The sequence below is a fragment of the Perissodus microlepis genome, chromosome 2, assembly GCF_051167445.1.
Source record: "Perissodus microlepis isolate ML-2025 ecotype Zambia chromosome 2, ASM5116744v1, whole genome shotgun sequence".
Taxonomy (NCBI): domain Eukaryota; kingdom Metazoa; phylum Chordata; class Actinopteri; order Cichliformes; family Cichlidae; genus Perissodus; species Perissodus microlepis.
In genome coordinates, this window is record NC_140462.1 from 7,012,875 (window position 1) to 7,078,049 (window position 65,175).

The window sequence follows — 65,175 nt, forward strand, 5'->3', positions numbered from 1 at the left end:
CTTCAGGTCCGTCCAGTCCGTGGATAAACAGAGGCATTGGCTCTCTGTGATTGCAGACATCCTTGTGTAAATAAAATCTGAAAGAATGCCGTCTCCATTCTGTTGTGAGGCTCATTTTTTGTCTCCGTTCTTAAATTCACTAGAAATTACTGCTGTTTGAGACTCAACCCTGCACACTCTATGAGATCTCGAAGCTGTCTGTGTTTCCACAGCTGAGCTGACGTATCTCATTTGCAGACCGTGTTTTCTTTAATTCAGTACATGGGTGCACAGGTTCTGCAGAAAAACCTGCTAGTTCACTGGGGCTTTTCTGTGCACTCCCAAACTCTAGAGATCATATTAGCAGTCTGAACCTGAGTGTGATCTGTGATGAGCTGTGACCTGTCTATAGTGTGACCCCAGCTTATCCTAACTGGATAGGAAAACGTTTAGATGGCCTCCATACTGAATCACATCATGGATCAAATACGGTTTAAAAGCAAGTTTGTACTCTAGCAAATGTAGCCGCATGCCATAAACAAAGATCAGTGGAAAATTGTCCCCGTATGAAAAGGAAATGCATTCTTTAATCCGAGCACGCAGCAGAGTCTGAGAGAGTGAAATACATTTCATTCACTGAGACTTTTATGGACTTCTACCTTTTAGGGGTTCTTCACCCTGTGAAATGTGCCACTGATAGAGTCACAAATCCACATCTACAGTTTGGCATTTCATATTCTTGCACTGTAAATCCAGTGATGCTCTCATTGATTCCACACATTGATTTAACTTAACTTCTCAGGGGTGAAATACAGCACTCGTTGGGAGCTTGTGTGTGTGTGTTGTCTACCTATGCTGAATGTGGACAGTCAGTATTTGTAGTGTGATGTTGGGCTGGACTTCTGTGGCTTCTGTGGGTCTTCTGCGGAAACCAATCATGTCTGTTCTCGAATATCCCAGCCGCACACATTCTCAGCTTCAAGCGCGCTTTCATCAGAACCTAATGGGCCTTAGCTGCCCAAGAAGCCTGCGGCTTTACATTGAGACAACAACAGTACTTCTTTTGTAAGTGTTGTCCTAATTGAAATCATCTATTTACTTAACAATGCGTTATCGCTGGTGTGTGTCTGACTTTCTCCAGGGCGTGTAATTCTTCTAATTAATGAAGCTTGTTTGGATGATACTTGTAGACCACAGAGGATTAGGTTGTGGTTTGTATTGCTCAATTAGGATCTTGCTGAAGCAGGTGCAGAGATACTTGACTTTTCCTATAGACTTGTCTATAGACGTGATTTCTCTTTTGTGATTTAAGAAAATAAATGGCTGTATTTAGTCTACACAGAAAAAGCTACCTTGGCTATTTCTGGGTAACATATTTATCCTTTTTTTAGTCTTTCATTTTGTTTTATTTAGAGCTAGTCATTGGATTACACTAAGTCCTGTTTTGAATTTGAGCTGAACATCTGGATGAAGAATGCGATGATATTATGTAAAAGTGGTTTTGTTTTGCTTTTTTCATCTAAGGTTTGCCAAGAAAGCATTTAATTACAAATATTTTTAATGTCATTTAGTCAAATATGTCATTACTGTTCCTCATGTAGCCAAAACCTTGTGTTTTTATCTATCCAGCAGTAAGATTCAGCTCCAGCAGCCTATTTTTGTGATCTTTCTTTCATTCTCTCTGATTTTCTCTGCCGGAATAACAAAATGTTTGCCTCTGGCGAAGCCATTGATTAATCCCATATTTGGCCAAGCTGTGCTGCGCTACCTGGGTGCCTGTAGAAATGTTGGATTTTAATTTAAGCTCCAGCAAAGAAAAACATTTTTCTGGTAAACTTTTATTGTATTTTATTTTATTTTTCTTCTTGGGTTTGGCAAGCAGCAACCGTCACGGCTGAAAGTTGTAACACAACACAGACATGCAGTTACCTGAGGCCTGCTCAAAAAGAAAGTCAATCCCCATAGATTTAAAATGCTAAAATGCCAAACTTAAAGCAGAAATAAATATGTTTATAGTCCATTTATAACAACTGTATAGTCGCAAATATTCATATGTTTTTAACTGTATAAAAGCTTAAAGTTACAATGTGTAAAATTTCACCAATAAATGTCAAAAATTGCAGTCAAGTAAATTCTGTTTTCTTACCCTCCCAGTTCAAGTGCATAATTCCAGCTGCGGTGGCTGCTGAAGGACAAACAACTCTGGCCGCCATTCATCTGCAATGAGGCTGTCAGTCCACTGTTTACCTCAGCTGTCTATATCCTGTGGTGTCCACATGTATTTATTCTGGAGGAGGCTGTAAAACTTTGTGAAAGAAGTCTGATACAAGTTAATGAGTCAGTGAATCTCACTTCTGTCTAATAACAGAGATACTGAGGTAAGTTGTTCAGGATATCCTGAATTTTTCTTATGGTGGGTGTTGCTGTTAGCCCCTGTTAGCTGCTGTTAGTGTCTATTAGCTGCTGTTAGCCAGCATTATTGAAACTGTCTTTGTTCACTTGTTAACTGTTGATGTTTAGCCAGTTCGTTGTCAGCTGTACAAATGTAATTGAAACAATATCAGGAATAAAAGAGCATGTTTATACAAGTTTTTGTGATTTGGAGCTCTGAGTTTAGGAGATGAGGCTTCAGGTGCGGAGGAAGAACATGACATTTTTTATTAAGACACCTGTCATGTTGTCTTTTTTCTCCTTCTTTAGTGAAGGAGACCCCCTAACAGATGATAAAACATACAGTACATGTGATCTTTCATATGTTGAGCCTGAAACGAATCAAAATTTGCCTTAATGCAGCGGTCAAAACCTACGAGTTCCCTTCTCCTCCACCTTTGGCATTCTACATATGTGGCTGGTCTCCAAACGCACACATAAAACACAATAAAGCAAACAGCGACGCCCACCTCAGTCACTGTAATAAAGATGGTGGGTCAACATGGTGGCTTAATTCTTAATCAAAACTTTATTCTAAGTATATGAGAACACATCAATTTGTTGGGAGACGTAATTACACAATAATCAATGTGCATTTATGAGTACAATATTCTTTTTTCTATTAAATAGGCTCAATAAATGACTGACTGTACCTTTAAAGTTTATTAGTGTCACAGGTGAGTCCAGACAGACTCTGCTCATGTCGGCACCTTTTTAAGCATATCTGTTTTAGCATCACACCCTCTCATTCAAATATTGTCATTTCTCATTCCAAAACAAAACCTTCCTCTATTATAGAGTCTATGCTTGAAGGCGATCAGATGATAAGGTAACATAGTTAGGGCTTCCTAAATTGTACATTTTTTCTTTAAAAGACATTACTTCCTTCACTAGCTACACTTTTTCTCAAATCTCTTTTCTACTTAAGTTTTCAATTGAGCAAGAAGATGTCCAGCAAAAAGCAAATTTTCCATCCTCCGGGGACCTCACAGGGTTCCCTCTTAGCACTGGCCCCAGTCTGGGGTCCAGACACACATATTGATCAGATTATAAATAAAGCAGAGAGCGTAGCTGCATGTGTGTCAGTTAAAGGCAGACAGAGTTTCCGAGAGAGTGTTGAAGGTCAGCTGCTTTCTCTTTTTCAACCCTGCATCCAAAATAAACATTCCATCCAGCCTACAGTCGTCAGACTGCGGAGAGAGCGAAAGCAAAGCAAGAGAAATTGGAATGAGAATTTCAAAGCACATCGGAGGCGAAAGTGAACTTTTTTTTGCCTCCTGAAAAGCTAAGGTTTCACAGTTTTGGCTTTCCCAGCTCTGAAATCCCCCATGCCTCAACAGTTATTCATCTGGGTAGACATCATCAATTACAACTAATTAACCAGATGATGGTCTGGTGAGCAGAAAATGGAAGAGGTGATTCATCACTTTGAGCACCTTTTGGGCTTCCTGCTCACAAAACTAAAAAAAAAAAAAAACGAGACTGAAAAGAAATCTTCTTTTTTTGTACCTGGGCTAATGCCCAGTAAAGGACATGTCATAAGTATTGTGGCAGAATCATTTCACCTGACAGCTAACAAAGGAAACAAACCTCAATCCCCGAGCTTAGCACGGTTGGCCTATGAAATAAGGGGCACGGAGAAAAAGTAGTTGCACATATTTCTGTATTATTATTTTTTTTAGATTAACAGAGTTTTCTTCCTCCACTAATGCACTGCTTCTCTCCTCTTTTGTTTGTCTGTGTCATGCTTCCTCTGTGGGTGAGTTACTGGCGGTTTGGGCGATGACGTAATTGTGGAAAGGTCCTGGGTGCAGTCAGACTTGTAATTCAGTGAGGAATTTTTCATCTGGTCAAAGCTGGCTACGTGTGTCTTTATAAATAAAGTTGTTAAGTCTTCAAAGGGAAAAAAAAAAGATAGGGGAGCAGGAGAGACATTAAATGAGCAGGCCCTTGCCTAACCTACTTACTATGCAGGCACTGCTGAAAACCCTATGATATTCATTTCTAATCCCGATAACGCAGCCACAGGTCAGATTTCTGTGCTGTTTACAGTGTGAGGTTCTGCAAATAAGAACACGCTGATGCTGAGCGTGAAATAATTCCTGTCTTGATCCAGGAAAATATTATCCTGACCAGAACGATCCAGAATTTGTCCTCCAGACGGTGTGTTTGGGGATCATTCAAGGGCTGCTCATGAGTCAGTTAAAAGATGACTGCATAAATCACCATATTCAGTCGTTCTCCATCGGTCACGTCGGTTTAGGCGAATAAAAATGATGGCCACGAGTTACACATTTAGAATTTGCCTTTTTGAAACACAGTACATTTTTTTTCCCAGTAGTAGAGCAGGAGCCCAGCAAGTGCTTGCTTGGTACGCCACTGCAGGGCACTGAAATCAGCTACTGCTATCGTCAGCTGTGTTTGAAGAGGGAGCCTGTGCTGTTTCAGTGGTCTGGCACTCCCCCGCCCCATGTGTGCTTTATTACCTCATCTTCAGTGGTGATTTATGGCTCTCACAGAGACCACTTTTCTGGGCTGTTTATATCTGGTGAAGATAAAAGAAAATCATGGCTTTATTACCCAGACAGAGTGGGTCTGTTTACACAGCGGAGGGCCTCATTGGGGAGCTGCAACATACCAGCATCGCACATATCTGATCTGCCTTTTCAGAAGCAATAAACGACACAAGCACGCAAATCATCCCTCCCAACATGACGGATACGTGTTAAATATAAAACGGTATCTGCTGGAGTACAAATTCTTATACTCTCTGCTCCTCGTGGTGATAAGAGGGCATCTCGTCCTGATGATTTGTATGCTGATAAACAGCTTTGCGCTCATTATGAAAATATTTTTCCCAGATTAAAGGAAAAAACTGTGCGTTTTCACAGCCACGATTGCTATCGATCGATGTTTTCAGCATGCAGAGAAATTCAAGATCAAGGTTGCCTTGTGCTTGCTCTCATGTCCTCCCGCTGCTCCTTGTGTGGCTGATGTTTAAAAACTATTTGACTATGGCGCCATCTTGTGGTGAGAGTGAATGACAGACAAAAATGCAAGTCTGATACACGTGATCAAAAAGCTTTTTACAAGATTAAACAGATTTGGGGAACTGATGTTACTTCAGATCCACTACTCTATGTATTATGTGTACATCCAAATGATACAATATATGCAAAACTGATATATAAGAGTTCTGCCTTCCTAATTTTTTTAAAAAAAACCTTTATTATGGAACAAATTACTGGAAGACTTCAGCTGAAAACAGAATCATCTTACTTCTCTCTTCTTCTCATTGCTGTAGGTCATTTCTTTTATAAATTGAAGGAAGATATAGAAATAAATAAATATATAAAGAATCATAGAGAAATAGTTAGAGAGATCAAATCAAACATGTTTCCCATTATATGAATTAAGTTTTTTTTATTTTAAAAAAGCTTTAAAATATGACAATATTTTTAAAGCCATCGCTCTACATTGGCTCATTGCAGTGATGAACTTGGAAAAATATCACCTGAACCTTAATGCAACTGATTATTCGCAATGCCTAAATTTATTAGCCCATCATCCCAATGTAAGGTTTACATCACAGCTGCCCTAAATTAACAACAATGGTAAAATCCATTTTCTGAGTTTCTGTAATAGTTAATCCACCAGTATGTGCAAGAGTTTTTTATTCAAAATGCTATTTTTTTATGCCAAAATATAATTATTGTTATCTATTAATTTTTTAAAGGTACCGTTTTTAATTCTTTATTTTTAATTAAGATGCCAAATTAGTCATTTACTTGCATTCCTGGACAAATTTGTTTCATTGGTTGGATGTTATGTTTGATTTTCAGAGTAGTCCAGTGTGACGCCTCCAATTTGAAAACAAAAACATGAATTCAGTCATTTTTACTTTGTTGACAGATTTCTAAAATACTTTTTTTTTTCTTTTTATAACAGGCAGTCTAATAAATCTCAAGTCAGCAACTTTACAGTTTTAAGCCATTTTCTTTAATAGCACTGTTTTCAGGCACAGCAGCAGGAAAAGTGCTAGAGACCCAGCTTTATGTCAAAAGCAGAGTGGAGCACAGTCTGGAATAACCACTTTAAAACTCGCATCACCCTAGAACATAAGACATTTACGCTTTCTCTTTGACAGCATTATTTATTAGCCAGCACAGATGATTAACTGTGATGTAAGGACAGTTTTTTTGTTTTTTTTTAACCAAGACCAAATAAAACTGGCAGCAGCTAACAATACGCACTGACATTGAGGTCAGTGAGGTCTATGAACCAAAAGCAAGTTTTCAAATCGGACAAAAATAGTGTTTCAATACACAGAAATGACGGGCACTTTGAACTTCATGTCATTTGTACAGTTTCTCATGAATCCTCCTCACAGTGCCATTAAGTTACTGTGCAACTTCAGACAATAATAAAACGATCATATTTATCCAAAGGAGATCCTTTTTAAACAAAACTACGGAATCAGTAATTGTGATGATACTGTGTAGCATGTATGGTTTTTTATTATATATGTGAAGCATGCATGTTATTCTCCTACTGCTGTCTGAAGGATACACAAGCTAAAAGCGCAGAGGCGTGTGTGTGTGAGATTCATGGCTGGGATTCACACAGATTGTTCTCTATTCTGATTTCTGATTCTGCTCATCGACTCATCTTTCTATAATCCCACTCCCTCGACTTTGAACTTAAACTTCTATAATCTATAAACAGCAGAGACAAAAAACTCACAAAATACCCACAGCACAACACAGCTGAGACAAAATGTACGTCAAGGGTGTGGAGAGAAAGGCTGGGAGCAACAAATATGGCATATATATTTAATCAAATTAAAGCTTCATTTTAGTCAGAAACGATATGCATATAATAAGGATCTGTCCTCTCTATGTAACCACATGCTAAACTGCCTCTTACTGATGAACTATATAGTGTTTAAGATGAGAAAGAGGAGGTTTTTGGTACATTAGGCAACAATAAACCGGACCAAGAATCTATAGTTATCAGTTAAGTGTGCAACAAGTCATGGTTTCATATAGTTTTATAAACAGCATAGGGATCTGCTGATGTGACTTAAGCCAAAGCATAACAAAAGCATCTGAAAGCCTTAAAGATGCCAAATTATCCTTAAGCTTCAATGAGCTGAATCAGAAATCAGTTTTAAATTAAATTAATCCCAGTTTGAAGGTATTAGTTCGAAGAGCCTAACACTGGTGAACGCAGTACTTGGGTTCAGGAAGCGAGGGGTCCCAGCCTCAGCTCCACGTGGTGAGTGAGCCAGATGGCTTCAGCGGCAGTGTCGGCTCCCTCCTCGCTCGGCCGGATGGGACCAGCGAGGTTGCGGAAGTCATGTCGGATCTTAAAAGAAACGGTGACATCCGTATCCTCTTCTTTCTGAGGGATCACTTTGATAAAGAAACCAATCTTGTTGGATTTCCTAAAGGCAACAACACTGTGGAAAAGACAGAGATATCAGGTGGAGTGAGGGTGTTTTCTCATGCCATTACTGTTAAAGAGCAAGCGTGGGTTTGCGTATTAACTCACTCTGGGTCGTCCTGGAAGTCCTGAGGTTCGGCTAGTTCATCATACTCAGCAGCAGCATCCTTTCCTGCTAAGAGTAGTTCCTTACTGGGCACTAAAACCTGAAAAAAATAACAAGCAGTAATGTTTACAGCAAGATTTTAAATGTTAGAGTCACATTAAGATGAATTATTGCACTTCTTTTTAAGTTAATCGCATCTTAAAATGAACAATGGAGGTTATTAAATAAAAAGATGTATTTTACTGAAGTTGACACCTCACATAAAACTGATGCTCGTCTGACTGTTATATCTGTGTTGTGTTTAAGGGGGAAAATAAGTCAACTGAATCACACTTTTTGCTAAAATTGATGCTTCTTTTCAGCTGTCAACAGACTTACAGAGAGAACAGATGTAGTACATAAAATATATGTAGGAGGTGGGTGAACTTAGCCATGAGAAGTGGCGATAAAACTCAACCGAGCATAGCTTGATATGGCTCACAATATCCCTCAGGTGTTTGTATATCAGATCGAGCAGAAAGCCGGGACTGCACTCTCCGTTTGGCCATAATGTCAATGGAAATGGGTCATCAGGATGCTCTTATTAGCCCAGGAGCTCTACCTTACCCGAGCTGGCCCTCATCACTAAAGAGGCTGGTAATAAAAAAAACGCCTATAGTCAGAGAGCCTCAGTGCACCAGGCAGCACTGTTAGCTGTGACTAACAGTATGAAGAGATGACGCGAAGGCTACAGACAACCCAATTTGCAAAACAGCCGAGCTGCTGAGTAAAATTTGAATAAATAAGGTAAATAAGTATAGAATAAAATGGCTAACATATGCACATTTTGTATTTGGTGCCAGCACACTAGGAAAAAAAAAAAAAACGGTTTACCACTGTGTTGCATCACCTGTTTTTCTATCACTGCTTGCGGACTAAGGAGACCAACTGCTGCACTTGTGAAATCCAAATACTTTCCTTTTCTCACTTGATGCATTATCTTGCTGCTTGAGGGCCTCCTTTGTCATATTTTTTGTTTCACACGACACCAAATGTTTTCTATCAGTGACCCGTCACACACACCCAGTCAAGCACCTGGGCTCGTTTACCACAAAGATACAGATTTCAGAAAGGAAATCAGTGAAACAACTGGATTCTTTGAACCTATTAATGACATTACAAACCTCCGTTAAAAATAACAGATAAGTCTTTAATTATCTATAAGAGCGGCTCTTCTGGTTATCATTTTGAAAACAAGTCTAATATTTGCAGTCTGAAATGTCAATAGCCAAAACAAAAGAAAATTGAGAACTTACAAGAGATTTTAAAAACTTCATTAAAGTTACAAAGTTTTGTATCAATTTCGGAACGACTGTTGTGCCTGTGTGTCAATAGAAGCGGTTAAAAAAATAAATAAAATACCTTTGCAGTGCTGTTAATCTCATCGGGGTCATTTTCCTCACAAGCGATCAGTGAGACACGGGTGATGTTCTCCACTGGGTTGGTCAGGGTCAGCAGCACCTGGCTCTCCTAAACAGCGAATGGCAGGAAAGAAAAAAGATAAGACAAATGCTTGTCATCGTTTCCAAGTTTATGTGTACACTACCAGCCAAAAGTTTGAACACACTTCTCATTTAATGGTTTTTCTTTATTTCCATGCCTAATTACATTGTAGATTCTCACAGACGGTATCAAAACTATGAATGAACACATATGGGATCATGTAGTAAACAAAAAAGTGTTAAATAACTCAAAACATGTTTTTTATTTTACATTCCTGAAAGTAGCCACCCTTTGCTTTGTTGACAGCACTGCAAAACCATTGGCCTTCTCTCAGTGAGCTTCATGGTTAGTCACCTGAAATGGTTTTCACTTCAAATTCCCAGAGCTTTCATGCATCATTAATTAAAAATAGACCAGATAAAATTCATTTTGGAAAATCGCAGATGTCATGTACACATGCAGAGATGTGTCTACAATGTAATAGCCATGAAAATAAAGAAAAAACATTAAATGAGAAGGCATGTACAAACTTTTTACTGGTAGCGTGCATAGAATTTTAAAAAGAAATCTAAAATACAAGATAATCTACCAAAGTTCGTGCAGACACTGACCTTCCCATTCCGGAGATTTGGAATGGACATAATTCTCACTTCTGGGATGTAACTCCTGTGGGAGGAAGAGGAAGGCAGACAGTCAATACACTAACACACCAAAGATCACTAAACATTCGGTCAGAGTGACCTAATGTCTAAACTCCTGAAAACAAAACAAAAAGAAGAAAAAGCACACAGTGAAAACTGTCTCCACTTAACCCTCCTGTTATGTTGGTTTCCAGGAACACCAATTATGCTCCTGGGTTAATTTGACCCGGGGCAAATTTACTCATCCAAAAGTGTCAGAAACACTGGCATTAATTATTTTACAATTTTCTTTTATAATTTTGATTTTTTTCGTTTTCTGTAGTGACGCAGATGACATGTGACATCTCTTCTGTTCTGGGTCAATCTGACCCGCAACATAACAGGAGGGTTAATGTGCTCATGCATTTGCATGAAAAATGCCCCGACGTCTTTATACAGTCATCCAACTAAACGACATTTATACTTGACGATAAACTGCTCGACTTCACCGAGAGAAAAAAAGTTTCAAACATAAACAGAAAAGCAGCACTCACACAGCCACCAGCTGAATTTTAAACTTGATTGAAGTAGGATTAAACTCTGGCTTGCTCAAGTTGTGCTCGCATTTCTGAAGAAGGGGGAAAAAAAGACTCATGTAAATATAATCTATTAAAAGAGAGGCTTTGATAGATATGGAACACTAAAAGCCTGAAGTGGTGCTGACCCTGCAGCGCAGCGAGCGCTTCATCAGGAGGTGTTTGTGTCTTGGGTGGAGCTGAGACGCCCCTGCAGGCTGGAAGTCTGGCTGCAGAAGCCGCTGTCGCAGCGTGGTCACTGCAAGACAAGAGAAATTACAGATTCAACTTGACCTCACTTTGACAAGCTCTCGGTACTGTTCAGCGAGCTCCAGATAAGACCTTACCTTCAGGTAAATTGATGGGTCTGGTGTAACAATCCTCAGGCAGGGGCTCCACCTCATCAAGTGCCTGGGCTGGTTCAATGGTGATCTCCTTCTGGTCTTCACCCTCTTTGAGGCTAATTACATTAACATAAATACTGCTTAATAAGCTGTTATTTCTCTTTAAGAAAGAAAAGAGAAATAACAGCTGTTATTTCTCTTTAATGACAGTCTTTAAAGTAACTGGAAGTTAATTACATACACTGCAAAGCAAACAGTGCAGGTATTTTTGGAGGCTCTAGCTCTTTATAAATAACCTACTCACATAAAAGTTGCACGGTTACAGTTAGAACAAAGAAACTTTGGAAAACTTAAGGTTGATGCCTTCAAGGGCATCCAACTTTTCATACTTGGCTACTGAACAAGAGTCCTTTGAAACAAGAGACAACCAAGTACACATCACTCTTTTCGGAGAGTCCTCGCCAGCTTTACATTCGTCCCCTCGGTCTGACAGCATAGTTTATCAATACGCTGCCTTTTGTCAGCTAATCATTAATCCAAAATGTTAGGCAGGGTCCTTGAATGAATTCTGGTGAGCGATCTCTGTTAACAATTATATCAGTACAAGGTGATGATGCAACTTGAGAACAAGAAAAAAGGTGACAAACTGTTCATTGTGATGGATTAACTACAATAAGTATCTAAAGACAAGTTTCAAGGCTCTGTAAATTCATTTTTATGGCACCCTGAAATTAATCAAACTAATGGTTTGTGGACGGCAGAAAATTAATCTGAGTCACTGATAATATGCATGTCAAAGACGTGAGACATGGAAAACAGGTGCTGACCTTGAAAGTCAAAAAAAGTTCAAAAGGACAAAACCGGTTGATGGGATGTGTTAAAAGCTGCAATAACTGCAGATAAACATGATAATAAAAATATAAAAAACTCACGAAAGGCCAGCCAGGCTTGATAGTGGAGCTCCAGGCCTCTGCCTCTGCAGTCTGGTTCCAAGGCCATATTTTTCCTGAGTAGAATTGGAGGACAAAACATGATCAGAGAGCTAGCCTAGTGAACACTGAAATGTCAAGATGATTATAAATATGCATCTACAGTCATTTATCTACATGACAAATACAACACAACATCCTGACCCAAAAAACTGAGTTTATGGCAAGTTTTGAAAATAAAAAAAAATGTAAATAAGTGGAAAAACAACAAATAAAGAACAAACTGTTAAAATTAGCATGTGGTAAGAGACAGAAAGAGGAGCCTTTGTACTCTAGACTAGAGGAAGAGAATCAACTCATATTTAATGAATAAATGTCTTGAAAGAGAAAGATCTTCTGTCGCTTCCCTCCCTCTAATCAACATAAAGGCTCTCCTTGTGTGGATCTCGGTCTCATTTACCCAAGAAACATTCATGTGATCTGTGAGGTCAGTCAGTAACAGAGCAGACAGGAACAGATAGAAATAGAAAACAGTGCTACTGTATAAGATGAGAATACCCAAATTGTGAAAAAGTACAACTCACCACCACATGAATAGTGTGTTGCTGGGGGATAAAAACCAAAATGTCAGAGTGCATAAGCAAAGAAAAAAAAAAAAGGAAAAAAGAGAGAATAAAGAACAAGGTGAAACCAAAGCGATCAAGCAAAACATTACTGGTATTTGGTGACATGCAACGGCAACAGAAATGCATCAATGGAAAACAACTGCAGGATATCACAGCTTAAGTGGCTCCACTGCGCGATAGGAAAGACGGGTTTGCATTAATGGATGTTAATTGTCAAAGAAGAAAACGGCAGGTGTGAACAATGCACCAAGCTAACGAAGCGTGAAGACCACATCCAAAGCAGGGGGGCATAAAACTCATTGTGCACATTTTCCGCTACGTTCAGGCAAATCACACTGGTGACTACTATGACATTTGTTTCTTAAGCAGGGTAACAGCATGGGCATGGTGTGAATCTGTAAACCAAGCACAGCAAGTCTATTCCCACCTGCTTTGGCTTAAAGCATGCAAATCAAATTACATCCTTACTGACACAAAGAAATATTTCTGTATTTATTATTTAAATCAAAGTCTATGTAAATTAGTTTGTTATTTGCAATTTATTGCTGCTATTCGCAATAACGACAAATCACACAGAGACAACAGCTAACATGAAGCTGTTCATCTGTGGGGATCAGAGAGAGCAGAGTACCGAGAATGCCAGGGGCATGCACTGTCGTCTCCTGGCCATCTTCTTCCTGTCCCTCTCCTGCTTCTCCCGGTGGGCCAGCTGCTGGTAATACTCAATCAGTTTGTTGATCTGGAGCAAACAAACAAGAATCAGTTCTTTATGTACTTTTATAAAAACAGACTATATTGTAATTTAAAAGATAACTGGATACATTATGCTACATATCGTATAGGTTCATATCAATACCTATATTATCACACAGATTTATTATGTCCCTATATGCAATATAGTTTTTTCTTAATTAATAGCTTGGCGAATATTATTGGCTGATACTGGTCTTTGTAAACGCAACTTATGTAATTTTTTTTACAAGTTCGTATGATTGTATTAAAATGTGATAGACTTAAATTAAGCTGTGGAAAAGTGTGGAACAATAATAATCTGCAAAAATTAATACAGTTGACTTCCTGCAATAACTACGTGTGTAAAGACGCTCATTGCAAGAAAAAAATAAATAAATGGGAGCATGTGCAGTTTGTGCATGTCAGTTTTGTAGCCTAAGCAAATGTTAAGCTATTTCAGTTTAGCCTGGGTTGTGTTATTGAGGGTGTCACTTATTCAGGGACACATCGGTTTAAAAGCAAGCAATGTGTTATCAGGAAACATGTGAGCAACTTGAGAAAAATTTAGATGGCCACAGGGTGGAAAAAAACCTACCCGCTGAGTATGAGGGTTCTCCGGCTCCTGCCATCCACCACTGGCTGCAGTGAACAAAATGCAAACATCAGACTTTAGACAGTCACAGAGAACAAATACAGCCTTGACCAAAAAAGGTTAACTAGGATTAGTGAACTAGCACTCACCAACTGATTTGTCAGCCATGCCCACATCTCTTGAGGTCCAGCGACAGAAGCCGCAGGCCAAATAGTACGCTTTCTTCATGGCTGTCTTGGTAGGATCATCAGGCAGAGGAGCTGGGATGTTGGTGGCCCGAGTAGACAGTGTGTGCATGCAGCACGGGCAGTCAAAACAGTTTGCACACCTACAACAGAGCACACCAATAATTAAGAATGAAACTAAGGTCGCTAATTACATAGTGACATAAGGGGTGGAATATAAACACGAAGCTTTTTCTATGAATCTGCAAAGAAAAGCAGATCAATCTTACCTGTTCTTTTTAAGCTTAGCCTCTGCAGACGGCATGTTTTCCAGACAGCTGGGACAATAGTGGGAGTCCACCTGAACACAGAGAAGTCAGTCTTAAAGTGTATTTTAAACACGCTTCCCAACTGCTGGATTACCAACAGTGTTATGAGGAATAAATAGGATTATCGTTGTACCATTCCTTAGAACAGTATGGTACAATGAAAAACAGGGGAACCCGTTTTATTTCATTTTTATCTATTTTCCAATGAAGTAAAAGTTAAGCTTTCAATCAAGTAGTAGTATATTAACAAATATTCGTCAGGGTATCCTATGATGATGGTGATGCTACTAGCTAAATCGCTCTGGGCGTGGTGTATGTAACTTTGAGTTAGGTTTACAAGATTTTAACAGTGAGGACGTTAGCAAGGACAGACCGACATCAAAATATTTTGCTTGTGTACTTGTTTTAATTAGAGAACATGCCACCCACATCTTTATATAAGCTAACCTGTGCGTTTAATGCTAAAGCAGACAGATAGCAACGGCTCATTAGCTTGCGCTTGCTTCTTTCAACAAACGGAAGTGAAACCGTACAACCAATGAGATTAGGGGATCGTTTGATTGACAAACGGCTTGGCCAGACAACTCAGCATATGGCTGAACTAGTCCCTCCTGCCTGTCAAAGCTAACAGCAGGTAACAAAGTAGCTAGAAAAGGCTAACTGTTAGCGGAGGGTGATGAGAAAAACACTAACGTACCTCGTGAGACACGCATTCCAGAGATCGTAGCTCACTGCAGTAGCGACAGAAATAAAGCTGAGACAGGGGGGCTCTAATTTTTTTCTCCCCACGAACCAGATAGACAACTCTATCTGGCTGCAGAAGGGACGCCATCTCCGAGGAACGTAGACGAGCCCAGCGACTCACTGGACCGTCTGCTAGTGTTGATGTCACCGCTGGTTGTTTGGCTGGAGAAACCAATGACTGTAGAAAACAGTGAGCTCATCGTCGCCCTCGTGTGGTGAATATAGAAAACGCCACGTTTATGTTTTGGCCAGAGTTGTGTGTGAGATTTGTGTTTGTGGCCTGTTGTTCCCATTTCTTTAGCCGAATGAAAAACAGGAAGAAAAGTTTGAGGTATATCAAATTACACAAGAACTAGACTGATAATCAGTGGAAACGGATCTTGCAGAGTGATGAATCCAAGTTTTAAATTTTTGGTCCAAATTATCAGCAATATGTTTGGAGCAGGTTTGGGGCGAGGTACAACAGTGAGTGTCTATAGCCATCAGTAAAACACAGTGGAGCCTCTGTCATGATTTGGGGCTGCATTTCAGTCAGCAGTGTTGTAGATCTCATACAAAATGAATGGAATTATGAACAAACCCGGAAAGAAACAGTCAAATTTTGATCCATGCAATACTAAAGCATCTGCAGTAGTGTAGGTCTTTATCTTTATGCTTTAAACTTTAAGATTTAAAAACAATATTTGTTTCCCTTATTCCCACATAATATTAGAAAGAATCACATTTTTTCTTATAATTGGCTCTACTTAAACAGTAATGATTAAGTCCAAGAATATCTCAGGATGACACAAAGAAGATATGTCAGGAATCTGCACCCAAGTTTCTGTTGTGTTACCTGGAGTTTTGACAAAGCTGCATTTTATTTTATATATACTGTATAAAAGTATTTGTATGTGCACTTATTCATGTCCTCACAGCCCCTTGCAACTGATCATAATCAATTAAATTTCAGTATTTCTCCTTAACCAGAGAAATTCATGGGATATTTGGCCCTTCTGGTGCCTCTTGCTTCCCCGCTGCATAACAACTTATTCTGGCCTGCAGATCTGAGCCGAACGCTGTGTACAAAATACAGTGAGCGAGACACTCGAACAGGCTTGCAAAGACTCCTGTCAGCCACCCACAGGGCATATGGCCAAGTACCAGCTCACCATGGCAACAGCTGATCCCGGAGAGGAGAGAGGAAGAGAAATGATCCATGAATAAAATAAACCAACAGTAGGCCGCTTAGCTCTCATGCATTCATGAAGATTCGGGTAAGTTCAACTTGTAACACCGCAGGAGCTTTTTATTCATTTACTTTAGCATAAATGTTTCATTCAAAGCACACTGACTGTTTTTTTTATGAATCTTTACAACCAGTTAAGCAGCAGTTATAGTAACATATGCACTTTTGAAACTATGTCACACTGCAGTATCTCTGTTAATAGGTGAGATTTGACACTATAAACTACTATAAACACAACAGGTTAGTGCTGAGTTTATAGTGTCAAAAGCTGCTGCCATGTCGGTGCTGTGGCAGATTTGAAAGTACAACTCATTATTGATGTGCAGCTCAGCTGGTTTGTATTCAATACACACTGAGTTCTACATGTATTTATTTTTCCAATTTCAGATTCACGAGACATGATTATTTAATCCTCCAAACAGAAGAAAAACAACACATTACAAGAGAGGTCCTCGGTTAGGGTAAACTAATCTTGCATAACTGGCTTGATAAGTCAAGCAGAAAGATCCTGATTTGTTCAGTGTAATGTGCCCCCTGTTGCTTAATTCCAGTGTGTTCTGTTTAATAGTAATCCAACAGACAAACACACACAAATCCAAGGCCATGCACACAGAACCTCATGTTCTCTGTTTGAATAGTAAGTTAGAGATTCATGAAGGTGTCTCTTGATTGTAGAGTGTAACAAGATAGTCTTAGCTCTCCCAGTGTTCTTCACTTGGATAAACACTGTAAAGTTGGTTTTCTTAACCATGGAAATAATTCTGTCAACATCCACTTTAGTTGTCTTCTGTGGAACTTAACAAGGTTCCAAGTAGAGCTTCAACATGCAACAAGAAGAAATCCAAATCTGTGCAAAACTGTGGATTCATTGTCATTTTCTGTCAGGTAGTCACACTGTCATGACGTTCTGATGGCAAAGGCAAAAAAACATTCCCTTTTTGAACGTGGTCAGGTTGTTGAACTGCATAAGCAGGGTTTGTTTGTTTGTGAATTTATTTCGAACATGTAAACAATATACAGGTACATTTAGTAAAGAAAATTAGAGAAAAAATACTATACAAAATAAAGTCAGTACATTTCAATATTGCCTCTGTTCGGATTCATTTACATGTCGAAAGGTACACACTTATTTAATCCCACCCCTTTGCCATAAGTTATCAGTCAATGTTTAGTCAGCTTCCTTACTGATATAATCTGTAATAAAAAGTGAACAGATTTCTGATATACTATATACTATAATATCACATCATAAAATTTTGTAAATAGAGACATTCACTTAATTTCCCTTTTCTTTATATAAGATCATGTCTTTATAACTCTTTTTTAACTGTTTTATATTTGTTATATATTCAAACTGTTCCACAGTTTCACTCCATGCACAGAAACACAAATGCTTTTTCTTGTAGTACATATCTTCCCTGTTTTGAAGTTACAAAAAACCCTTAAATTGTTTGTGGTCCTCCATAAATTATAACTTACTTCTTTCAAAAAAAAAACATACTCTGAATATTACCTGGTAGTTCTGTATTTTTTGCTTTGAATAGAATTTGTGCTGTTTGGAATTTCACTAGATCAGCAATTTTTAATATTTCAGACTGCAAAAATAGTGAGTTTGTATGTTCACTATAACCTGCATTGTGGATGATTCGAACTGCTTTTTTTTTTTTGAAGAGTAAAAAGTGAATGTAATGTGGTTTTATAGTTATTGCCCCAGACCTCTGCGCAATAGCTTAAGTATAGTGAAACCAGTGAACAGTAGAGAATATGAAGTGATGTTCTGTCTAATACCTGCTTTGCATTGTTTAATATTGCAATACTTTGTGATACTTTGGAATGAATATATATTACGTGAGCTCTCCAGTTAAGTTTTTCATCTATTATTACCCCCAGAAATGTATTTTCACTTACTCTTTCAATATCAACACCATTTATTTGAATCTTAGCATTTGTATTTAAAGTACTATTTCCAAATAACACAATTTTAGTTTTATTCAAATTTAATGATAATTTGTTTTTATGAAGCCAGAACTTCACTTTACTTATTTCGTTAGTCATGTCATCCAATAAATTCTGCATATCATCACCAGAGCAAAAAATGTTAGTATAAAGAGTACCATTTTTAATACTTTGGACACTTTACAAATGTCATTAATCTATAAGTTGAAGAATTTTGGGCCCAAAACTGACCCTTGGGGTACACCACAAGCAACCACCATTTAATTTCACAAACTGCTTCCTGTCACTTAAATAACTCCGGACCCAATTTAAAACTAACCCTCTGACACATTAACGTTCCAGTTTTCTTATTAATATATCATGATCTAAAGCTGAAGCTCTACTTGGAACCTTGTTAAGATCCAGCCATGCAAAATATGATTTTTTGCCTTTTTTCAAGTGGTCTTAAACTTTTGATCAGGGCTGTACTTCTTCTTTAACTTTTGCAGCGGTTTCAAGGTGTCTAAAATCCCCGATAACTTTGACAACATCACACACATAAACGTACATCTACTATTATTTTTTCTTTGTATATATGTAACGTGTTCCCTGTCTTGTTTGTGGGTTAAATCTTGGTTAGACGAATAAAATAAGAATTTCCTGTTTGTTTGTTTTTTGTAATTGTTTATTATTTGTTTGGCATATATAAGCCACCATACCACTGATTACTAAATCGCAAGCATTGTTCTGCTCACAACATTAACGCTAAGAACGAATAGTTATTTTTCTGACCTGGAGACTACTGACACGTTCATCCGCGCTCACAATCGGTGCACGTCAACAGATGACGACACCTCAGCCAGTTCATTTATCTAGAAGACAGACATCCACAGAGAGCAGTCACCGTGTCGGAGGGAAGGACTGCACGATGTGGGCCGTGTTACCGCTACTGCTGCTCGGTCTGCTGCTACCCGGCTCACCTGTTTACGTTGTAGGTTATCAGGTGAGTGTTGCTTGATTTTCATGGAAAAACAGTCTTCCACAGCATAGGTCTATTTTACTCTTGCTGTTGTTTGTTTGGCCCTGTGTCAGTGTTTTCCAGAATGTTCTTTGTCAAAGATCAAATTATTTGCGTTAAATTATGAGGAAGTTTGAGCGACAATAACTTCCCCAATTGCTCACTATCTGTGCTCAACACACATCTATTTCAATAACTTCTGCTTATTACTGCTTATTCAAGCTTATGCTGCACAGCAAGCCTTTGAATAGAACCATAAACACCTGTTACTCTGGGCTTGTTTTGTTGGTGAATTTCTAAGCATGATTGCCTCCTTTTTCCAAGCTGTGCTGATTTATTGTGAAAAATGACCGTCTAAGGAAGCATCTGGCAATCATCAGCCATAATGACAAGATAAAGTGCATCAACAAAAGCGAATAGCTTAAAACAGAGCCATTTGGAACTGTAATGGCCCTCTGCTTTCATGTTTTTGAATTTTGTGATAGCCATTTTAAATAGAGTCACATCTGCTGCATTGGTAATTTCAGGTAAAGATTTCTTGCTGGGTGAGGGTAATTTGACAGCTAAAGTCCCTTTAACTGTCAGCAGAGTTCTCCTGTTGACACAGAGCTTAATATTTACTGTAAGGAGCTCTGTTGCCCACACAACAAAGCAGGTGTGGAGGGGGAAGAAGGGGAAGTATTGCAGCTGTCCCTGATGCTGCTTATTTGGTTAAAGCTTCAGGATCAATTTGGGCAAACAAACTCCTGACATCTGTAGTGGATACAGGTCAGACTGTCATGGTGATTGTTTATTTGACCTTGACTGGGACGAAAAAGTAGCTGATAATGAGATTTTCCTATGTGTTGTTTTGTCCAAGTGAGACGCCCGATCCCGAAGATTGCCAGTATCATCACATAAGACTAATAAATATCTTCCTTAACGCATGGCAAGTTCTGTACCTGCAAATATTTCCCACTCATTATGCTTCTACTTATTGGCTGATTGCCTGTCGTTTGTCGTTTGCTATATTGGTCATTAGGTGAAAAAACATTTAGCACAAGAACGCAAATGAAACATTGTCATTTTTCAGTCACTCACTGTGGCAGATCATTTAAAGGGTGACTGAACAAAAGGTTAAACACACCCCTCATAAACATTTGTGTGAGGTGAGAGGTTATGTCCACGTTAAGTCCAGCTTCAGGTTTTTGTGTTTCAATACATATTGTGTGTTGTTTGGAAGTCTGAGAGCACATTGTGTTCCTCTTGAAGCAATTCATGTTCAGACTCTCTGTGTTCTTGCTCACCTTAACTGTATAGGCTGTTAGCGAGTTAAAGCAACCATAACGTGCTTCGACCTTTTGTCTGTATCTGCAGCAATGCAACTCATCCGTGGAAGGCACCATTTACAAATACAGAGCAACAACTCTAAATGGTAGTCAGACTGTGAACTTCAGTGACTACGCAGGCAAGGCTGTCCTCTTTGTCAACGTGGCTACATACTGAGGATTCACCGATCAGTATGTGGGTAAGAGATGGCACAGGCAGCGTTGTTTTGTGCTGCAGTTAAAAAAGAAATAAAGAGGTGGGGGGGGGAAGGTTTCTCCACCTGAACTCTTTTCTCTTCTTTCATCAGAACTGAATGCACTGTATGAGGAGATGAACCCACTTGGGTTAACTATTCTTGGCTTCCCCTGCAACCAGTTTGGAAAACAGGAACCAGGGCAAAGGCATGAAATCCTGCCAGGTTTAAAGTGAGAAATCTTTGTCTTTCACTGCACTTCAAGTCTGCCACATAGAAAACACTGTTTAAAAAATACTCATGAATGAATTAGGGTCAATGAAGGTCATGGTTTTCCAGAGAACTCGATAGGATTTTGATGTGATAACATTAAATTCCCTAGTATTGAGTCACACGCTTATCGCAAGGCCGTATATATGTTCTGTAAGGTGAGAAGCTTTAAAGCAGCATGTAGACAGGAATGTGCAATAACGGTAAATCCTCTGTCAATCAACAAAACTTCATTAAAGCATGAAAGCATCCTTTGGCAGTTTCTGTTCGAGAGTCTCTGCAGCACACCCAGAACGTATGTCTCAGATTGCATCAGTCATCACAGATCCATAGCAAAGCCTTTGCAATACACTATGTGGCTTTACTCGGCTTGTAGGGAATCTAGGGCAGCTGCCAAGCAGCAAAGTACTCAGGGGCATGTCCACTGATAGGATGTCCTTTTTCTGGATTCCAGATACGTTAGGCCTGGCAATGGATTCGTTCCAAACTTCCTGCTGTTTGAGAAAGGTGATGTGAATGGGAAAAATGAGCAAGAGGTTTATACTTTCCTTAAGGTAAGAAACTGTGTGTGAAATTCAGTTGAGTCTTTGTAAGTTGAAACTTACATTTAAATTTTGTATTTTACATGTTATTAAACTATTTTTTTCCAAGTGTATTATGAATGCTACTGTCTGCTCTCAATGCTTAGACTCTTTACATGTGTTTAGTTATATTCTGTGGGGAAAATAATTATTTGATACCCTGCTGAATTCATAAGCTTTCTAATTGTAGCATTTTCATTTTAACGGAGAAAGACAGAATATCAACCAACAAATCCAGAAAAAAATCACATTAAATAAAAGCTGTAGATTGATTTGCATATCATTGAGCGGATAAGTATTTTATCCATAAGTAAACCACGACTTACTACTTGGTGAAGGAACCTTGTTTGCCATGGTAAGCTGTTTCTTGTAGTTGGTCACTGGCTCATCTCAGGAGGGATTGTGGGCCACTCCGCTTTACAGAAACAAATCCTTTAGGTTTCTTGGCTGCCGCTTGGTAACTTGGTTTTTATTGGAAATCAAATACTTATTTCATTCAATGACATGCAAATAAGTTTATAGCTGTTATGCAATGTGGTTTGTTTGGGGGGTTATTTTGGTAGATATCAATGGAGACTGTCCCTCGTTATTAAAATGAAACCAAATTAGAGACTGTTCATTTGTTTGGAAGAGAGTAAACTTAGAAATTCAGCAGGGGATCAAATAATTACTTGCCCCACTGTATTTGAAACAGACTGGATGCACTAGATATAATTCATGCTTTCATGAGCATTTAAAAAGGCAGAGAAAACATATGGCCCTGAGCGGTGTTCTTCTGAGTCTTACTTAAAAGTTCTTTGTGCCACGCAGAGCTCTTGCCCCGCTGTCGGAGAAGACTTCGGTCCCATGTACGGCCGGTTGTTCTGGGAGCCTCTAAAGATTAGCGACATCAAGTGGAACTTTGAGAAGTTTCTGGTGGGAATGGATGGGAAGCCAGTGATGAGGTGGCCCCCGACCACCAAAATTTCTGCGGTCCGAGCTGACATCCGGAGATACCTGCTCGAACAATACACAAGGGATGTCTTTAATTAGATGTGATCGATCATTTAGTATTGTCTGTCTAATGAATTAAGTGTAATCAGATGCAAATGATTAGTAGAACTAAGGTAGCCTGAAAACGAGTAATGTTACAGTTTCTTGTATCGTGAAGATGGCATGTTGAATGAAGAGGAGGCTTGAAAACAGGAACTCTGTGGTGCCTCTTTGGAATCTGGGGTTTAGGCCAGCCTTTCAGTGCATTCAGTCTGCCCTGCAATCCCACAGCACCATGTCATCTTCCCATCTCAGGACCTGTTAACCATTACTGTCTAAATGTTAATTACTTTCAATAAATCATCAAGAATAACACGGTGTTGTGCAGTTTTTATGAGAAACAAACATGTGTTGTGTCACAGAAAGGTAAAAACAATGTACTCTGTGGAACAAGACACGGTAAGATACTAATGAGACATTTAGAATAGATTTATTAAGCCAGTCAAATACAAAAAGTCTCACATGTGCTTTTTTCCTACAGCAAAAAAAAAAGGAGAAAAAAAGAAAAAAGGCTAAAAACCAGGAAAATACATCTGCCATAAATTACAGCATACCTTTCAAAGTGCAATTCTGTTAATGTCTCATCTCAGCTCTAGCCCATCCTGATTTTGTTCCCTGTTGATATCTTGCTAGATAAAAGTAAGCCATTTCAAACCTTTTTTTTTTTTTTTTGAAGCCCTTCATCTGACTAGTCAAAATACACTATACTAAGTAATCGTAACTGGCATTCAGTTTAAACAGGCAAGGCTTGTTGATTCGGAGATCAGATTGAACTTTTTCCTAATAGTGTGACCTGGAGGTGTGGATCCGCTATCTGTTATTGCGACTTTGACTGCGTTAGAGCAGTTCACAGGTCAGTCGGCAAGGTGTGGGTTGCTGGTTGTTGAAGTGGATGGAAACAAAAAGTCGAGACGTCCCGACAGAGGGTTTTATCCTCTGGGGTGGCTGTACTGCTGTAACTGGGTGTTTAACCACGGCCTCCGAATTCTGATGAAAATCGTCCTCATTCTGCTCCTTGAGCTGAATTTGGATATTTTGTACTGGTAAGTACAACTCAGCGAGGTTATGTGACATAACAGGTATATGAGGACGCGGCTGCTGCCTTAAGATTTTGCTGCTGTAATCTCTTGGTACTGTGTTGGGGATATGCTGTGTGCAGTGGTACAGGATGCAGTGAGGTGAGCATAAATATCGGAATGAGTGGTCAAATCAAGTCGAAGTGTTTAATGAGATTAGGTCCATCATCATGGGGGAGAAATTACCCAAAAAAAAAAAAAGTGTGTATGTACTGTGTATTGTGTCTGATACAAACATACAATGTCAATAGCTACAATATATTGGGATTACACTAACAACATAGAAAGAACAGCATTACTGAAGACAATGATTTACACTTAGTCAATGCAACTATCAAAACAGCAGGTTATAAATAAATTATCAGTAATCACAATCGTGTTTTTTTTGGTATGATACCATCAAAATTCATTTCCCAAAATTTTTGTATTTCAACAACAACTTTTGAACAGTTACACAGTTATGGGACAGTTCTATAACATCGATGGTACTGAAAACCCTCATAAATCAATTAACATTCACATTGTAAGCTCTATGATTCAGTGTACCTATATAATCATTCATGGCTGGAATGAGTATATGTAGTCTTAGTCTTACTGGGGAATGGCTTCCTGTGACCCTACAAGTAACAAACTACTTGTCACATACTTGCAGATAGACAATCACATAGGTATATTGTCTGGAAAACAAAACAAAACAAAAAAAATCTATGTTAATTATTCCAACCTATTTAACAAATGACTTAAAGTTGCCGATAAAAAAAAAAAAAAAAATCTAAACAATATTTCATGTGTATATTCAGAATAGCGTCACAAATAGCCTTATAAAACGCAAGTATAAACAACATTACAATAGGATATCTACAGTTCAGTAGGAAAATTATAGATCAAATCACACCTTGTCAACTCAAAAACAAACTGATTTCATGCTACTACCCAGGCTCCTTTTAAGTGGGTACGGTGATGCTTTAGTGCTTTCCAGGGTCAATGTTCTGTCGCTCCCTTTTTCCAAATCCTGTTCCAGGTGCTCCTGTCGCTGCTGCTGCTGCCGCTGACTGATCTACGGACACCAAAGTAAGGTGCACAACTAAATTATCGCATCATGTTTCAAAAGAATCATTGGTGATTTGCATGGACGGATAGTGCTGCTAATAGTCAGTATGAACATAAATAAGCCTTACCCCACTATAGTTTACACCTCTGAGCTGAAGAACTTTAAGCATAACTAATGACAAAGTTTGGCTCATTGTTTTTCCACTACATTTTAAGAGTACATCTGTTTGAATACACACCATCATGTATTGTGCAATAGAAATAAACTACATATGACTGGTTGTATCTTACCTGCATTCTCTGGTGGTGGTCGTGAACTTTCTCCTACTGCTCTGGCCCCTCTTAACCCCCTCTCAGGTTGATTGAATGACAACTGCCAAGGGAAACCCTGATTTAAAAAAAACAAAAACGGAACAATTGTGTTAAAATTTATATTCTTACTCGTCGCAATCAGCAGCCCTTAAGTCTTTGCCATAACCTAATATTGGTTATTGAATGTAAGCGTGCTGCCCCCAGCAAGTAAGGGAAGTAGAGGTAAGAGAGAAATTGAAAAGAAAAAAAAGAAAGCCTTGTTTCTTCAGTGAACCAGAGTCACTCCAGAGACAAAGACAGAGGGGCTTTAGAGCGCCCTTACCGGGGTAACGGGTTGGAAGTCTCGTACAGGGGGTGGTGCTGCGGCGGCTGCGGCTGCGGCGCCTGCTGCATTGGGCATCCGGGGAGGGAAGTGTATGGGCCAACCTTCAAGGCCCTGCGGTCCCACCTGCACAAAGGGACCACAGTAGGGAGGGCTCAGCGGGCCGTTCACTGAGTCTGACGTGGGGTCTGAGGTACGTCTTTCCTGCTGCTGCCCCTACGAGGGATCACAAGTACACATGTGATCCCCAATCAGTGCTTTGTGGCTACTCTCAGCGAATGCAGCGCCCCTGTTGTGGCACGGGACGCTGCTGACCTTCAACCCTGCTGCGGTTCTGCCTCCCACTGAGGCGTGCCAGTATTCACCTCGCTGCTCCCAAATGCACTGACCGAAACAAGCTAGCTGCAGTGAGGCTCTTGTGATTCGTTCGGCATGAACCTACTACAGTCAAGTCAATCTAGTCTTCCACCATTCTGTCACTAGGGGGCACTAGTCTGCAAGCTTTACCACCACCTGTAGCCTATTGGCACTTTCTTTTCAGGAGCCACACTGAACAAATATTTCACCTACTTAGTGTGACAGCGCCCTTTAATCCACCATTTCAGTGTATATGTAACACTAGCAGTACCTGTTTGTGATGCTGCATCTGCAGTCTCTCCAGCTTACATCTCTCTGTACGCTCTCTCTGACACTCGTTCTGCGCCTGATGAAGCTGCGCCACACCAACAAGTACACAACAAGACAAATAAAGCACCTCATATTAGGGCAGGTCAGCTAGAATAGCCACTAGCAGAAAAATTATACAAAAGCTAAAGCTTTCCTGGTCACATTATATACAGGGGAAAAAAATATATGTTACATGAGCACGATCTTACCTGATTGGTCAAATTAGTAATCTGACCCTGAAGTCTTTCAACTTGCCGCCTCAAGTCCTCTTTCTCTTCATTCATTCGCTCCCTGTCGCTCCTTTCTTTTCTGAAGTCCTCCTCAAAGATTTTTACCTGAAGTGCAAAGAAAGAAAAAGCAGCTGAAGGGAAATCCACACGTAACTGCAGGAGTGTGTGTAAATGTTCTGTTTATCTGACCTGTTCTTTAAGTACAGCAATTTGAGTGAGCAGCTCCTGTTTCTTAAAGTTGTTGGCCGCATCTGCAAAGTTGCCCTGGCCAGGAGGTTGTTGGGAGGATGAAGGTGAGTGTAGGTTTAAGGCTTCTTCTAAAGCCTGAATAAGACAAAAACCAATGTTACCCTGACAGAAACGTCCCTGCGCCCGATTGCTCTTTTTGCATCTCTTCCACACTCACTCGGTTGAGGCGCTGGATCTCCTTCTCTTGGTACTCTCTCTGTTTGCTGAGGGGCACCAGCTGATCCTGCAAGTAGCGGATCTTCTGCTTCAGCTCGGCCGTCTCAGTGTTTAAACACTCCTTCTCCCCCTGGAACGAATGCACGCACACCCCATGTCTTTAAAAACACCTTTTCCACAGTCACTCTGTGCCCTGCTTTCATTTAGACCAGTTTCACCTGGCCTTTTCCACATCTCTATTCTCACCTGGACATTTTCAATCTTGGACTTGGCCAGCAGCAGCTTCTTGTCGTAGTCGCGTTGCCTCTGCTCCCGCTCAGCCTCCAGCTCAAGCACAGTTTTCTGTGACTCGGCTAGCCGTTGTCTGAGGTCTGTGATCTGAGGAAAAGTGGCAATCTTTTAATTTAGGAAACGATCACACTGTTAAAGATCCAATTTTTTATAAATTGCCATAAAGTGCCTAATAATAAATAAAACCGATTAAGTAATAACCCTCCGGTATTAGCTTCAGAAATGTTATCTAAATAGAAAACTAAGCCATCAAATTTGCAAACACGCACTGCTGTTTTTGTGTAACATGTGAACGAACCGAGTGACGCAAATGGATATATCTAGGGTTCTGTGGTTATAACCCAAAGCTGCACGGTGTCCCTGTCTGAACGAAGTGTGAATGTAGGTTTATACATAATTGTGGGTGTGCACAACATAGGTGTGTGAGTGTCAGTGTGAGAGTGTGTACGTCTGTGTGTCTCTGCTGCCCTCTGACTGCACCACAGCAGGAAGTCAGCGGGTACCGGAGAGGTAAGGGGAATTCTTACTGAAGTGTGACAGGCCTTGTGGTAAGCATGTTCAGATCGCAAGCTATTGCAAGATTGCACCTTTTCCACTGGACAAGCACATTTAAAAAAAAAAAAAAAAAAGAAAGAAAGAAAGAAAAAAAAACTAGACACATACACAGCTGCTTCTATGTCAAGTCATAAACACAAACTTCAAAGTCCTGTTTGTTAAAGTTTTTTTCAAATTATAAAATGCTTTCCATCTGTCACTTCACCCATCACAGTTTTTTTTTTTGCTTGTTTTTCTGTTAAATCATGATATTTTACCTAATTAATGTCACGATGCTCAGTGATCAGTAATATTTTTTCTTAGTTTGGCAAAACACTTGAAACTAAATTCAACCATCACTTGGAAAATGTGTTGCTACAGACACCAGAAGCAACTTTAATTCATAAAATAAGTAATTAAGACAATATTTGAACCCCACAGGTAACTAACCTTAGCTTCTTTATACGCTGAAATGAATACAGTGGAACTCTTTTGTTCAGTTTCAGCTTTTCATAGCATGTAATCCATTTTACACACAAATCACTGAGTGTGGTGTTATGGAGAGACACCCAATGAAATTTGTGACTGGTATCTCACTTGTACTGACACTTGTTAAATCACTGTTACTGGGTACAAGTGATTTACTTTAAGTCCAAAAGAGCATTTAACATCTCTTTGAACTAAACTGGACCAAACAGAGCTAACTGATGCAGGTGATACAATATTTTGAAAATGTTTAAAAAAAAAAAAAAAAAAAAAAAAGGTCTGAAATGTAAAAAAAAAATTGAAAAAAGAAAAGAAATCTAAAATTCTTTTAAGCAGTCAAGAGCACCGTAACGCCTTCCCACACCCGTCACAGCAGCTGTAAAGTCATTACTGTACCTTCTGCTCAAACTGTGACTTCATGGCGTTCCACTGAATGTCCCACTGCTTGTTCACCTCCAGCACCTGTAAGAAGCCAGAAAGCGAAACAAACACCACTGAACATGTAGGAAACAAAATACACAGACTTTCCCCTATGGCAAAAGAGGATGAGCAGTAAGTAAGAAAGTAAGCAAGCAAGACTCACATCCTTTCTCTGCTTCTCCAAAAGCTTGATCTTCTTTTCATACACCTCGACATCACAAGGTTTAGTTGGGGTTTTCTCTGCAGCTTTTCCACTCTGGGGGGTTGGGGGAACATAAAATATTCCTAAATCCACAACTTTACTACATTACGCACGTTGTAAGAGGTCACGAGTGGGAAATTCTCAGTCACAAGATTATTGAGAATAATTTAATTAAAAGTCTTTAAAAAGAACACAGATTAAAAACTGGTTTAGGTAAAAAAAATACTTCATAGAAATGTTTTAAATATGAAGCTACAGCAAATAATGTATGTGTACAAATTTAAATAAATCAATTTTAATTAAACTGAAACTACCTTCTGCGGTGTGGTGGCCTCCATTTTGGGTCGGACAGCCGCAGATTCCTCCTTCACCGGCTCCTCTTTGGCCTCTGGAGTTTCAGCGTCAGGTGGCGACGCAGATGCTGCCGCCGCTGCTGCCGCTCCTGTGACCAACTCCTTAAGTTTCTGATTTTCCTGTCTACACCGGCATGAAAATGAAAATGATAGTGTTTGAGCACTAGGTCTCATTCTAAGGCATGGCCGTCATCATGCTCCAGCTACTGGAGGCCTTATGGGAAGAACCTACAACACCAGAAAGCCCTGGAGTAATCCCCTTCAGAAGTGAAAGCGCGCTTAATTGTTAACATCAAGGGCAAAGTAAAGATTAGGCGATAAATATTTTATTAACAGTAATGAGAATTTGACTCGACATAAAATCAAACGATTATAAGAAGCAAAACAGTCCCACAAAAAAAAGTTAAAAAACAGATCAGAAGAAAAGAGAACAAGATGTCAGAGCGATAGTATTGTTTTATTTGTAGCACAGTCACATCAAAAGGAGAAACATTACCTCAGCTGTTCCAAGTCTCGATTCCTGATATGATGATCCTCTTCCATTTTCTTTCGAAGCTCATTGTTCTCTTGTCTGAGCTGCTCGCAGAGAGTCTATAAAGCCGAGAGAGGACAATATTAAACACCGTTCTGACATTTTCTTATTATCTGTACTCAATCACATATCCAGAAATGCCATCAACCCAGTGGCACAAAGATAAACTTATGATGAGTTTTAAATTACGTTGGATTACAAGTCACGTGTAATAATCTAACAGATAAGGAAATGCCATTTGTTTTATCTGATAAATCAAGCTTTAGTTTCCCATTTTCATCCCATTAAATAACACTTTTTTTGCCCACAAGGTTTTGAGGAAAAATTAATGTTCCATGTAGTGAAAGTAGTGAGACTTTAAAAATATTTTATTGAATGTTTTAGAGGTTCTACACAGAGCACCAACTACGTGCAGCTTTAGTTTTGTTTTTTTAAGTTATTGAGTCTCCAGAATACTTGTTCTACCACAAAACACACTTAAATTACTGTTCAAGTTCTGAAACCACATCCGTCCGAACGAAGTATTATTGCATCTGTAGTTTTACTCTCGCGACCCATCAAATCTCACACAAAAATGCTTTTAAAGTCATCAAGTTATGCCAAGCGTGCTGTAGCAGTAGTATTTAGCGTGATAGTTTCGAGTTGCTATAACAAAATTCAGATTTTAGATTTTTCTTTAACATGACTGATCATTGTATAAACACTTGGAATGCTCTTGCACTATTACAACACTTATAAATCACTATTTATAATAAGCACTGTGGTGATTTGTCACATTTTTTTTAGTTTTATGACACAGTAGTTGTGCGCAATACCTGTAGGAGGGAGGTCCTCTGTTCATTCTTTTGGACTTTCGAAGAAAGATGATGAAACTCCACAGCCATGCGGCCAAGGTGCGCTAACAGCTGGTTTGGGTTGGACTCCTCAGCAAATATGCTGAATGAGCTCTCAAGCCTCTTCAGCTGGCTTGCTAGCTCGATGTTCTCCTGAGGAAGGAGGGGAATTACTCCTACTGCTGACCCGGCCTGAAGATACCCACACAAGTAACCAGTCAGTCACCTGTTCTTCTCAAGCTGACTCAGTGAGCGTGTTCTCAATTACATCTCAATTATTTAAAACACCATTCTGTAAGAGTCATCGTTCTCTATGAAAGGGAGCAGCCGATTTGTATGAAAGGCAAACTAGTTGGTCCTGTTGGGTTTATTTTTACTCTCCACAGACTACAATTAGCTCTTCTACTTTCGCCAACATATATTTTAGATAGCAAGGTTGGCTACATTTTTTAGAATATGTGACAGGCTGGCCACTAGCATAGGTTTTAACATGTTCACCTCAACACTGGCCTCGTGTCCTGTTAACACATCCCCTGGGATTTAGTATGTGAATGAATCAGCGGTGTAATTCTAGTCAGTGACAATCCTGGACTTTCCCCTGACTGACTGACTCAGGCTGGAGCTACCAGTATTGAGTTTTTTGGTGAGTCAACACACCAAGGATGTATGTCCAATATTGAGGAAATGGCTATAAAGAGGAATGATTAAATTTAACCTCACTAAACAGAAACCTATACAAAATAATATCCTTTTAAAGGGTAAAGAACAAATGCTAAAAATAACCATATGATTCAAACAGATTTGAGCTATTCATCTGGTACGTACTGTCAATGCCTCTGAAGTCTTTCCCTCCATATTCACCACCTCAAACTCTGACATGGCATCCTATAAAAAAATATATATATATATATATACACAAACACAAACACACAACTCGAACATGATCCCAAAAAACAACGACGAAGTGAACATTCTCCAGTCGGATGTTATATTTTAGGCCCTGATAATGCCTACATCTAGTCTTAAAATAATAACAGGGTCATTTCTACCTGAACAGAAAGCAGAAACAAATTATTTACATTGGGCTTCTCTGGCTGAAGAGTCTTTCCTAAACAGCTCGATTGCTCCTCCTTCTGCTCAGCTGTGGTATGTAAACAGGGTTTATTACCTGAAATACACCAAATGAATATTAATGGTAACAATCAGCCAAATGCTGGCCACACTGTGTAATAATCCAAAAATGTGAAGAAAAGTCTTCTTCGTTGCCTTTAAGTATGTGAAACCTACTTTGTGTCTCAGTTTGAATGGGCCCTCCCATACACAAACTGGCGGCGAAGCTGGACGATTTCAGGGCTTCGTTGTCTCTCACAAGTTCCTCCACTCGCTGTCGAAGCCTCGACGCCTCTGACTGAGACTCTTCCAGCAAATCACCTGCAGGTATTAGAGAGAGCTCGTCTCTATCTAGTAACACCTTCACTTAATCTTGCTTTGTTTCTACCGGCAAACCCTGTTGTCACTAAAAATATCAGCACAACGTGTGACAGAAACGCCGTGAGAAAGTAAGGACTCGTTTAGTTAGTCACTGAGCCATTCACGTTGTTAGCATGTGAGTTTTTAACTGGATGACCAAAGCAGATTTTCAGGTTTCACTACATTTCACCACAATTGCTGAATGACACTTTAGGATTTTGTTTTGAGTACAAAAGTATATGATGCTACAACATCACATGTTGTCTTTGTGTCTATGTCAAATTTGTTTTAAATAACAAATGTGTTATTTAAAATGTCTGTTCAACTTTCTGCTGCTACAGAATTCAAGCTGAACAATCTCCTCAACTTTCTGTGTAGAAAATTTTGGAAAAAACTTCATCGAAGTTGGAAATCCAGTGGTATTACGGACATAATGAGCCGAAAAGAGCAGTCTAACTGAAGTAGATGTTCCATCTTACTGAGCTGAGGATGAAGATCGTGACCAAATTAAAGGTAGACCCGAAACAAAGGACACAACTCCCCTCACTCACTGACAAAATCCCATCACAGGAGATACTTGTAGATGTGAACACAGCTCTACCTCTAGCTCTCCCGACTACCAATAGCACTAAAACCAATGAGCTTATATATGTCACTGCCACAATAATAAAAATATTTATCTACTTTTAGTCCAAGTAGGCTGGAGAAATAATGGAAGAACATCTGGGAGGAAGAAACGACACAACACCAAAGCCAAGTGGCTGGTGGATCTAAGAGCACCAACCTCACAGAAAAAGTGCCAATCAAGATCACAAAGGCAGACATCCAGCAACGAGCCTCAAGAATGAAGAGCTAGACAGCACCAAGACCTAAAATAATTGAAGATGATAGATGAAGAAGCTAACACACCATGGACACCTGGCAGCACAAATAAAAGGGACTGCTAACAGCAGGTACTCTTCCAAACTGGATAACAAAGGCCAGAACAATCTGAGCATGAAGGATCCCCCACAAGGGTACAACACCATCAAACTACAAGCCAGCCAATTACCTGCTTCCCCTTAACATGGATGATCAACTCAGGGTCTCATGAACTAGGCTGAGTGGCCACATGAGTCAATATATGATACATGCAGATCAGAAGAGCACTGGAAATAACAGCACTGGGTCCAAGGACCCAAGTTGAAGGCTGTGCAAAGGAGCCCCGGAGACTATGTAGTGCATTGTCGACACAATCAAGTGGCTGGGATGGTGTACAGGAACATCTGTGCTACATATGGAATAAAAATCCACACTTCTTGATGGGAGATACAGCCAAGGATGGGTGAGAACAACAAGCCTAAGGTCCTACGGGATTTCAAGTTCCAGACAGTCGTGTAGCTGCTAACCATAGTGGTGGACGACAAAGAGCAGAAAAAGCCTCGTCTATCACAATGCAGCAGTGATAGACATAGTAATGCCAGTGGTAAGCACGATCTGAAAGCGAGTTCACAAGAAAACAAAAAAGTACCAGTGGCTGAAAGAAAAACTGGAGCAGTGTGGTAACAGGAGCATTAGGAGCTGTAACCCCAAGACTGGAAGAATGGCTCCAGCAGATTCCAGGCACAATGTCAGAGGTCGCTGTCCAGAGGAGTGCAACCCTAGATACTTCACAGAACCCTCAAACTTCCAAGCCTCTGGTAAAGGATCACCACACCCCCAGGGGTTGAAAAGGACTGACACACAAACACACGGCCTTAACTTCAACTTGAGATAACTAGTCTTTAGAAACATACCTAAGCTCTTAAGTCCCTTCATCCGTTCTCTCAGCATGCTGTTCTCCTCCAGCAGCTGCCGATAGCTGCTCCCTCCTCCAGCCTCATCCCTGGCCTTGACCTCACTCCCACCTGGATCATAGATGCGGTATGGTCCTTTCCCCTCCATTGCAGTTGCTCACTTCCTACACATCGTCCTCTGAACTGTGGAAAGAAGACACAAACTGGTATTTTTAACTTAACAAAAATATCAGAAGCTACGCAGCAGGAGACACAAGAACACACAGAAGAAGTCAGGAGTAGCTGACCTTTACAGAAAACAAAGAGTTTTCTAACAGGCTGAAAAAGTAAACAACTGGAAAAAGAAATCTTGGCAATTTTTACATTGTGAGGTTATATTTAAGTTCCGACTTAAAATTGTGTCAGTGACATAGGTGATTTGAAAGTATAACAGGTACACCACAAGATCACCAAATACGCTCGTACTCTCTCTCAAAGTTGAACACTTGAACATAAGATAAAGTTTTATAACAGGAGCTCAAAAGTAAAAGCAAATATGCTCAAATGACATTAATACCACCCGCTTTTTGTTTTATACTATACAGCGTGACACTAACGACCTGTTTCTAAGTTATCATTTCTAACAGGACGACTGTAGACTATGAGCGAAACGTTGAACGGAAAATAAAAATCCGACGACGACTTTGAGAGGACAAATGCTGTACTATGAGCCCTGACAGAGTCGGACATATGGCAAAAATGTGTTAGCTATGGTGATGGCAAAATATGACAACTACAACGTTCTTATCCTGGGAAAAAGGGAACAAAAGCAGAGCAAAAAAATAACAAAACAAAACAAAATGTAATGCAAATCCAAGTAACACACATCTATCCAGGAGACCAGGCTCAAATACACCACAATCTAGCAAATGACAGCTACCTTGATTGGCTGAAGAAAGCTAATATTAGTTTTCGCTGTTGTCATGCAAATTGCTAGCAACATCCTCGTTAGCTGTCGGCTAGCTAACACTAGATGACTGTGCGGGAAACGAAGGCGCTAAACTCCCCTTATTTTTCCTCTACAGAGACTGTAATCGATTCGGTAAATCGCTGGAAACGCGGAGATAAACGCCAAGCCAAAACAACAAAGAGGTGGCTTTTTTTGCTCGGTACCTTTCAGCTCGCAGTGGCCTCTCGTCTGCCCAGACATGTATTGCGGAAGTGGTCTACTGAGTCTATGCTGTAACCTGGGAAATTCCACCTCGCAACGTTTGGTAAACAGCGATGATTGACAGCAATGTGGCCAATCGCAGCTCGGCTCTATCAGAGGGGCACCAACAGGAGCAGCTGACCTTAATGTAAACACTGGAGCAAACGCTCTACATGTATTCTAACCGTGGCGGTATTACCAGAATTGCCAAACCTGTTCACATGATCTACTTTTAGGCACCAATATCCATATATGGCAAAATAGTGAATGATGCAATAATTCGATGGTAAGTAAGACTCATAATAATAATAATAATAATATTTTTTTTTAAAAATCCCCTACATTTTCTCTTGAATTGTAATCATTTTAATTATATTTCGTATTAATATTATTATTGTTTTTACTGTGTACTCACTGAACCCCGACTACCACTCCCATCCCCCCAAAGTCATGAGACAAACCCCGACCTTTTTCACTCAGTGACTTTTTTCCCTCATTGATAAATTCAGAGATGGAGCTGGTGGGGGTTTCTGTGATTGCATCACATATTTCCTCTGAACTGAGAGGGCAATACGTTTTAGTTCGAGTTACGCAGATTTTTTTTAAGCTGAACTAAATTATTGTTAAGAGATGTGTAATGATGAGTTTAGAGCTGGAAGAAAACTTGTTATTCCATCCACATTTTTATGCAAATGAAATACTGGATAAATTAAACATTTGTTTACATTAAAAAAAAAAAAACAGCAAATCGTAAATGTGGTTAAAAAATACATTTTAAAAAAAGTAGTTTCCTGAAAAACGTCCAAACACACTGTGTTTTGTCTATTTCCTGATTAACTATCTAGTTGATCAAGAAATTGATTAGTTTTAACTGTAATATAACAAATAAAATGAAGATAAACTATATGTTTTATAAATAAGGTGAATAACTGACTTTTATGTTTTTTGAGCTTGTATAAGAGTTCAGCCTGTGAGATGTGAATATTACAGTTGTAATATTCTTTTTTTTTCCAGTCCATTAATATGAGGTATTAAGAGTGCACACTGTACCTATAACACAATCAACCCCAAATATTAGTTTTTTCAGTGCTGACCTAACTCTTTTTAATTAACCGTCCACTTCAGTTATATCTGTGTTGTCCCAGGAAAGGAGTAACACCCATATATTGTTAGACAAGGAAAACATGTACAGTGCAAAATTAACAGACTCATCATTTACTGGAGTGAACTTTTACTTAAAACTGTGTTTATCACACATTGCTCACTATATTTGACCAGAACTGTCCCAACTTTATTGAAGACCCCCCAAGAAGGCTAAAATTAATCACTTGGAGCAATAGTGACATCTTGTGGGAATTGACGAACAGATAATCTGCGGTTATGTTTCTTCCTCAGGGAGTAATTTACGCTGTTCCTCTGGTAGCTGGAAACATAAAGTGTGATACTTGATCATTCAGCTTGTGGCTACACACAATCACACTGAACCACACAAGGATATTCCCGGCTAAGAAGCCTCCTGCGTAATTTGTAATAAAAATCTTACACAAATAACAAGTAAAACTGCCATACATGACATAATTTATACCAAACCTCATCTAATCTTATACTTGTGTTTAGCTTTTCTATTATTGTTACTTCCTGTCATGTAAAAACTCTACTGGTGTGTTACTGACATAGTGTTAAAACTGCTTTAACAGAGAAATCAGCTTGATTTTCAATAGAATTTCCTTTTACTCATTGATGTCTTTGACTTAACCTCGCTGACAGAAAATCTTACTGTAAAGAAAGAGAATATGTGAGAAAACAAGAGACAGTGGGTGGACAGCATGTGATTTAAGACAACACGCCTTATTTGAAAATCCTTTCACAAATCAGCTATAAATGCCCTTTTCAAGTCAAGTGAAAAGTCACATGCTTCAACTAAAGCCACGTACAACAATGAAACAATAGGCATACGCACACATGCACACACAAAGGGTATCTATCCCTTTGGCCATAAAAGTCTGGTAAAAATGTGTGACTGTGGTCCCCAGAGAGCCATTTAGTGTCTACAGGAAAAAGCAAGAGCACAGCTCATGTGGCTGTCACACACACAGAAGTTGTTTTTTCCTCATTCCTGTGCCTGCCAACATTTACATTGCCCATATTTTTTTGGTGCAAAGTGTTTCCACTTCGGGCTGCTGTGATGTGCAGAAATGATAAACAAGCTGATGACTCTGAGACTGCCAGAAGAAAACAAAAACTACAGGCCTGAGGATACAGGAAATGTCACCCATCATTCAGTCTTGCTGGGTGACAAACTGCACACTTTTTCTTATGCTCCCACCAACATTTGACAATATTTTAAAGCACTGCACAAAGCTAGCAGAATGAACACATGGTATGTTTGTTTGTTTGTTTTTTAAATGAGCAATCCTCAAATTTGAGCCCTTCTCTAAACCCTTTTTGTCTGTAGCACAGAGTAGGCACCTCACCCTGCTGAGACAGGGACGCTTTCTCATCTCCCAGCAGTGGAAATTAGCAGCTGATAGTCATTAGTTCTGTGCTACTTAATACAAAAAGTCCTTTTGTTAGCCGAGTAGTGACCAGCCATCGTTCTCGAGGCATTAAATCAGGGACATTATTGCTGCTGAGACTCTATCGCAATGCAAAAAACCTCAAAAACTGGGCTACATATCACTGGCAACAGATACAAATGTATTTTAACATTTTACAGGTTACTTACATCAATTTTAGTTAAAAAAAAAAAAAAAGTTGTAGACTTTATAAAATCCAAGACTTTGTATTAGCTTGACAAATACAGTTCGTCTAGGCCTGTGTGTAATGGATACTAACAGATTTTTTTATGATAGTGAGTAAATCAGTTTTAAAGTATAATTTGAGTTATTTTATCTTCAGTTTTTATAATCCACAACGTATTGAAAACTGTTTTTAAATGGAAAAAACAAAAGCAAAACAAGTTTTGAGAGTGATGATAATATATATACAGTATATACAACAGATTTTTATACAATATTTATCACAAATCTCTTCTTTTCTAGCGTTATGTTCTTCTGTTCCATTTGCCCAAAACATTCTGTTGCAAACAAAGGGCAGCCTACAACTGAGAACAAAAACTGACCCACCCAAAACTATATTTTAAAAAATCACATATCTATAAATATTCACACATCTAAAATATTCTTTACTTACATTTCAAATGTTAAAACAAATAAACAACAACTCACCCACACATTTAGCTCGTATCGGAGAGGCACTTTTTAAGGAAACTGGTGAATTGGGGGAAGCGATTTCACTGTGAGACTTGGGGAATTCCCATAACCCATAAAATGGCCTGATACTGAAGGCTCAGAACCTGGTGTGTGTCCAACTGTTTGGCCTGCCTTTGCCAACACATGAATGGAAAGCTGTATACATTTAAATCATTTATGTGCAGCAGCTTGCAGTTTGCAGCACATGCACGTGCTTCATATAAGGATGCATGGCAAAAAACCTACAATGATACAAAAGAGCCACTGGGCACATAATGTGACAAGTATAACAGAGAAAAATGCATAGACAACTTATTCTAGTGTGTATGTACAGTGTGGTAGGCCTACATGCAGAACAGTGCTTGGCTTCTTTGCATGAAGGAACCACAGTTATGAAAACTATAACAACATGAAGTCAACGGCTAAAGCAATATCTTCAACTCCCTCTGAGAACTGAGCACCTTTGAAATATGTAAACTTGAATCCGTTTAATTTATGCAGTACGAGCTCATCATTGCTACAGCAAAAAAAAAAAAAAATCCCCCGTTATCAAAAGGGAAATTCAAGAACAGTGTATGTATTGACATTAACAAAGTGTTATTGCAGTAATCTCTTAATCTCCTGTAATTATGATCAAATAGAGCAATTTCAAGTTGGGTGTGCCACTGAGAGCAGCAAGAGCTGCAGACTCTTATTTGTTGCCTTGGATTTGGCGTACTGCAGGGGATTTCCTCGCCACATACATCTTTTTTTTCTTCTTTCCTCTTTTAACTTGCAGTGGCCCGACAACAGCTGCGCTCACACATATGCAATGAGCTGAAACACTAACAAGAAAAAGACAGCTGTCTTGCACTTTTCCTCTGCATTGACAAGTGTACAAGTGCAACTGACACATGTGAAATGAAGCGTAAAGTGACGTGTTAATACGCGCAAATGTGGAAGAGCTAATATGAGCGTGTTAACTATCTATTAGCTGCTATTCAATATCTTAAATCTTTGCTTTGCATAAGCTGCTATTCTGGCATTGTCAGCCTTTATTTACACTAGTTCTCTTTTATGAGTAACAATAACATATGGGTATTTTTGCTAAGCAGAAGAGGTATTAAAATGGAAGGGGGGTTTCCTGATCTTAAATATTCTAGTTCCCATTTTGCTCACCTCTGTACTGTTGCCAGTATCAACATGGTTAATTATTAAAGTGCCTTGTCAAATACAGGAACCCACATCATAAAAAAGGTACAGCAAGAGAATGTGTGGTCTGATGAGACAAATTAAAAACTGTAATAACAACATGTAGGAAAAAACAGAAGAGACAACTGTTTTCAATTGTGTATTTTTTTATTCAGGTGTGTGTTACCTTCAAATCACAGTATTTGTTGGATGGCCTATAAATTAAAGGTTCTGCTTTAGTACCTACTTGTTAAATACACTACAGATGCAAACATGATCATCTTCATCGTGAGCGTATAACACTGTAAAAAAAAAGAATCGTCTCATCCTGCTGGACAGGAAGTTGAGACATGAGAGCAGAAAACTGGCTTGCAAGGCTGCGAGGTCATAGGTCACTTGATTTGGCTGAAGAGTGGCAGCAGTTACACTGAGAAAAGATGCTGACGTGAACCATCACAGTTTCACTCTGTCAACAGTCTTGTGGTCACTAAAGTCTGTGAACTGAGCTGCAGCAGGGCTATAACTGCGTTAATCTTCCCCTCCACAGAGAATCAGCAGGGTTTTGCGATAGTCTCCTGACGTGTCACCCTGTGCATGGTCATAAAAACACAAATAGTGGAAAAATCATTTGGTCATGTTTTGGAAGGCAGTGCTTATTTCTGGCTCACACAATAGTTAAATGCAGAAGAGAAGCTGTGAAATCGGTCTATATCAACAAAGGAGTTAAAAGTGGAATTTCCCCTGTTTATCAGCTGACACTCATACAGTAGATAAAGATTTCTACTTTATAATCTCGATCAAGATTTCACATTTGTATGGCAAAAACGAAACTATGCAGGGCAACTGGCTAGCTTATATTAGTATACATTTTAGAAACAAGGGTAACACAAGCTGGCATTTTCCAGAGGCAACAGAACCAATAAGTCTCCTGCTGTTGGCTTTAAGAGGTGCTGGAAGGTGGATTAATAGCGTAGATTGGGATTTGAAGCTTTCCCCCAAACTCTCAGAGGAACATAAATAAGCATATTTCTCAAAACATGCACAGATTTAAACTTTGAGAAACTGCTCAAATCGAAACCGCTTTTGTAACTGAAACTAGCAAATTGAAAATGTACAATTAAATTGAATTAATTTAATAAATGATCAATTCAGTTATTTCTCTGCACAACTCATAAAAACAAGATAAAGCAATCCTTGCTCTTGCATAATGTGGAAATGTGTTTTCCAAACCAATCCAGGGCAGCTTGTTTTTATTGGTGTCACATTGATTTCATCTGTAAGTTATTATAGAACTGCTTTTAGGAACTTCCTGTCTCTGCATCTGTCAGCCAATCACAGAGCAGAGATAGAGGAAGCATGCAAGAGGGAAATTCCTAAACAGCTGTGTTGTGGCCACAGACCCATAGTCCACCGCAGAGAGCTATAGATTACCGTACCCCACCACCTTACCGCAGCAACAGAAAAAGGATGTGCACTGCATGCTCTGCACACAGCGGGACCAAAGCAATTAAACCAAACCTCCACAGACACACAAGTCACATGTGAACACAGCATACCAAGTAGAGGTGTTAGTAGACAAAGAGTCAGACTTACAATCATAGTTTCTACCTGGATGAATTCATGGAGGGAGGCATCGTGAGTTTCTTTGAACTCTTTTCGGATGTTAAAAAGGTCGATCTCGCTACGGGACACCATGATGCGGATCAGCGCTCTGTCGTCTGTACCAAGACCCTGCAGAGGAGATCAATAAATACTTTGTATATTCTGACTTAGACAACAGAGGATTCTGCACCAATAAAAGTGACCTAATCACGTGTTACGGCTGACATCTAGTATCCAGATGACATGTTGAATAACTGATCTAACCCTAAATCATCTAAAACAGAATGAAGAGATACCTTCATGGCTTTGTACAAACGGTCTGCAAAATAAGAGGGCTGGTTCTTTACACTGCGCACTGCAAAGACAAGAGAAACATGCAACAGCTGAGAAGTTGTCACCCAGATTGGATTTCATCAACAGTATCATCCGCTGTGGCAAACTTGAAAGTAAAAGAGAATAAAGTCTGTAGTGAAAAATAGTTATTACCTATTGCATAAAATGCATTTTTCACATCTCCAGACATCTCCTTCTTAATAATCTGTTCAATGTCTTTGTTACTGCATTTGACAAACTCCTGGAACACTGTGAACAGCAAAGAGCACGAAAAGTTATTGTGACCTGAATCCACTGCATTTTGTTGGAGAAATTTAGTTGAACACTTGTAAAGATCATTGCAACCTACATATCTGTGATGACCTTTACCTTTCCTGAGATGAGGGAAGCTCCTGGTGCACAGGATGCTCATGAACTTCATCACCATGTCATCTGAGTCAGCATTGCATGCATCGGCAAGTTCCTGGTTTGTTCAGGAAGAACAGTGGGAACACAAAACCTTCAGATCCATTCTTCCATTTCATATTTAAACACAGTAAAGAAAAGGATGCATTCAGTCACCTGAGCATCTGCATTAGCTCTTTCTACATCTGCAGGGCCCTCCTCTCTTGCACCCTGAACAGACAAGGAGGTTAAATGCAAATTAGTGCCGCTCTGTAAGGCTAGTGGTTAACCAAAAACGTATACATTTTTTTGTAAGACCCTATAAAAGACAGTTAGGGAGGTCATTAAATAGATCTATGTGTAACAGAGAACACAAACCAGACTACCAGACTGCAACTTGTGAGTGGGCGTGGAAATTACACACAGTGTGAGTTCTCATGATGATGACAGACATTACCTGCACGAGAGAAACGAGGATCCGACAGAAATGGCCTGATGTGTCTGACTGAATGGCATCCTCCAAAGACTTTTTATAGGCTGCAAAGTATGATATATTACATGCCCTGACAAAGGTTTTTAGGACAAAGCAAGTGATTCTTTAAGCCTTATTCTGGTGCCAAACTTACCACCCTGATAGGCAGCATTCATGGCATGTATTTCCTGATTGCTCCTGGTAACCAGGATCTCAATGAGAGCGTGTTCATCAGTCCCAGCCCCCTAGGAAAAAAAGCTAGTGTGAGCTTCATTTTTTTTTAAAGAAATAGGCTTTCTAACTCTATGCTGATTATTGTATGTGTGGGACCCAGCAAGGTAGTGCTTTGTGAAATATAAAAAGGTACAAGAGCCCATTTCAAAGTTTAGCTGCCTGTTTAATTCTAAATAACACAATGGACTTCCAAGCTGTTGTGAACATCCAAGACTTACTACTTATCCAAAACAGGTTTCATCTGTTCAGTTCCCATTTTAGGTGATAATTTGACTGTTTGCCTTCAAATAACCAAATTATTATATAGTTCACTATTTGAAAATGCATAAAACGAGGACACAAACAATTATGAAACACCATCTGCACGCAAGTGCTCTCTGCTGAGAGCAGAGGATGAGTCAGGTTTGCCACATAAGGAAATTCAGTCAGGTTGAAAAGTTATAAATACATTTTTATTTGACTATAAAATGTGTTCTATGTAATTTATCTCGGCCAAATATCAACCACCACATGTTTGGGAAACAGGTATCAGTATATGGAGGGTTAAATGTGAACCGTGTTCACTACTCATAGAAATGTAACATATTAGCACTGGAGTGTCATTTAAGAGAGAAATCAGTGGGTGTTTTGGTTTAACTCCTACTTTACCTCCATTGCTTTTCTCATCATTTTGGCATCAAATTCAGCTGGCGTCAGCATGAGCCCAATTATCAGCCTCTCTAAGTTCTTTGACAATTCAGACTTCAGGTCCTTCATCAGATCCTGGAACGCCGAACACAGTGAGTTGTTAAAAGCTGTCGTATCCAGTGGAGGACATATAACAATAAATGAATAAAGGTAATATTTTGTGATTTAGCCCTATTTTCTATCATTCCTGTGTCTTACCCTTCCAAGTAGGGATTTGAAGGCCTGTCTGATCTCTTGCCTCTGGGCATTGCTTCTCCATGCAACAATATCAATGATTGCATCTTCATCTGTTCCTGTTGTAAAGAAAAAGGAAATGCCATATGTAAAAAAAAGTTTTGCAAAGTTGCCAGGATAGTGTCAGTGTGTTTTATATAGCAGGGTTTGCATACCAAATCCCTTCATGGCTTTCCTCAGTGCTTGTGCATCAGCAGCAGGGTCAAAATTAGGCGCCGGGCGGACTGTAGACCTCAGCTGAGGTAGTGTACATTACAAAATTGAAAGACTGACAATTAGTATTTACTCACAGAGTGGCAAAGTTACTAATATCCGTTAATTAAATCCATATCTGTAAGCTTGAACTAAAAGCACAAAGAGGTCTGAAGAACATGCAAAATAAATTATTTGTTATTCAAGATTTTTTTATTATCTGATAAAAAATTATGAAGCAACACATTTGGCTTCATGATAATAATCTCTTGACATTTGAGGGGGCGGGTGCCCTCTTGAGTTTAGAATTCATGACACCGCTAACAATGCAAAAGGTTGGTAGGATGAAAAACAGCTCAGTTTCAGGAAGCATTAGTGAGACAGCCTTTTGTTGTCAAAAATGCTGAGATCTTTTTGACATTCACTCTCCAAATGGGGGTTTGGAGAGTTCATTCTAACAGAAAACTATTTGTGTTTCAGTGAACAGCACTCTGATCACATCTAGACAAAGCCTTCACTGTGTAGACATAACACTGTTAGCATATTGCCATAGCACATCATTACAGGGCCAGCAGGTAGTGGAGATGCAAGGCTCTGCTGAGGCAAACATGCAATCACACATCTAAGGTGGGAGCAGATGGAGCCCAAACCTGCACTCTGGTCATGGCACTTAATTCCCACATCTTGTAGGCTATCTGAGCAGCTTCAGGGAAGAATTCTCCAGCTAAGCTGCAATGACCGGTTTGACAAAACATAGCACACTCAGCAAAGCCAGAACCTCAAGCGGTAAATAGTGGGAACATTTCTAGGAAGAAGACTAAAATACAGTTTCTGCACCGTAAGTTTGTTTAACTCAATTATAAGCTTCAACAAAGAGTTTCCATTAGCCTCAGCATTCATTAAGATAATAAAGCTTTTATACAGTTCAAAGTAACAGTAGTAACGCCATACAGTGGTCCTCTAGCACCCCCTTCTGGATGCAGCATTCCTAAAACTTACTCATCATCCCCTCCACAGAGGTTGAGCAGAGTCCGCTTGTAATCCCCTGATGTATCATCCTGGTTGACATACACACACACAAAGTCATATAAGTGCTCTACATTCACATACAGAGTGCATATAAAAACATGCTGTACCTCTCTTTCTCACCTTAATCATGTTATAAAGCGACTTCTCATATCTGAGGCGGAAACACTCTCGAATGTCCAAAATGTCAATTTCAGAGCGAGAAATCATGATCCGGATCAGAGTGTTGTCAGCTGTACCGAGACCCTGGAGGGATTGAGGGACGATGCATTGTGGCAACAGTTAAGTAATCCTGAGCAATTTTAATAAATTTAACAATCTGTCACTAACAACACCTCATTCATCATAACTGTAACAGTAAGGCCTTTCTGCCTACAAACACACTGGAACCAAACTGAATGGCTACTTGAGCTTACCTTCATTGACTTGTAGAGGCGCTTGGCAAAGAACATGGGAACACTCCTTATGCACTGGACTATGAGAAAAATGACCAAATTAGGCACTGTGTTGTGTCACAATGTAAAGTACAATGGTGCATTCAGTGTATTTCCTACCAACGGCCAGCATCAGTCTCTCAAAGTCTCCAGACAGCTCGTTCTTAATGCTGTCCTCAATGCTCATCTCTGCAATCTTCTCATATTCATCAAAAACTAAACAAACAGAGGAAAATATTGCACAAAAGTATCAATCTCATCCTTTTGGGTCATTATTGTGTAAAATCTCGAGTTTGCCTGTGTGCTTTAATTCCCCCCAGATTTGACTAAAATGGTTGTCCTGGCATGTTAGCAAGTTTATGTAACACACATAGTAGCAGGAGGCTAATACTGAGGACCGCCACTTCTGAGTCACTTGAGGTCAGAGTGGGGATGACTGGAACGCCTCATTGTTGAGATATTTTCTCGGAGAACTGAGCTCACCCATGCGGAGGTGGGTCACACTACGGTTTCCCAGGATCATGATAAATTTGGCCTCGTCCGTCCCCCACTGCTCCTCTCCAGCTGCATAGAGATCCTACAGAGAGTTTAGAAAACAGATAGGGTCCAGGGCAGAGTTATTATAATTTAGTATTTTGTAATTATATTTCATTTTTATTTAGTTTTAACTTTTTTGGTTTTAATTCGGTTTAGTTTCAGGTGGTTTCCAGAGTGAGTTTACTCGTTTCAGTTCAGTTTTTTATTGTTTGAAAATGTTTAGTTTTAGTTTAGTTTCTATTGCTTTCAGTCTTAGTTTTAGTCTTTAGTAATTATTACTGTGAGCAGGGCATCGTGTCAGAGGCAAGATTTAAGTAAATCAGTACAGGTATTACAACAGAAACACGTGACTTTTTGAGCAGCTGACTTACAGTCTTATAGACATTAGGCAAATTTTGATGAAATTTTACCAAAATAACAAACACTAAAACTAATGATATTTTTATTTTAATTTTATTTCAGTTAATTTTACAAAATCAGAAAATCATTTCAGTTAATTAATTCTGATCTCTACTTTTTAATTCTTATCTTAGTTATTTAAAATGTTTTTTCACATCTACATTTATTTCTTAGTTGAGTTTTAGTTAACTATAACAACCTTGGTGCAAGATTTATCTCAGGGTCACAGGAAGCTGTACTGACCTTAATTAATAAGCCAAATACCCACTGTACTATCCTGGATGCCTAAAATTCTTGATTGACATTAGCTTTTATGTTTAGTCTTAATTTTAAAAAATGCATACACATCTGCTGAACTAATTTTTGCTAAACTGACTGCAGCGCTTCCACAGAGGCCATTCAGCACTGCCACCAATATGATACTTTAAAAGGAAAGTAAAGGATGCTCTTACAACAGGACACTTCAAGTATTCTTCAAACAAAGGCTGTGTAAGGTCAAACAGCATGTGCATGTTTAGCTTTTATGTTGGCTATAAAATGCTTACTTGGGCATCCTGCTGAACCAGGTCTGCATCCACTACTCCTGACTCATCTCTGGTCCCCTAGAAGTATTGAATCAAAACAACAGACTGCAGATTAGTCAGAGTTTAAAGGCACAGCGATCAAAGCGTGTTTTAGTTTCCTACTTAGTCAACTCACCTGAAGTAAAACAACCAGCATCTTCTTAAAGTGGCCTGAAGTGTCTGCGATTACATCCTCCTCCAGGTCTCTGCCATAGGCTGGGTACACAGATGACAGTTCTAAATACTATCAGATGCGTAATTCAAGTGACGTCTTAGATAAAACATCTTACCGTCCTTGTATGCTGCAACCATGTCATGTATTTGTTTGTTGTTCCTAGAAGCCAGTACTTCAATCAGGCATCTCTCATTTGTTCCAGCACCCTTAAAACAGAGTATGAAGGCGGATGTGAAACAGTTTCTGCCTCATTTAATACGGAGTGAGAGCGAATCACATTTTTGGCTTACTTTGATTGCATCATGGATTTCTTTGGCATCGTGGTAGGCCCGGGTTCTCATCAGACTGACAATGAGGCGCTCAAATTTTCCCGTGAGCTCATATTTGAGATCATCAATCAGGTCCTGATGAAAGAGAATTTCAGTGATGCTGGACTCAAAACTGCTATCTTAAGCTTTTAAAGTGTCTAAGCAATGTCTGGAAATTACAGTTGTGCTTAGATGTTCACATACACTCATCATGGGCGTAAATGTCTGGTCATTTTGGGCTTTCAATAATTTCTTTGAGCTGTTATTTTCCCACGGTGAAATGACTATATGGCATAGATCTTTAATGGCTTAAACAAAAACAAGAATTGGGTGCCTTGGCTTTACTCCGTCAAACATACCTCTTATCATTTTGGCCAGATAACTCAATCTTTGTCTCATCTAACCATAAAGATTTCTCGAGAAAGTATTTGACTTTTCTACAACGGTATGCAAATTTCAGTCAAGCCTGAAGGTGCTGATTTTGGAGTAGATGCTCCTCACTATCCTCTCAGTCCGTGGTGATTTCAAACTCTCTTCATTGGAGACAGTGATGCTGGTGTTCCAACAGTTTCCAGTTCATGGCAGGCTTGAGCCTCGGCAGTTCCTGGGTTCTGAGAATGGCAGTTTTGGTCTACTCCCTTGACAAAATGGTGACACATCTGAATAACTTTACATGCAGTTGTTTGTAGTTATGATCCTGGAATCTGCAGCTGGTTAGAAATGGCTCCAGGAGACTTTCCCAAACTGCATAAATCTACAATTGTCCTTCTTAGATCGTCACTGAGTTTCTCTAAATATTGGTCAGTAAAATACATTTGACCCTGCATGGATTGAAGACACTCCAAAATAAATTCAAAATTGTGCACCTAATTCTTATTTTAAACCCATTAAATATGTATACTCTACATTTATTGCAACCTGGAAAAAAATAATAGTTAAAATAAATCATTAGATCATTGAAATTAACAGATGAATGCCAAGTAAACTTCTGACCACAGCTGTAGCATTTAAAAATGTATTTGTTTACCTGTCCAAAGTTGCTTTTGTAAGCTGCGATGATTTCTTGCCTTTGCTCATTGCTTCGAGAGGTGACCAGGTCCAAGATGGCCTCTTTGTCACTTCCTGAGAAACAGAAAAGAAACATTTTCAACAAAGACCTAAAAACTCATCTTAGACAGCATCAAGAAATTCGTCAAGTGATGATTCAACTGACTAGTGAGGAGGACAAACGATGACCTTTACACCTCCGTGGCCAAGAATCACGGAGGAGCGGGGCACTCACCAATGCCTTTCATAGCACTGTAAAGGGCCTCGGCATCAGCGGTGGGGTCAAAATCGGGAGCGTCTGTTATTGTACCTCTGAACACCTGAAAGAGTGAACAGTTCAAGTCAATTTCAAACATTTTCAGTTAAGATAAGAATAAATAACACAGACATGCTACTCTTTCATGCTTAAATAAGAAGTGACAAGAACATATGATATCAGTCCTCTTTGCACAAAGTACATCTGAAACAAGATTTCTGTTGTTCGGTATGGTTAGGTCAAAGGTGTCTTTTAATAATAAACTGAATAATAAATAAATACAGCAATGACACTGGTCTGTGGTTACAGAGGTGAGGCCACCAGCTACCAGCCAAGAGCATACAACATAAATATACTACATTAGTATTTTTGATTATTTGCTATATTAGCAATGTGATTCTGGAGATGGCATTTTAAAACTGTTAAATGGACTGCTATGAAACAATCAGTCATCAAGTCCAATGACTTTGCTGCTTCATACATTTTTCCTCTACTGCCATGTGTCATTAAAATATTGGGTTTTTAGTCGACAGCCATGAAATTTGATACATTAATGTCCCCATCAGGATAAATTCCTCTAATTTTTGTCACTACATTTCTGTGCTAATTATGCTAACACAACCAAACATGTGAGCATTCTTCATGCTACATGTCAACATATCAGTGTAGCTTTTCTGTAGAAAAAAGGAGACTAAAAAAGAAAGGCTAGTATGAGAGAAGAGGATCTCACATTTTGAGCCACAGCTTGCATTTTGCAGATGGCTCGAAACAGCAGTGGGCTTGGCTTTGCTATGACTTTGCATATGCTGCTCACCTGCAGAGCAGACCAGTTGTAAACCCTTTTTTAACCGCACACTTTGCTTTTTTAATAAATTTGCACTTTATGTCCCATTCTCTAACAATGCATTATCTCAACCCACACCTCCTTGCATGCTGAGAGTAGTGGAGTGGTGTAGCAGCAGTGACAGCAGCTGAGTATTTGCACCTGTTTCACCCCCAACAGATCAGAGCGTGTGTATGTTGCCTGCCTGTTTGTGCAGGGGTGGGAAAGTAGACAGGGTCGGGTTGCACTCAGAACTTACACATCAGACCGTCTAATATGCAATAGCTCAAAAAGGATGAAAAATATCAACATTATGATCTTGTAATAATAAGATCTTCACAAAAATGGCCTATGTACTGAAAAATGAAACTGCAGCAGCTGCTCTCGAGGTTACTGCCGCATTGAGGCTGTCAGCCAAGTTGTGCTCTCCGCCCAGCTACAGAAGCCACTGTATATGCTCTGCTTAACATCACTCCTCAGGACAGCTGTAAAGCTTCACCCACGTGGCAACAGGCCACAAACACAAGCCCCTAGCAACAGACTTTAACTAAACTAATCACAGTTCAGAAGGGCGGTAAAGTGAATTTAATAACATTAAGTTGATTTCTATGCATCCCTCCCCCTATAAGTGCAGTTTGTTTCATCTGGTGCCCAAACTTTAAAAGAGGTAAGAGTTAGTTTGTGTTTAACCTTAAATAATTTTACAAAGTCATTCTGGAAAAATGCCGTTAGGTATAACGAGGTGGCGCAGGTAGCACTGACACTCTACACTCCTGTTTTTGATGTTGCGCAGGGCTCACATGGTGGCAGATGGCAGCCTCACTCTATCCACGCCAGTGTCACACAAAACAATTCATTCTGCTGCACTGATACAAGATCTGGTCTGCAGTTTGATTATAGCTAACATGATACAAGGCCAGATGACCAAGCTCTTGTCCACTTACCATGTCTATATTTGGTCTTATATGTCAACACTGCTCAGGAATCAATAGTTTCAGGCCTAAAGGGAAAACAGAAATGCTGAGGTACGGGTAGCCAGTTGCACTGGAAAACATCCCTGCAATGTGAAAGGTGACCTTCACCTCAGCTTTGGATGAAACTATGTTGCAAACAATGATGATCTCTATTTCCTGAGTAAATACAAAGAGGTACTGTTATTCAGTAACCAGGCTGTTCTTAGCTAGAGCGCAGGAGCAAAAAACAGACGAGGGCCTGCTTTCTATTAGACTCAACCTCATATTCACACAAAAATATATTGATGGATGGAATATGTTTTATTTAAACTTGCAGGAAAGCTGGAGCCACATTTTCCCCATGCAGCTATATTCTGACTATAATGCAGACATTCAGACAAGGTAAACATGTTGAGGTGTCAGTACAGAGAAGCTACTTCTTCTAGACTGACGATACTTAATTTAGAATCACAACACAGAAGTAGGCTACACTGAATTTACACACAAATATTTTTTAAGGAATAAAGAATTTATGCTAAATTGAAGGGGGAAAGAGTACTCTACATGGTTTGAAATAGTGTACTGTTTGTTTAAGACTCCAGTGAGGCAAAAATAGCACGCGCAGTTTATCTTAATATCAGAAGACAGGTCTGGGGGACAGGGCCTCTCGGCCTCTCTCTCTCTCTCTCTTTATATATATATATGTACACAGGGCCACACCCTTCTCTGTTAATCCCCCCCCCCACACACACACACACACCGAAGGATATTCTTTAAATCAGAGGCTTTAAATCTAATGGTATATTGTTTTTCTGAATTAAGTTTCATTTTAAACTTTCCTCGAGTTGAATTTTATTACAGCTGTTCCTTCTGCAGCCACGGGTGCCAGGGGCACATTTAAAAATGACACCTCAGCAAACTTTTCTGTTAATTTGTGACCCATTATACGGAGCCGACAGCGAACGACAGAGAGCAGCTTACCTTCTCTGTGCAGGAAGTATCGGTGCAGAGTGACAGCGGCCCCTAAACTCGGTCTGTCTTTTCCCCCCGGTCAGATGAATTCAGGCCGGCCAGTTACTCGTCCTCAGTGACGTGGTGACTGCGGCGCTCTCTCGCGCGGCTTCTGTAAAGCGTGCGCGCATGTCTGCGCGTGAGAGAGAGAGAAAGTGCGCGCTTGAGAGGGAGAGAAAGAGAGAGCGCTGCTTTGATATATACGTGCTTAATGCAAGAAAATGCTTCAAACACGGGTGTAAATGTGACTGGGTAATAGCTGCTTATTTCTATTATTTCCCCCACACCCTAATGTTGAAAATTATATATATATATGAACGATTAATAGACACATTTCTTTCTTTTATATATTAAGCCACCACTTGGAGCTAGTTTTGGCACATGCGTACGAGTCTGAGTTTTAACAGAGGGCAGCTTACTGACACTGACGTGACAATTTGTTCTATTTCTGTCCTGTCAGAAGACCTCCAGTAAGTGTGGAGGGGGGTGTGAGTGCGTGTGTGTGTGTGTTTAGTGGGAGGGGAGGGGGAGCATAGCTGCGGTATGACAGTAAAACGAGTGCCACATTCATTGCTCTATTCCTGGAATGCATGCATGCATGTTTTGCCCACAAATGTGCGTGTTGCATGTGTATTTCCTGTGATCTTTTATGTTGGGCTTTTTACTTCATTCATTCATGGTGATACTGATGACACCGCATGTGGAGAGAAAGGTGACGGAAGAGATGATGAGAAACTAGAGGTGACTTACAGGAAGCGCTGCCGCTGACAGGGAGTCCAGTGCTCCACTTCGCAACAGCAAAGAAAAAAAAGGGGGGCATGACTCAGTATTTCATTAGGTGAATAAAAATGTGATAAAAGTTTACACCTGGTCTATGTGCTTGATAAATGATCTTATTTATTGTGTTCAGATGCAATTCACACATCATATGCTCAGTGAGGCACAGAAGACAGGGAGATAAGATTAACATGCAAATCCTGTTTGCTCTCTTTAAAGGTTGGGGAGGGAGCAGAGATAAGCACGCTATGTCTATGGGAGGGAAAGACAGATTGATGATGGGGAGGTGGTTATGAACATCTGTAGTGATGTTTCAGCAACATTTTAGATTAGACCAATTAGATCATTGTGTAAATGTTGATCAACCCGTTTAAAAGGAAAAAATGTCCTGTTTTGGAGGCCCTGTATGTTTTACATTTGAATGTTGTACTCCTTGTTACTTGAAGAATATGTTTTGGTCTGTGCCTCTGGTACTATGAACTTTAAAGTGGCTGTATTGGGCAAAAACCTATAGCGTCAGAGGCTTTAGCTTTGATCTATGAATGAAATGAGTCCACTGATATGTTTTTCTTTGTTCTTTTGGTTTCCTCTCCTTTAGTGTACCCTTTTCATCTTCGCCCCCAACCAGTGTTGAAAGAATGGGGTGTCCATGTGGTGGAAACAGTGAAGCAGCAGAGAGGAATTTCTTTTGTTGCACAGTGACCTCTTGTGGTTTGAAGATATACTGCATACCCAACATAACAATTTCATTCTGGCTGAGATGGGAAATATATATTAATGCATATTCATTTTATTTATTGTTGTAATGAAAACAAATTCATTTTCAAACTATGTAAACTGTATTCATTAGATATGTAATCATTAATAAACATTTAATCTATGATGAGTCTATGGTTGTGGATTCTGGATCTTTAGCTCTGAATTTTGAGGTCTTTTGGGGCTTTTAATGCTTCGTTATTAAGTCTTCTCTTGGTTCTTAGGTTGCTTATTGGTATATTTGTTTTTAATATTCTCTTGTATTTTGAGCCTCAGCTCTTTTTTAGTTTACCTCCCTGTCTTGTTGTCTTTGACTAGTATCAGCTGTTTTCTTTTCCCAGATGTTTCCACTCTTTTTACAGCCAAAAAACCAAAACAAAAAACTTTCTCTCTCTTTTTTTGCATGAAACATTAAATCTTTGTTTAAAAAAAATTAACAAAGCATCAAAGCTATTATACTCCCTTTCAGCACCATATCTTTATTCTTGTACTCAGTTTAAGCTTTAAAGGAGTCCCTAAGAGGTCAGTTCATCCTCTGTCTGAATCAAGCTCCTTACTGTTTAAGGCCTGTAAGTTTTTAAAGCAGCTCTAGTCTGATTGGCTGTCCTTTGCAAACAAATGGCTTGAACAGTGGGTGGGTGGAGTTTCTGTGCTCACAGCAAGAGTTGTGTGCCATATTAAGTTATTCACTCTCACTGATGTCATACATATACAAGTAAAAAACAGTCAAAAACAGATGGAAATAAAGCATTAGGAGCAGTCACAGTGATTACATCCACATACACAGATTATTCAAAGCCATGATTATTTGGAGTAGCCACATCTATACCACTATTAGATGGCAGAAAATAAACAAAGTTATAGAGGCATCTGGTAAAACATAATTATATTTTTTTCGACACATTTCCAAACATCAGTAATAGTTATTTCTGATCAAATACGTGCACTTTATACAGAAAATTGTAAATCTGAAACGCAACAACAAATGAATGGGTACAAAAGCATTTTTCACATTCTGAACAGGATTTTCTATTCACAGTTCTCACCCTGTGCCTTCATTGCAATAATGACCACATTATGATCCACACTGGTCGGGAGTAAGAAAGGCTACTTTGTAAATAATTCCACTGAGTGGGAGGGTCATGCAGGCCGGTCTTGTATATATCGCTGTAAAAGTCATGCTTCTTTCATCCAAGTCAGCATCACGGATATTTTCGTTCCACTCTACTTTTGAAGTCACCAGTAACTCCTCGTGGGACTGAACGCAAGGTAATGAACTTGTGTGTCTGCTGCATAAAAATATGACGTCAGTTTCAAATCCCTGACCTTTTCTTTAATAAGAATCTGTGCATTTTAATGACTGTGCTTCTTTAAATGCACAGTAGGTAGCCGAAAAACAACATTATAAACATTAACTGCTTAACTGCAACGATTAATGGGACATCTGGCTAAACAAACCATGTTTTTTTAGTTAAGCATTACCCTCGATATGCTATCTCAGCAAGTGAGATCCGCAGATACGAATGCTTAAGTTTAGTCAAAAGTACTTTGACCGCACAGGCTTCCTCCCCACTCACCTCCTGCCTGCTGAGGTAGATGCCACAAGGGATTAGGAGAGCTCAAATCCCCTGATTGGAGACGAGAAGGTAAATGCTGCCTCTCAAAGTGTGCAGCCTCCTGCCCGAATAAGTCATAAAAGCTGCTTTGTCCTCCCCCATGTCATGAACTCACCGGGCCATTAGAGCGGCAGGCTCACACCTTCATGTTGAGATGGAGATACAGCTGCTTCAGTGCAAGCGGACAAACTCCACAACATAGCTGTAGTAATAAGACCGCAGGCTTGTTTTTAAGCGACACAACAATGTAAGGGCCCTCTGAGAAGACACAGTTATTGTTTTATTCATAGATCCTGGACACAGAGCATTAAAAAGGTATTTCTTTGTGTTCCTTTTGTTTAGAAATGCTTTTTTTTTACAGGTTTCTTTCAGTGAAGAGCAAACTTATAGACAAATTATATGATCACAAGACAAGAAATAAAATATAGAAATCTGTAGAAAACTTTTAAAAAATAAGAATAGGTGCATGTAATTTTTGATCTTATATTAAAGTAAATATAGGAAAAAGCTATGTCATCTTTGTTTTCTCACTGTGCCTTAACTTTGATTTGATTTAATTTGATTTTAACAGTAGTTGATTAAAGGCAGCCCTGAAAGGCACTGCTGCTGTGAGAACACATCTAACACATAAAGCTTTTGGACTCTTCAGAAATATTCAAAGAAGTAATTGTGCTGTGAATGAAGGCTTAAAGTGCAATCCTGAAGCCGGGGCGTGGATTTCTGTGCTGGGGGTGGCATTCTGGAAATCTCAGGTATCAGCACTATCATATCAGGAGAATGATAATGAGATACATTTATAAAGGGATAGTGTAACTGAGCCGAATGACACATCCTATTCCTACTTCTTAGCACATCTACGAGGTACAAGATCACACCAAAGAGGTAAGTGAATGTGTTCTTAGTCTCACTTCTGTCAAGTGTTAGGAGAGCATGTTAGCTGTCATGTGATAATGATTAAGCTTTAATAAAACAGATTTTCTTAAGTCTTAACAGCTTGCATGTGCTCTTCAGTGCCTCAGTTTAATTACAGTAGCGTTCTGTTCTCTTTCTACACAAATAAAAACACTAATAGACTTTGAAAATCATGTTTGTCAGAAGAAAAAATCTTCTTCCGGAGGCTGACCTGACAATTATTCACTCACTCCTCACCTTTTGTCACTCCTTAAATCTCTCTCGTTCACTCATCTTCCATCCTGATCCAAACCCACAGAAGTATGTCGTGCAGCGTAGTGAAGTCCTTTCTGGTGAGCCTATCCCGGAGGAAGCCCCTCGAGCCCGACGGGGAAGAGTCCACCTTCAATCGATGCCTGACCACTCTGGACTTGGTGGCCCTCGGTGTGGGCAGCACCCTGGGGGCTGGCGTCTATGTCCTCTCTGGAGAGGTGGCCAGAGACACCGCGGGACCCAGCATCATCATCTCCTTCTTCATCGCTGCCCTGGCCTCTATATTTGCTGGGCTATGCTACGCAGAGTTTGGTGCCCGGGTTCCTAAAACAGGCTCAGCATACCTTTACAGCTATGTGACGGTGGGAGAGCTCCTTGCTTTTATCTCTGGCTGGAATCTGCTGCTCTCCTACGTCATAGGTGAGTATATGCAAATTGTAACATCTATTATTCAATGATATTTTCTTCCTTTATTGATGATTTAGTGATCTCTCCTCCTAGCTGTATATGCAAACAGTGCATAAACCTAACATAATCTTTTTACCACACTCTGATGCTCATAAATGATCAACCACCATTAAGAGACTATTTAACACTTTGACTTTTCAACCAGTGGAACAACGAATTCTTGAATGCCTTTTTTCTACCTCACTGTGTCATATCTCTTGCTACATTAATTTTAACAATAGCACGTACCGGGATCACTGCTTTGCAACAATCCCAATAATAACCCCATAAACCAGGACTGTGGTTCAAAACCCTGAGTTATAAAGAGGGTAGGAAGTTTCTTTTTCTTTTGTTTATGGCTGCAGGTAAATTATGGCTGATTAATTAGTTTATTACATTAACTATCTATTCACTATCTGCTCAGGGACATCGACTGTTGCACTGGCATGGAGCGGAACATTTGATGAACTCATTGGGGGAGTCATATCAAAATACTTTGCAGAAAATGCTGCCATGGGCCTGTCTGGCTTAGCACCTTACCCAGATGTCTTCGCTGCAGCTCTGATCGTGCTCTTGTCAGGTAAAATAGTAAAACTGGTGTTAAATGGTGACCACAAATGAGGATGAGATAGCTGAATTAACCACGTTTTCCACGAAGGTCTCCTGTCTTTTGGAGTCAAAGAGTCAACAATGATCAACAAGATCTTCACAGCGATCAACATCCTGGTGCTGCTGTTTGTGATCATTTCTGGATTCATCAAGGGAGACATCTCCAACTGGAAAATCAGCAAAGAAGATGTGTTAAACGCCACTGCCATGTAAATAAATGCAAAAACAAACAAAAAAACAAAAAAACACTCAAGTAAATCACGACCTATATAATTACAGCATTATTGTTCTCCTGGATGAGCTAACTGTAAATAACCACAAAGTATTGCTCTCTACCCGCTGCAGAAACGGAACTGACATTGCTAATGCAACCAGCCAGTTTGGAGTGGGTGGATTTTTCCCCTATGGCTTTGGTGGAACCGTGGCTGGAGCTGCAACATGCTTCTATGCTTTTGTTGGATTTGACTGCATTGCTACAACAGGTAAGAAGACAATTTGTCAGTTTAGCTTAGTTCAAGATTCTTTCAGCTGCTTCCAAATTAAATTTTTTGACTGACACAACCCCAAAAGGGATTTTTTATCTCCTCCCAGGATCAAACTGGGAGGACATAACATAACATAACATAACATAACATAACATAACATAACATAACATAACATAACATAACATAACATAACATAACATAACATAACATAACATAACATAACATAACATAACATAACATAACATAACATAACATAACATAACATAACGGGGGCGACCGTGGCTCAGGCGCTTGGGAAGCGCATCTGCAACCGGAAGGTCGCCGGTTTGATCCCCAGGCTCTCTGTCTTGGTCGTTGTGTCCTTGGGCAAGACACTTTACCCTACTGCCTACTTGGCCAGAGGGGCCGATGGCGCGATATATCTCGCTTCTGTCAGTCTGCCCCAGGGCAGCTGTGGCTACAACCGTAGCTTGCCTCCACCAGTGTGTGAATGAATAGTGGCATTGTAAAGCGCTTTGGGTGCCTTGAAAAGCGCTATATAAATCCAATCTATTATTATAACATAAAGGACAAAGATAATTGGAAGAGAATGAATGGATGGAAAAAATATTGCAATAATGGATGAAATAGTGCTTTATTTCCAGAGAGGAGTAAATGACAATTATAATGATGAGTATTTCCTCTACATTCATTAATAAAGCCCACTAAAAATATTACCTCAGTATCGCCGAGTATCTCCTTTGATTTAATAGAGCAGCTGATTTTTTTTAAAGAAGACCCCAAAATTTACTTGGTTAAACTTCATCCACTTTTTTATTTAAAATTTTAAAAACTTTTTAAATTTCACTATAGATTCTTTACATTTTTATGGGGTTTTTTTTTAGTGGTGCTGGGAAAGGGTTAGAAAAATCGATACAGTACGCTATTGTATCGCAATATTTTGTGTGGCAATATTGTATCGATGCAGGGACAACACTCTGGGAATAATATGAACAACGAACAATCTTCCTGTAAATAATCACGGTTGGACTTGGACCGACTGTAATCACTCAGAGAGATCTACAAATTTACAAATAACTTGCATCTGATTTATAAATGCAGACAGATTGCCAGCATGTTGCCATCAGTCAGATGTCAATGAGAAAAACTCGAGGGAACTGGACTCAGCTGGCTGCAGCTGGTTGCATTCCTATAGAACAGGAAGTGCAGATTAATAGTTAGATTTGAAATTCTGTCTGTGTTATCAGACACAGATTACATGTAATTTCCAAACTGACCTCATATAATTGCAGTGAGATAGCAGATTGACTCCGTCTTAACGCAACATTTATGGCAGGTTTCAGTAACTGTGTTGGTATGCTTGACAATTCCATTTTGTATAAAATAATAATAATAATAACTGAAGTGGGATAACTTTATCTTATTGGCTAAAACAGACTGACAAAGTTTAATGTTGAGGACATAATTGGCAGATGATTCTCTCCACTAGTTTTTATGATTTTTGTGTAACAAACATGAAACCCCTGCAGGAGATTTATCTTGTAAGGGGGTCACTAACTTCTTGGTTTCCTTTCTTTTAGGAGAGGAGGTGAAGAACCCCAAGAAGTCTGTCCCTATTAGCATTGTGGTCTCATTGCTTATATGTTTCCTGGCCTACTTTGCTGTGTCTGCTGCTCTCACCCTTATGATGCCCTACTATCTGCTAAGTGAAACGAGCCCGCTGCCAATAGCCTTTGACTACATTGGATGGGGTCCTGCCAAATATGCCGTGGCTGTGGGTTCACTGTGTGCCCTGTCAACTAGGTATGACAGTATGGGTAGTGCATGCATGGATCAAGTGATGTTTAAAGCTCAAAGTCAGAAAGAAAAAGGTGCAAAAATAAATGTATCTTATTTGGAAAAAAAAATAGAAAAATTGTAATGGATGTTTAAAAGTCCAAAATGTTGAAAAATAAATCTAGAAAAGTAGCTACTAAACAGTAGCTAACTCAAAAAGTTCATTAAAAATGTAACGTTAACGTAAAATAACTCAGCTAAGTAATAATTAACAGACAAGGTGTGGAGGACGTGTCAGGTTCCAGAGGCTGTGAATGATTCCACTGCCTCTGATGTTTGCTAGGTGGATAAATTGTGAAATTGCCAGTATATTCTTCCGACTTCAGTCATCATAGCAGATTAAGCTGTTAAAAAGAAGCCATATGTCAAATCAGTTGGTTAAGTTAGAGTGACATTTTGACACTGATTTGTGAAATGCCGAATTTAGATTACAAATTAATCGGACACTGCATTCATTTTGTTGTTTCTCTTTCCAGTCTGCTAGGTTCCATGTTCCCGATGCCTCGAGTACTTTTTGCCATGGCGAGAGACGGGCTGCTTTTCAAACCTTTGTCCAAAGTCACCTCCAGAGGCAGTCCAGCAATAGCTACAATATCATCTGGCATTGTGGCAGGTACAGGTATACACTTTATAAACAAAAGTACTGTAAATATAATAGAAGTAATAAACCTAAAACAAAAAATAGTACATGTAATAAAATACTTTTGAATGTGTCCAGTAATAACTCTTATTTTAATGATGCTTACAGATGCTTACACAGAGCTACTGTGCCACACCTTGTGTGTTTGCGTATTGTATGTACGGTTGGCAAGGAGCAATCTTAATTGCCCCTTGGGGATAAATAAAGTCTCTCTGACTCTTACTCTTAATCTTTGAATTCAGGTCTTTTTATCGTTATTGCAATATGCGTTTGGAATCCAGCCATGCAGTCTGCCTGTACAATCGCGTGTGAACATTGCTCTAAAGAGCTTACTGGACTTAAGTGGTATGCTGTGGTACTGTAATAGGATACCACCATAGAAAAAGTAACCAACACTGATGACTCCAACCTCTTCTGGTATTAACATCAGCACAAAAACTGTGTGCCAGGAGCTTCATGATGTAGGTTTCTATAGCTGAGCAGCTCCCGTAGGTGTCATGTGTATAATATTTTGTACTTATGCTAATGCTGTTCTGCATGATACACAGAGGTCGAAGTTTATGGGCTAGAAATAAAATTTAATTCCATTTTTCTCCCTGGCTTTAGCCATCATGGCTCTACTGTTTGATCTGAATGCCTTGGTGGAACTGATGTCTATTGGTACTCTGTTTGCTTACACACTCGTGGCAGTGTGCATCCTGATACTGAGGTACATTTATCTGTTAACACCCTGCAGCTATGTATTCACTCTGCTGTGCAAATTGACTGATTTTCTTGTGGTCGTTGTAGGTACCAGGTGGGTCCATCTGAAGACACAGAACTTAAGATCACAGAATCAAAGAAAAGGTTTAGCTTCTTCAAACCTCCAAAAACACCCAACTCTTCCACAGCGCGAACAGTCACGCTCTTGACCATATTTTCTGGTAAGTAAGGAAAACATCACTGAGGTATCTTTACTGATGCGTCTGTAGCACTGAAGTTCTTTTCTTGACCAGCAACAGGTTCATGATGGGCTTTCTCGCCTCTAATCTTTCTTCCTCGTCTTTTACTTTCCCACTGCAGTTCTGTGCATTCTTGCACTGTGCATTACTCTGAGCCAAGGTATGGAAGCTCTTGCCAACACTCAAGCATGGAGCATCGTGCTTGTCTGTATCTTTGGAGTGGTCCTGCTGGTCAACTTGTTCCTCATCTGGAGACACCCAGAGAATCCCACGAAGGCATCGTTCATGGTAAGAAGTGGTTCAAGCAATTTCTTGTAATCACCAACTAGGAATCTCACATCTCTGCATTTTCTCCTTCTTCAGGTACCTTTAGTCCCTCTTCTGCCTATACTGAGTACTTTAATCAATGTCTACCTGATGGTGCAGTTAGGCGGTCAAACATGGATCCGATATGCTGTCTGGATGCTAATAGGTATGATGGCTATATTTTTGTTTGAGAGGATTAAAGGGGCTTTATCTAGCTGGGTGACCCTCACTCTTCTCTTTTCTTCTCTTCTGCAGGGTTACTTATCTATTTTATCTACGGAATGCGTAACAGCGTCCAGAGGAAGCGACTCATGACCGACCACGCAGAGATCGAAACAGTCAGCGGCAAAACAGACAAGGATACCATTAAAGAAGAGAAATTCTGAGCTCAAGTGGGGTGAAGACAGATAAACTGAGATGTTACAGTGAGCGACTTGCTTTAACTTATAACCACTGCTTGAGATGCACCGGTGCTGCTGCCTTTCAGCAGTCTTCAATCTACGACAGCACCGAAGCAAATGGCCAGATAACTTGTTAACTTGACGGTTTATTACATCCTAACGCAGTCGGTTTGTTATCTAAATGGTCCAAAATGAAACACTCCCTAAGATATATTTGGACCTAGAAGACCTTCACTTATCACTGATTTTCACATTGTTGTTAACGATATTTATCTGTATATGTTGTCGTATTAGTGAGCCTGTTCCAAAGAAAAAATATTCTGTAGATTATTTGCTTTTTATAATTCTGAAATAACAGGTTTACACTTTTCTTATCAAGTGCAAAATGTAAATTATTTTTATTTCAGTTTTACATTATTTTAATTTTATTTTAATATATTTTTTTAAATGTGCAGAATTCGACTGAAGACCTTATATTTTACAGAGCTGATACAGAAAACCTTTTATGGGATTTCATCTTCCATTTGTAAATATGGAAACTGTGATTGTTAACTAAACGACTGCCATTGTACACTTGAATTAAAAATTAAATGATTCGCTTTTGTAAAACACTTAAATATGGATTTACCTTGTTGCAGTCTGTGTCGATAAAGAGGTAAAAAATAAAGGACTACTATAAGTTCACTCCCACTGCAGACGTGCGCAAAGAAGCAGATATGGCTCACTATTTAGAGTCGACTGAGAACAAAAGGACCTTTGAAAAGAAGCTTATCTGTGTCATGTTCAAAATCACAGCTTAGCTGGCCGCTCACAAGGAAAGGTTTACATTGTTTCCACTGCATTCAACATCTCAAAAATGTACTTTAAGCAATGTGTGAATATTTTAAGTGCAAATTTTTCAGGCATTTTTTAAAAAAACATATTAATCTAGAGTTAACTGAGACAAAACTTTTATTAACCCCCCAAAATCCAAGGACATAAAGTTTACTAAACACCAAATGCTCCTTTTCCAGCCAGTGTTTCTGAGGCTCAGACTCATGCTGCTAGCACACTTACAGTCCGGCAGCTAAATAAACAGGCTGTGCCATTCCAGATTGGAGGGGCCTCATTCTCTGGACCCTCATTGGTTCGGACAGGCTTGAAAGCCTCCATTGAGCCACACTGAAGGAATTTAGGGTACTAATGCCACTCCGAGGAAAAGGAATTTGCGTGACTCTAATAAACAGCAGACTGCTCACTTTGCAAGCTTTGCCCTCCTCCTTCCTTCTCTTTCTTCTTCTCTCCTTTTCATTTCTGTTGTATATTTCTCTGGGTTGAACTCCATGAACTAACAATCAGCTCATCAGCCATGCCTTTGGCGAACATGTCTGGGTCAAAGTGGAGGCTGGTACTCATTGCTCTCCTTACTTGTGCCTTAATCTTCGAGTTGGGTAAGTGACATTAGTCCCTTGTCATCCAATTCGGTAAACGTGATATTCATAGATTTGCTGAGGAGGGCAATTTTCTTTCTGTCTTTTGCACAATGTGGCTTATTCTAGAAGCAAAAATTATACTTTTTTTCTCACTTGCAGCAGCCTTGTCTTTGTTTGTAAAATATTCTGAAACATGTGCTCTGCGTACTGTGTATCTTATTGCCAAAAAGACGCCCAAGAGCAGAAGGCTGTTCCGGGAAGGACACCAAAGCCAAGAAAACCAAAGCATGAGAAATCAACAAACAAAGGGCCCAGAGCAATAACAGTCAAACCAAAGGTCAAAGCTGCACGTGCAGAGCAGACCCTCCTCACGCAGGTATTACGTTTGTTATAAATTAACTTTTTGATTTTGCAAAGTTCACGACTAAAGTACATGTCTGTGTCTGACTAATAAAGGTGTTAAACAAAGGCAAGTTTAAGAAGGTGGGTGAGACCATAAATGTGCAAACAGGAGATACTCTGGAGCTGAGGTGCAGGGGCAAACCTGTGCAGTGGAGCGTCCCTCCATACCTGGAGGAGGATAATGATGGGAGGCTCAGGTAACTTTTCATGTCTACAGATCTTTACTCATAAAGTGCAGTATAAGCTTGAGTAAGTAAGGAAGTAAATGTGTTCTTTCGCTCCTTTTTGCTCTGGCTGTGCAGAATTGTTCAGTATGAGCGATATGGGGTTCTGACGTTGGTCAACACCACTGGTGCAGACACGGGGGAGTACACATGCTACCCAATGTACTGTGAGGACACTGACTGCAGGAAGGAATACAGCAAAGCTGTTAAAGTCTTCGTCTTCTTTCCAGGTGTGATTAATACATTTTATTGATGCTTAGGCTTGCATTTCTCTGAACTGCAGACTTGACAGGAATCTTTTTTACATTCTAACAATCTTATCATAAATCTGCCATATCTCCTCTCTGTATGGACCAGATCCACAAGAACTATTTGTTCCATCGTCTGACTATTACAAGGTGATTCAGCTGAGGAGCAACTGGCCTACAGTCCTACCCTGTCAGGTGACGTCACCTGAGGCTAAAGTAACTCTGCACCGTGAGTACCCACCTGTGGAGCTGGACGTGGACGGGAGAGAGATCTCCTTTGATGTTAAGAAGGGCTTCACAATCCATCGACCTCGGCCATATCATGCCGGAGCTTTGTACTGTGTTGCCAGTCTGGGAAACCTGCGGCAGAGCTCTATGAAGTACATGCTCATCTATGTTAACTGTGAGTTCAGGTTTTCAAAATTTTAGAATTTTTTTTAGAATTTATGTTTTTTTTTTATTGTAAATCAATGAAAACTTTTGAAAATGAAGGATGAAAATTACCCTTAATTACAGGATTACTGGTAATGACACAACATTGTACTTACTAATACATCACATTTGCTCTCAGATCCTAGGGCTCCTCCCGCTCCAGTGATCCAAGCGTCACAGAGCACAGTGACTGTAGGGGAGAATCTACGTGTCACCTGCTCTGCGATAGGAGAACGAGACGTGGCCATAGAGTTCACCTGGGATTACCCAGGACAAGAGGTCAGACACTCGTGGAAACAGGACTTGTATGCTTTAATACAAACTTAGCTTAGTTCTGTATGGCTTTTTTATTAATTCTAATAAGCTTTCTTTCTGAAATAGTATGAACATGAATTCTAGGTTGTGAAGTGAAATACTACTCAAAAAAAGTCCTGCAGTTGGCAAATATCTTCAGTCGGTTTAGCTTGCGTTGCCTTTTTAACGAGTTTATTATTAGTCAAAAAGTATTCAACCTATGGACTGCCTGAACTTTATCCCCTTTAAACAGGGATATAATAATTTATTGGTGAGCCATGAGGAAATAAACTGCAACATGATAACTCATTGTAATGTTTACTCCTGTGCTGTGTGTGTGTGTGTGTGTGTGTGTGTGTGTGTGTGTGTGTGTGTGTGTGTGTGTGTGTGTGTGTGTTGCTATGCTTGGTCCAGATTGGGAGACCTCCGTACACACAGGAGAGCGTTATTCCGGTCAACGGAGGAACTGCTCAGCAGCAGTCTCAGTCTGTGCTCCTCGTGGATGAAGTTAGAGACGTGGACCAGGGAACGTACACCTGCACTGCTCAGAACATGCAAGGAGCCAAATCAGCATCCACAACCATTAAAGTGGTCCCTAAAGCCAAACCTAAGAAACCATAAGTTGGATGACATTACAGACAGAAAGTCGTGGTGAGAGATCACAGCTGGGATTTGACTCTGTCTGAGCATTAAATGTTTTTTCTTCTTTTTAAAGAATATATGATCACAACAAAACATTATGCTCTCCAAACTGTATTGCTCAAGAAGAGAAATGTGTTTGTTTAGGTAAATGTTTGTATATTAAACTTTTATTTCCATACACTCACAAGCCTGACAGTCGTGTCATTGTGAAAGATCCTCCCAAAGGTAAACGCAGGATAAGAGGGGGAAAAAGGTGATTTAAGTGACTTCAAATGTGGTCTGAGTATTTCAGAAACTGCTGATCTACTGGGATTTTCCTGCACGACCATCTCTAGCTTTACAGAAGATGAAAAGAAAAAGATAAAATATCAATTTCTCTGGAGGAAAAAATGTCTTATTGGTGATATAGGGGAATGGTCAGACTGCTTTAACCCTTTAAAGCCGGTTGGAGCAGGCACGCTCCGTTTTGCATAACTATTTTTAAATCCCTGTAGAACCGGAACCACGTAAGCTAGCGCAATAATTTTTTTTGCATATGAAACCGGAGGAGTTGTACTTACATCTCATGCCATCAGCTTGTCCTAGGTCACGGTTTCCTTCCACATATAGCTTTGCAAAAATTGCATAAAAAGCGCTTGCAGGAA

General features: G+C 39.6%; 6 protein-coding genes across 13 annotated transcripts; 3 read left to right on the forward strand and 3 right to left on the reverse strand.

Annotated features, from left to right (window-relative positions):
* Nucleotides 1–6,542: 6,542 nt before the first annotated feature.
* dctn4 (dynactin 4) lies at nt 6,543–15,267 on the reverse strand. Of its 2 annotated transcripts, XM_084942546.1 has the most exons (14): nt 15,051–15,267; nt 14,315–14,385; nt 14,010–14,188; nt 13,864–13,907; nt 13,168–13,275; nt 12,495–12,515; nt 11,914–11,987; nt 10,985–11,097; nt 10,787–10,896; nt 10,617–10,690; nt 10,054–10,108; nt 9,362–9,469; nt 7,963–8,060; nt 6,543–7,870 (listed from the first exon to the last, which is right to left on the reverse strand). In XM_084942546.1, the coding sequence occupies exons 1-14, from the start codon at nt 15,183–15,185 to the stop codon at nt 7,651–7,653; spliced, it is 1,410 nt and encodes a 469-aa protein (XP_084798672.1). In that variant the 5' UTR covers nt 15,186–15,267; the 3' UTR covers nt 6,543–7,650. The 2 variants fall into 2 exon arrangements, with proteins under 2 accessions (XP_084798672.1, XP_084798681.1); XM_084942555.1 differs by lacking the exon at nt 12,495–12,515.
* A 3,747-nt stretch (nt 15,268–19,014) lies between these two features.
* On the forward strand, nt 19,015–22,975 carry gpx3 (glutathione peroxidase 3). The gene is made up of 5 exons (XM_084942571.1): nt 19,015–19,263; nt 20,635–20,785; nt 20,894–21,011; nt 21,504–21,603; nt 22,441–22,975. The coding sequence occupies exons 1-5, from the start codon at nt 19,105–19,107 to the stop codon at nt 22,660–22,662; spliced, it is 750 nt and encodes a 249-aa protein (XP_084798697.1). The 5' UTR covers nt 19,015–19,104; the 3' UTR covers nt 22,663–22,975.
* Nucleotides 22,976–23,073: 98 nt separating this feature from the next.
* tnip1 (TNFAIP3 interacting protein 1) lies at nt 23,074–34,910 on the reverse strand. Of its 6 annotated transcripts, none has more exons than XM_084942466.1 (18): nt 34,772–34,910; nt 33,620–33,802; nt 31,662–31,805; nt 31,454–31,542; nt 31,200–31,259; nt 30,357–30,566; nt 29,506–29,600; nt 28,971–29,133; nt 28,618–28,710; nt 28,431–28,496; nt 26,970–27,101; nt 26,725–26,853; nt 26,508–26,642; nt 26,298–26,423; nt 26,051–26,134; nt 25,423–25,638; nt 25,080–25,176; nt 23,074–24,795 (listed from the first exon to the last, which is right to left on the reverse strand). In XM_084942466.1, exons 2-18 carry the CDS (start codon nt 33,765–33,767, stop codon nt 24,704–24,706), a joined length of 2,079 nt encoding a protein of 692 aa, XP_084798592.1. In that variant the 5' UTR covers nt 33,768–33,802; nt 34,772–34,910; the 3' UTR covers nt 23,074–24,703. The 6 variants fall into 6 exon arrangements, with proteins under 6 accessions (XP_084798592.1, XP_084798600.1, XP_084798619.1 ...); XM_084942474.1 differs by having other exon boundaries at nt 30,357–30,527; nt 34,772–34,907; XM_084942493.1 differs by having other exon boundaries at nt 25,423–25,548; nt 34,772–34,899.
* A 4,468-nt stretch (nt 34,911–39,378) lies between these two features.
* Nucleotides 39,379–51,021, reverse strand: anxa6 (annexin A6). 2 transcript variants are annotated; one of them, XM_084942533.1, is made up of 25 exons: nt 50,870–51,021; nt 49,880–49,935; nt 48,092–48,176; nt 47,837–47,931; nt 46,792–46,905; nt 46,617–46,707; nt 46,463–46,542; nt 46,309–46,365; nt 45,311–45,404; nt 44,948–45,043; nt 44,810–44,868; nt 44,517–44,639; nt 44,367–44,425; nt 44,018–44,096; nt 43,331–43,412; nt 43,140–43,234; nt 42,903–43,016; nt 42,175–42,265; nt 42,006–42,085; nt 41,726–41,779; nt 41,534–41,627; nt 41,318–41,413; nt 41,128–41,186; nt 40,838–40,960; nt 39,379–39,817 (listed from the first exon to the last, which is right to left on the reverse strand). In XM_084942533.1, exons 2-25 carry the CDS (start codon nt 49,880–49,882, stop codon nt 39,758–39,760), a joined length of 1,983 nt encoding a protein of 660 aa, XP_084798659.1. In that variant the 5' UTR covers nt 49,883–49,935; nt 50,870–51,021; the 3' UTR covers nt 39,379–39,757. The 2 variants fall into 2 exon arrangements, with proteins under 2 accessions (XP_084798659.1, XP_084798651.1); XM_084942525.1 differs by having other exon boundaries at nt 40,823–40,960.
* A 3,452-nt stretch (nt 51,022–54,473) lies between these two features.
* LOC146392156 (cationic amino acid transporter 2) lies at nt 54,474–61,250 on the forward strand. Its single transcript, XM_084942574.1, has 11 exons — nt 54,474–55,632; nt 56,084–56,239; nt 56,318–56,477; nt 56,614–56,750; nt 58,334–58,556; nt 59,066–59,202; nt 59,836–59,938; nt 60,019–60,152; nt 60,292–60,458; nt 60,534–60,642; nt 60,732–61,250. The coding sequence occupies exons 1-11, from the start codon at nt 55,263–55,265 to the stop codon at nt 60,860–60,862; spliced, it is 1,827 nt and encodes a 608-aa protein (XP_084798700.1). The 5' UTR covers nt 54,474–55,262; the 3' UTR covers nt 60,863–61,250.
* Nucleotides 61,251–62,047: 797 nt separating this feature from the next.
* LOC146392157 (platelet-derived growth factor receptor-like protein) lies at nt 62,048–64,701 on the forward strand. The gene is made up of 7 exons (XM_084938673.1): nt 62,048–62,307; nt 62,520–62,665; nt 62,746–62,888; nt 62,994–63,145; nt 63,273–63,566; nt 63,735–63,874; nt 64,304–64,701. Exons 1-7 carry the CDS (start codon nt 62,226–62,228, stop codon nt 64,508–64,510), a joined length of 1,164 nt encoding a protein of 387 aa, XP_084794799.1. The 5' UTR covers nt 62,048–62,225; the 3' UTR covers nt 64,511–64,701.
* Nucleotides 64,702–65,175: the final 474 nt, after the last annotated feature.

Bases quoted from the DNA above. Each gene is read 5' to 3' on its own strand.
- dctn4 (XM_084942546.1), bottom strand. From the start codon at position 15,185: ATGGCGTCCCTTCTGCAGCCAGATAGAGTTGTCTATCTGGTTCGTGGG. The intron at 14,386-15,050 runs GTACGTTAGTGT...CTCTGTGTTCAG, and splicing joins TGGAATGCGTGTCTCACGAG to GTGGACTCCCACTATTGTCC. The intron at 13,276-13,863 runs GTAGGTTTTTTT...TGTTTGCTCCAG, and splicing joins AGAACCCTCATACTCAGCGG to ATCAACAAACTGATTGAGTA.
- anxa6 (XM_084942525.1), bottom strand. The intron at 47,932-48,091 runs GTGAGTGCCCCG...TCTGTTTCTCAG, and splicing joins CAGTGCTATGAAAGGCATTG to GAAGTGACAAAGAGGCCATC. The intron at 46,708-46,791 runs GTAAGCCAAAAA...CTCTGTTTTAAG, and splicing joins AAATCCATGATGCAATCAAA to GGTGCTGGAACAAATGAGAG.
- LOC146392156 (XM_084942574.1), top strand. From the start codon at position 55,263: ATGTCGTGCAGCGTAGTGAAGTCCTTTCTGGTGAGCCTATCCCGGAGG. The intron at 59,203-59,835 runs GTACAGGTATAC...CCCTGGCTTTAG, and splicing joins ATCATCTGGCATTGTGGCAG to CCATCATGGCTCTACTGTTT. The intron at 60,643-60,731 runs GTATGATGGCTA...TCTCTTCTGCAG, and splicing joins TGCTGTCTGGATGCTAATAG to GGTTACTTATCTATTTTATC.
- LOC146392157 (XM_084938673.1), top strand. From the start codon at position 62,226: ATGCCTTTGGCGAACATGTCTGGGTCAAAGTGGAGGCTGGTACTCATT. The intron at 62,308-62,519 runs GTAAGTGACATT...ATTGCCAAAAAG, and splicing joins TGCCTTAATCTTCGAGTTGG to ACGCCCAAGAGCAGAAGGCT. The intron at 63,875-64,303 runs GTCAGACACTCG...TGCTTGGTCCAG, and splicing joins GGGATTACCCAGGACAAGAG to ATTGGGAGACCTCCGTACAC.
- tnip1 (XM_084942466.1), bottom strand. From the start codon at position 33,767: ATGGAGGGGAAAGGACCATACCGCATCTATGATCCAGGTGGGAGTGAG. The intron at 30,567-31,199 runs GTACGTACCAGA...GGGTATCTTCAG, and splicing joins AGACTTCAGAGGCATTGACA to GCCGGGTCAGCAGTAGGAGT. The intron at 26,135-26,297 runs GTAAGATCGTGC...GGTGTGGCGCAG, and splicing joins TTACTAATTTGACCAATCAG to CTTCATCAGGCGCAGAACGA.